Raw genomic sequence first — 68,242 nt, forward strand, 5'->3', positions numbered from 1 at the left:
ATCAGTGTGGGACTTTTAATTTGTCACTTTTTAATTAAAAAAGTGAAATGAGTCTTGCTCTTGTATCATGTAAAATTAAGTCTCGAACCTAACTCAAATCACAAAAATCAGCTCAAAGAATATCAGAAATCCACCAATTTTATTAACCAACAATGTGCGACTTCGGTCCTTCTTTAACATTTAGAAGAGGTCTTGCGAACATCGATAACAAGTAGTACAAAGCATAATTACCAATCAAGGTATACACTGTGTGATGATTGGGAATTACTAGAAAAAAAAATGCTTTACTTACTCTTTAATTAATAAGACATCCTATATATCCAAATTAATCAAATCAGTAAATTTTGCATTCTAAATGCTGGTAGAAAAAAGAAAAAAAACCCAACTAAAAGTAGATAGACAATAATGGATCAATGGGTAGGGTTTATAAGGGAAGTCTTATAAACATCATGAGTAGAAAGTACAAGTAGAATTTTTCTTTTTTCTAATGAGTGTGTGCTACACTAATACTAATATGATATTTGGCTCTAATTATTCATATCCTTATCACTATCTAAACTTGGTAGAAAGTCATGCTGATGAAGAAAAAAAAAGTGGGGTAATTAGAAAGAGGGGGTGATGGTGGTGTTTTTTTTTAATTATGGAAGAGATAGGTATCTACTCTTTTTATGGAAAGTGACATTTTTGTTCTGAGCATCCTGGTCAAAAGTTGCTTTTGCCTTCACAAACATTTTCTATAGACTGACTGACTACTCCTGAGGAAGAGGCCATCGTAGCTTCTGCTCACGCAACGCAACCCTTACTGTTGTAATATTTTACCTCAAAAATCTGAGGTAGTAATATATGTTTTGTCACTTTGAAATACTTTTACTTGTCGACTTTGGAATTGGCCATGTATAGTATAATTAACTTTATTAATTCCTTTACTAGAGTGTTGAACTCGAAAGGATTTAGAAGGATGCTTTGTGAATCGAGCAAACAACTAAATACAAGAAAATAGATATAGAAAAGGTCTTTTGTGTGAGATATAGGGTGAGTTTTATTGAATAATAAGTGAATTTCTTACTTATTTTTTAGTGTTTACTATGTGAACGGGATGGGAGAGGAGTGATGGTTTGGGGGTGGCGGAGGTTGAGATGGTCAAAGGAGGAGGTGGGGGTGGTAGTGTTGGAAAGAAATAATGAACTTAGGAGTCGTTTGGTTTGAATTCAAGTTATGATGGATTAGTTATGATGGGATAAGTTATGATGAAATTAGTTATGATTGAATAAGTTATGCTAAGATTATTTTTTATTGAGTGTTTGGTTTGTTGTATTCAAAATAATAAATCTTAAGAACATATAAGTTTACAAAAATACCTTTTATGGATGTGAAAAGTAATGTATAAAAAGTGTTAAAGGGACATTTTTGTCATTTAGTCATTTTATCCCGGGATAACAATACCACCCATGGAAAGGGATAACTTTTCCCGATACTAATTATTAATTGCGGGATAAGTTATCCCGGACTTGCCAACCAAATAAAAAATTAAGTTGCACTATAATTTAATCTCAGGACAATTTTAAGTTATCTTTCACACCAAACGACCCCTTACAATATTACTTTTCTAGCTTGTTTTTTCTACTTTGATTAAAGAAGTCATTTTTTTTTTAATTTAAAAAATGAAAACTAAAACATGGAATCAACCAAAAATGAAATAATTGGAAAATATGTTTTAGAAAATAAAATGTTTTTCTTTCGTACTAAACAGGCAAACACACTCTATAGACTCCAAGTTAAAAGAGGGAAATTAAACTCCTGTGGAACAAAAAAGAGGGAAATTAAAAGGACAATAATTTTTCATCTTTTGAGTTGAGACTAAAGGCAAAAGCTAAGAAGCAAATAATTACTATACTGATAGAGTCTGAACCCCTTCATCTCAACTGTGGGAAGCAGATAATTCACAAAAGCCGGTTAGTCCTCAACAACAATATACTCAGTAAAAAAAATTTATGAAGCGTTTAAGAAACGTATAGAATGTACATAGAACCTACCTTGCCACATAAAAATAAAGAGGTTGTATTTGAAAAACCTCGACTTAAGTACTACATATTAACAGATAAATTACAAGTCAACTAACCCTCAACCCCAATATTTTTTTCAAGTTGTTAGGGATCACTTAAGGGCTTTTTCCTTTTCTCCTTTTTGTTCTTATTTTACGGAGAAGATGAAGGTGAAAGAGATGGTGGATGATGGAGTTAAGGAAAGAGGGGATTGAAGGGTATTTTTTTTTTTTGTCAAAGTATGTGTCAGTGCTGTCACGTGAACTTGAAGCTAAGGGGCACATTTAGAGGGTATTTGAATTGACTTTAAAGTTGATCAAATATATTTTTAAGTCAGCTTTTTTACTTTTGAAAGTGTTTGACAAATATAAAAAATAATTTAAAATAAGTAAAAATTAACTTAAAATAAGTTGAAAAATGTTTGATAAAATAAAAAATGATTTAAAATAAGTTTAAAATGACTTAAAATAAGTCAAAAGTCAAAAGTAGGTCTCCACTTATTCTTTTTTTTAAATGAAAGTCATTTTAATTTAACTTTTTATTTTTGACTTAAAAATTACTTTTTTTTTAAGTCAATCCAAACGGGTTCTTAGAGAAGTCTTTAGCTATGATTACCATTCACTTCACTCGTATAAAAAATCATAATACATGAGCATGCTATTTAACTTAGCTTTAACTGACAGTTGTATCTTTTAACTTTGATTGTGCACGAATATACACTTAAATTAATATAAAATTTAAATAAATAGACACATTTGTTCTATCTAACAATGTTGTGTCTTACATGTATTATGTCATATATGATACATATGTTTACTTATTTAATTTTATACAATTTTAAATATTTATTCATATATACTCAAAATTAAAAGGTATAAATACCAAGCAAAAACAAACTTAAATGACACATCTATATATTATTTCAATAAAAAATCAGTTATAACTATACAAGTAGTAGAGTGTCTGTCCCCTCCACTCTTTTTTCCCCCAAATTCCCTTTCATACTTTAAAACTCCCACATGAGAAAGCTAGAGAATGTTTTTTTTAAAATAAAATTTTATGGTATTTGCACCAACTTACACATATTTTGATTAATTTTATAGAATACTTATCATCACTTACTAGCAACATAAATGAAATTACTTAATACTTTTTTTTTTTTTGGTTTCTATTAAAATTTAAACGTGAAACCTCATGATTCCTAATTATCCACATCAGTAACCAGTACCACCAAGTCACACCAACGCTTGGTGCAAGCGAAGCCTTCTTTATCTTTATATCAGATAGGGGACCTTTGTAAAATGGAAGTACGGTTACACCTCTCTTTGTCTGTTTGCAGGTAATAACATAACATGACTGCTCTTTCTCTTCATCTTTCTTTCTTTGTCAACAAGAACATACACCACCATGGCTGTCTTTCTCACTAGCTAATATATTCCAGCTAGCTAGCTTAAATACATGGTGCTCAAACTCGCACGAACACAAAAATAGCCACTAATATATACCTATACCTAGCTATTATTATTATTATCATAATTAAGCACACACCAAGCAACATACATGTAAAACCACACATTTCACCTGTCCTTCTCAACCAAAAAGCTATGTTATCATCATTATATTAAAATAAAAAAAAAATCACAAATCCTTCCCCACTTTCTCTATGTGCTATCTTAAATTTATATATTCAAGAGAATTATGAAGAGTCTCTCTCAAAAAAAGTTTTAAAATTAATTTATAACGTTTATTTTTTTGTTTTGTTGATGAAGCTAGCTAGCTAGCTAATTAAAAGTGACAAACTGAAGAAGGTGATGTTTGTGGTTCTTTCAAGTTGAATAGAAGGTTGTCGTTATCAAGCAGTTTTTTAAAGATGTACCCTTCGAGCCCCAATATTTCCAGCTCTTCATCTTTCTTTCACATTAATATTCCATCTCCTTCTATGCAATATGAACCGGAATTCATCCAGTATTTCCATGACTTTCAATTCATCCAACCTGCAGCTTACGATCAGAATAATTTGGATATTACGGCAGAAGAAGGTGATCAAAAGATGGAAGAAGATGAATTGATCATAAAAAGCTGCAAGAAGAAGAAGGATGAGAGTACTAGTACCACTACTAGTACTATTCGTAGAAAAAACAACAAGAGAGTTACTACTGGTGCTGGTGTAGGATCTTCGAACAAAGATAGACACAGCAAAATAAACACGGCACATGGCCCAAGAGACCGAAGAATGAGACTTTCACTTGAAATTGCTAGAAAATTCTTCAATTTGCAAGACTTGCTTGGGTTCGATAAGGCTAGCAAAACTGTAGAATGGCTACTCACAAAGTCAAAATCAGCTGTAAACGATCTCGTTCAGAAAATTAACAAAGAAAAATGCAGCGCTAGTACAAATCCTAATATTGGTGGTGCTGTATCATCTCCCTCCGAGTCATGTGAAGTTATATCTGGAGTAATCGACGAATCAGCAGCAACTAATAATACTCACAAGCAACAGAAGAAAAAAGTTAAGTCGATTCGTAGGGCAATATTTCATCCAGTTGTTGCAAAGGAATCAAGGAAAGAAGCAAGAGCAAGGGCAAGGGAAAGAACAAAAATAAAGAAAAGCCTAAATAATAATAATAATGGTGATCAATCCATGGCGCCTGATGAGGATTTAACAAGATCATTAGGATCTTGGAGTACTACATTTGAAGATCAACAATCAGGTATTCCAGCCTATAACAATACTAACAATATTATGAATGCTGTTGATAACTTTAATTTGGTGGATACTAGCAATTGGAGCCCATTTATGTTCAACTATCACCAAATCAATACTGAAATTTCTCAGGAGGTATGTATTAATTTATTATTATTATTATTATTATTAATCCGATCGCCAAGTATTTATTTTTATTTTTCTGTTGCAGCATCAATTGACACACTTCCAGTATTCTGGCAAGTTATGGGAAGCTTAATTAGGGCAAGGAAGTTCTGCTTAAGCAAGCTTGTTGATTTAGTGCAACTTCAGAAGAAGGCTATTTGGTCATGTTGGTAATGTAAAATGAATTTGTCTATTTTATTATTGAGTGTATTCCATGAAAAACAACTTGTATTTTTCTTATAAATAAGCTCTTCTTTTTCTTTCAAGTCATTTTCAATAACAAAAGGAAACTAGACTTATGTCCATTAATCCGCTAATTGACAAGTATTACCATTTAATCATCAAATTGACTTTATGTCAAAATCCAAATATTAACATCATAAAGTGAAGACTTCTTATAAAAGTCCTAGATCACACAATATCTTTGTAGTATTTTGGAGGTAAGGTTCGATCCCCTCGTATAACCTACCTATACTTTTGATGAAATACAACAACAAGACATATATGCCTAACTAAGAAAAAAGAACAAAGATATTGTTAACTAAGGTTTCTCTTATATCTTATTGATTCTAAACATCTCATATATATTCAACATATAATTAACTTAATTTCATAAAGTCAAAATTCTTCTATAGATAATGTTTGGATAACTGTCCACTCATATATATATATATAATAATAATAATAATATATATATATATATATATATATATATATATATATATATATATATATATTCTGATCATGAAGTTTCAAAAGGATTCCAAAACTATTATTTGCATGATAAGATGCCACACATATATAGAACAAATTAATATATTTAGCTTGTTGCAATTGCAGTAGTAAAAATTAAGATTCGAAAATATTATACAATCAAAAATTGTAACTTCTTTATTAAATCTTAATATTAATGAGAAACCGCATGTATTAATTAGCGGAAACATAGGGAAAATGAGCTTGAGGTGAGATTAGACGGAATTTAGTTGCCAGAAGTAACCAAGAAACTACTCGACCAAGTACATCTGTAATAGTGACAATGATAATATTGAACTACGAATGATTCAGATAACTAGGCTTAATGTTCAAGGAGAATGATATAATAGATAAAAAAAATATGACACATAAAATCAAAATAGTAAGGATGATTGAAACAAAACAAGAGAAGTGCTACTGGTGTGTTATGTGATAGATAGAAGTGGTATCTTACCAAAGTGATGAAAGTCAAGCTCTACATACAATAGCATTAAAATCAACAAAATTGTATTTATAGGAGTTAATGCTGGGCCTCTAAAGTCAAACATATCCATAAAATTAGCATCACAGATCAATATGAATTCTGTGATGGATGTATTGTCATAGAAGATTGGACAAAATAAAAGGTGATCAAACCACATTAGATAGAAGGTGCAAGTAGCTAGCTAGTACACATAAGATAAAATGAGAAGATCGCTTGAGATGAGCCTGAAAGTGTGAGAGTGTTAAAGAGGACGAGGTAGAACTAAAATCACATTGAAGGTATTAGTCTTGAAAGACCTACAATCTCTTTGAATCCATAATAGTGAAAGAAAGATAATAGGAGAGAAATATCTCTATTTATAGGCGATACCAAATAGTTGGAATTAATTAGTTCTAGTCATGTTAGTATACCAAGTCCAATATTTGCTCTATATATATGAGTCTACTAGACTTGTTAGTTATGCATATGCTAGTAATAGTGAAAAGAACTTCTACAGCTAGTAAACTAGGTTTTATAACATTGAATTGATCAGATGAGCTTAAATGAAGCGACATACATATATAGTAAGGGTTCATATGGTCTATCTCAACTTATTTGAAACTGAGGCATAACACCATACAGATTTAACAAAGTCTATAGTTTAATATTAACGTAATTCATTGAGAGTTGGCGTAGAAAATAAAGGCCTTAAAAGATCTTGTTTTCATGAAATCAACCAAATAATTCTCCATATCAACATCTGATGTATGTTAGTGCAGGAATTTTAAATCATCAGTCATCTTAATCCTTCATTAGTTATTCCTTGTTTCTTGCCTTTGTATGGCAAATCAAAAGGAATAAAATGATACTGTAACTATTATAGCACTTATTAATTAGTTATATCATTCCATTAACCTAAGTGGATGAAAAGACAAATTTATTAGGTGTATCAAAGTAGTTTGAGATGAATGGTCATAAATATGGGCATCGTTTCCAGAATCATTACTATGATCCTAGCATAGCATATCCCTCTACACTGATTTGAGTGCCAAGAGATTCTCTTGTTTTAGTACTTGTGCATTAATTCTGAGTTTTCTGATAAAAGAAATCAATCTTGGACCTATTTCAACCCTAAAAGTTAGCTCGTGATTAGGGGGATATTGTCCAAGACTGTATAAAGAGACCGCACGCCCATCCCATTTTCATCCGACATGCATGTGAATCTTCAACACCCCACTTCCCAACATCGGTAAATAACAAGGGAGATCGGTCCTGCTTTAATACTATGAAAAAGAAATGGATCTTAAGTCTAACTCAACTTAGGTTGCCCTAGACCATATAAGGGATCCCTTTTTCATCCGATGTGAAACGGTCTTAAATACTTTCAGGGTCGTTTCGTTTGGGAACAAGTTATCCTAGGATTAATTATTCTGGGGTTAGCTATCTTGGATAATTTATCCCATCATGTATATGTGATAACTTATACCGTTACACTATGATATAAATGGTGGGATAAGTTATCTCAAACATGACATCAAAATTTTATCCCTGGACTGTTTATTTTTATCCTTCACACCAAACAACGTAACCGCTGATTGACAAAACTTTTCAATTCTACAAAATTAAGGTTTAGTCAAAAAAAGTCAGAGAAGAGGATAATGTTGTAATATTGAGGGATGATTTACTAGGTTACATTCACAGTATTTGATCTTTACTAATAACAAGTCACATCTGATCTGATCAGTGACACACCAATTAATGTCCTAATAGTAACTTTTCCACTATTTCAAGACGTAATTTAAATTTCAGGTGCAAGACAAATAATTAAGATATGCCGACTACTTCAATAATTATGATTTACTAGTACCAAATGATTTACTTTCGAGAAAGAATTTCCCAACATTAGTTTTTGATTCATTAGATGCATGAAGGCTACTGATCGCCCATAAAAACGCGCAATATAAAGAGTATGATAAATAAGGGGTGTTTCATTACATAAAAAATGACCTTTAGAGATAATTAATTAACGATAATAGCTTAATTGCCGTTAAATATGTATTCTTTGTAAATGTCCCTGAAGCCTATAGGGACATTGAATCCAATGACAATTAACTAATGCAGGTAAAAATTTTAATACTCTTTATTAATGTGCATATTTATTATCGTTAAAAGTTGTTTTTACTTTTATTGTAGTGTTCATTGATATAGGATGTATAGTTGTATACTAATGAATCAATTATGTCATTGACAAATCTAGGCAAAACAAGATGTTAGAGAAATTAAAGGCATCAAATTGGAATAATTTCTCCAATTTTCTTAATATCATAGTTTAAATCGATTAACATGAAAGGTTTATGTCCTCCTCCGTACATGGACTTTGGGATGGATAGGAGTCATGTCAAACCCCCACACCACCTCCGGTTAATATAGCACTCATAAAAGGTTATTAATAGATGAGGATAAACATATGGGCGGCCTTGAGAACCAAGAAATAAAGGTAGTGACTTATATATAGTACCTGAAAATGATTCCTTAATGAGCATAAAAGGTTAAAAGAAGAAAGTTACTAAGAAATAAAAGGAGAAAGGTAATGGATAGGTTAAATGAACCAAAAAAGGAGAAGCACAAAAGTGGGGAACAAGAAATTAAATAAACCATATCCTCATAGATGACATTCCCAGATGATTTATCTTTTATTTTTTTGTGACCAACATTTTTTTATTCCTAATTAAGTTTCTCCTCAAATATGTAGAAAATATGCATATAATTAGACCTGAAGAGAATTAATTAGGATCTTAATTTGTCACATCTTCTTGTAGCTTTGTTAAAATTGCAAGGTTTCTTTAGTTTACTAATGTAATTAAGTACACTAGATATATCACCAAAAGAGGATGTGATACGGTGGATAAGGTTGCTCCTTCATCAAATAAATATTTCGGTTTCAAGCCCTAGATATGAAAGAATTCTAGGTAGAGAGTGCTACCCCCGATTCGACCTTACCCAGATTCGAGTTTCATTATGAGTATCGAACACGGAATGAAAAAAAAAAAAAAAAGTACTTACATAAACTAAAAATCAGGATTGATTTTAATTATATATAAACAAATAATTAATCTAACCTAATTGCAATTATACTATATATCTCTATATATAATCTATATAAAGCATGTTACAACAAATATACAAAGCATTAGCATTTGGATCTTGAGGAGTGCTTCTCTCTACCAAAATAAGTGTTATCTTAGCAAAAATCATGTTTATTAAGAACTTAATAACTATAATGTGTAGTTTATAAAACTATTCGGATTTAATAAATGTTTTTTTTTAAAGTTTAACATTTTTAAGGATATGAAATTTAAAAATATAGTTGAAAAAAAATACTATTTTTTTCTTAAATTTTTAAGATAAAACTTATTTTGGGACAAAATTATTTTATTAACGAGACACTTATTTTAAGACAGCAAGAGTATCAATTTACTTAAATGGTCGCATACATAAAACCAAGTGATTTAATTTAAGTCATTGAGAGAGTTCTATATATTTCCCATCCACCTTTATTCCCTTTATTGTTAAGTTTTGATTTGCGGATGTGGAGACAAGAGAAAAGTAAAATTTTCATTATTTAAAACTTGGTATTATATGTAAGACAGTAGATATTTTTTTAAAATGATTATTGCATATAATTTTACATAGATTTTTTTTGTTTCATGGGTTTTTATATTACAATTATCAAATTCATGTCAATCATCATATATTTTAGTTGCAACATAAGATTTGTTGAGTTAAATTTTGTTTAAAAATACTCTCTTCCTTTCTTCTTTATAAGTGTATAAATAGTCAAATATTACACCTTCGTTTTTAGTTTATTTATCTTAATTTAACTGAATACAAAAATTAAGAAAGTAAAGAAGTTTTTTCAAATTTAATATTTTTAAACTAAAGATACATAATATATCAAAATGTATTTTAAACTTATTATCATAAACACATGTCACATAAAATATTGAAATTCAAAAGTTATCAAATTAATTAGTTTTTTTATATAAATGGACTGTAAAAAAGAAAAACTGAAAGAGACATGTTTTTTATTACATTATATAATTTTCTCCAATCAAAACATATGATGAGTGTTCTACAACCCACACATGACACTTGGAAAGAATCCAGGTTGAGTCCAAGTGACCAAAGACTCAGAGTCTCAAACACAGCCGTCTATTGATTAATATTATCGATGTGAAATATCACATATAAAACTTGTTTTTATAAATAATGATATATGTTACTATTGCAGGCCCCTCTCTGCTTATGCACTTCGTCTTGCTCTCCTCGTGGAAAATATAAATTTAGATCGAATGTAATAACTTTAATTTAAATAGTATGCTTATTATGATATTTTAATTTCATATTATTTTGAATTTTGAATTTTGAATATACTTCTACCGTTGTACTTTCCACCGACCTAAATATGGTAAAGTAAATCCTAGTAATAGCAGTAATATTTGACTTGGAAGAACTTTACAGACATAATATGGATTCTAAAATTCAATTACTTGGTTTAATTAGCTGGAGTTGGAAATTACTATTAATTTTATTTTTTAAAATCCCAATAAAGTTCACCTTCTTTAAAGGAGGCATTAGTGAAGATTGCAATTTCTCAATACTTAGATTTAAAAAAATAAATAAAGTGAACATATATATGATGCTAAGTTTACTTTTTGATTTAGAAAAAAATTGAATTAAAAGTAAGAAGCATGATAGTGTCGCATTTAGAGGCAGACCCACATAGAAGAAACACATGTACCAATTAACTTCAACAAAAAAGCATCCCTCAAGGGCACGCAACCCAAGTTGTGATTTCAAACAAACAACCTAATGTATGCAAAGTGATGCTCAAACCACGCGTCCTCTAAGTGAGCTTCATCCAATTATGCCCTTCTATTTAAAATTTTATGTTAGTATACATCAGTTCTATGGGTACCTTAATAAAATCTTCATACAAGCATCTTCAACTAACGTGCATCTGCTTTTAGCTATGTCTAAGTATCTTTAAATTTTGAATCCGTCTTTTCGAAACCATCCAAGTGGTAAATGACCATAGTACGGAGTACAGAGCATATTTGCAGTCAAAATTAATGAATTGTGGGAAAGAAGAGGAGTGTATGTTTCTCAGTGTACTATTCGACCCACGGCGACAAAATTTTGAACCTATGGTGGCCCGGGCACACCATATTTGGTCCCCCATCCTATAAGGTGGAATTAGCTTAGCTGCAGGCACCTACAGCACAAATTTAGGGTTTTTGACCTATCATATTGCTTCTTCCCCACTAGGGTTTCTGTATATACACGTGCTCTACCTGCACCCTCTTTGTACCATGAACTTCTCTGATATTTTCTTCTAACCCTAGAAGAAAGATAAAACTAGGGCTCAGATTCCATGGGGAAGGGTGAAAATGGAATAAATGCCTAAAGCATTTCAGATCCGTTTGACACTAACATGAGTTGTGATGGAATAATTGATCGAGATCCAAAATTTAAAATTGAATCTATCTCGCTCCAATACAGATATCAGACACTGGTGTAAAAGGTAAAGGAGGAGCATCTGAAACTGTAATTGGAGAAAAAAAGAACCCTGAAAATATATGCCTATAGAATTTAATAATTTGGATGTATTTTTCTGATGTGATGAGGAAAAAACAAGAAAGAATCAGATGCTAAACTATGCTACAGAGGATAGAATCTAATTAATTAATTACCATTTTTTGGTTCTGCTAATTTGAAGCCGCCTGAAGAACCCTAACCTGAGAGAGCGCCGCGCCTGGGGAGAGGCTACATACAAAAAAGACCGGCTCGGCTGCAAAACCAAACAGCTTGTCATTTCTTTTTTTACACCATTACGTGTCTAGAATTAACTGGCCACCGCCTAAGAGGCTAAGACTTGGTAAAAAGTGAAGCGTTCCCTTAAAAAGAAAAGAAAAAATCATTCACTCAAACTTAAAATCTTTAATTTTTAAAAAAATGAACTCAAAATCTTTAATTAAAATTGAAAAAATTCATTCATTCATCACACCGTGCTTCTTAATTTATCGGTCACTCTCTATAAAAATACCTAAAGTCTTTAGTTGAATGAAGTAATATTAATTCCATTGTCGTTAAATATTTTTGTAACAATAACTATTACCGCTAAAAGAAAAAATTGTTGCTACTACATATATCTTTTGTCATAGCATATGCAGTTGATGAGATTTAAGTGCTCTAGTTTAGTAGGAATTAAGGTGTTCCACTGAAGTATAGTTTATAATATACCTTGATTTCAAAAAATATTTTTCACATTACAAGTCTTTAATATACATTTAATAAAATAACTTTGATCGTACCAAATGACCTAATTGAGATAAAATCAAAGGATGACACGATTGTAGAAGCTTGTCAAGGGTCAAATTATATGCACACCACCAATAATAAGAAGGCTAAAGGTCACGCATGGGTCAAATTAAAGGATCAATCACTTCATTACTTTTATACTCAATAGAGATGTCAAGTACATTCTTTTTTTTCCCTACTTCCCCTTCATGTGGTTTAGTGTAACGCACATTATATAGCGCCAAGCAAAATAATTGAACAAAAAGCTTGTGTCAAATGTTGTCTAATCCTAAAGGACCCCCTTATCCCCCCCTTCTGCATCAGTACTAGCTACAAGACGAATACTAAAGGATATGTAGGACTTTATTATAAGGAGAGATGTCAACATTCTCAAAAGCAAAAATTAACAATACAATTTTTTTTTTATGTGCTTCTAGAGATACATAACGTTGATGATGTCTTCATCACTTGTTCATTATCTCTTTGTTTCCAAGACGGAACTAGAGTTCTAGTTACGATTCTATAAAATCATCTACATGTGTTAAAGAGATTCACTTAATATGTATAAATTGATTCAGAACAGAGTAAACTATCTTTTTAAGAATTCAGAACTGATAAATTTAAAATTTTGAGTATGATTATCATGTTTACAAGTGTCATTTTGTATTACTTACTATTACTCCAGTACTATTGCAGACATTGATGTCAATATTCGGTTGGCATCTTTTAGCCTACAACATAGCCTGTCAATGGGCAGCTTTAACATAATTCTTAGTAACATTAATATGCTAAAATTAAGTATTGTTCTAAGTCCCATCACTAATTATTGGTATCTTATGATAATCTGTTTCTCATTATTGTTCTAATACTATAGCTATTTGAGTGGAAACTATTGTTACTTTGTTTAGAATAGAAAGGAGAAGTGGAATTTAAAAATATATAGATAAAGAAATAAGGGGGGAATCCTTTCTTTTGATGTCAAACAACAATAATTTTAGCTGGTAATTGTTGTGTGAATATAACAACATATAATCGGTCTGAAGAGGATAGTTTGTATTCAGATCTTACACCTATGATCTTGTGAAGTTAAAAGAGGTTGTTTATGATGGATTCTCAAATCAAGTAAAGAATTCCAAAACATGTATGAAAAGGGAATAGTAATAGTGAAGAAGTAATTATAAAAGTAATGGTGAAAAGAATATTGATAATGAAATTTAGACAACGTTAGACTATCTAGTAACCTTCTATCATAATCTTTGACCTACATACTCTTATCTAGGGTCACATACTTAATTAGTAAAGTTACAAGTATGTCATGTCATGCCTAATCACCTCTCCTCAATATTATTATGAAAATATACATCACTTAATCATTGTAAAACCCCAAATGTGAGAATACAAAATATGTCTCGCAATTATTGATTTAATTAGTGTAAATATCAAATACGAATAAATAGCGTAATTACCTGTTTATTAATTGTTTTCATTACTTGCATTGTTCTGCATCAAAACTGCACTCCTATATAATAGAGAGTATCAAATTTCATGCTTTTAAGAATTATTTTATCTCCTACATACTTGGCAATTGGCATGAACAAAGAAAGCCAATACATGAAGAAAAAATATTGCTAAGAAATCTTGGTCAACATTTTCCACTTTTTTTTTAAAAAAGTAAAAAATTGGGGTAGGGGCAAGGAAAAAAGGGGAAAGAGGATCAAAATCGGACTTTCGGGAGTGAAAATTCCTAATAGCAAATCAATTGAACAACTAAGATATTCCGATTGTTTCATAAACATATAAAAATATTTGAAACATCTAAATGGCACCCTCTCCCGGAGCAAACTCAAGCACTTGCTATTCTTCGTGGCCCAACCCAAAAGTATATATTTTTTTCCAAAAAGAAAAAAATATCATGTGCATTGTATATTTGACTTAATTATGCGTAATTGACAAACTAATGTTAATGTCTCATGTTTGTATTGTTTCGAAAATACTTTTTTTCTATGTTGATTTTGCACAAATATCATATACCAAAAATATTATTAAATCCTAGACGTCAAAATAATCATATAAAGAATATTGAAATGTGTATAAAGTAGGTAGCATAGGAATTGAGTGAGAATCATGAGAATTGATATTCTTTACAAGCCATATCTACCCATGGGATATCGCCGTACTGATGGGCCTTATGGGTCACTGTGGGCCGGATACTGCTCAACAGCTCTAATGCCTCTATGGTCATTTCACTTGGGCTATTCTAGAGGTGGCAATTGGAGCGGGTTGGGTCAAATTTGAACGGGTCATAATGGGTTAAAGATAATAAATGAATCAAAGTTTGATTTTACCCAAACTTAAAGTGGTTTGGATTGATTTGGTAGGTTGAATTTGATTTTGCCACATTTCATGTGAACATTCTTCTACATTTCGCATAACGTAATCCATGTACGTATGATATAACTATATATTAATTCACTAATTAATAATTTTGTACCAGATTAAATATGCGTCTCCTTCAAATTTCTCCCTCAATACTTTGATACCAAACACATTTAGGCGAGCGAGAGAGTCATGAGATTCTCAGATACATGCAAATCACACTTAGAGAGTGTATATGAAATAAATTACACCTAATTTGATCCATATTTATCTGAGATACACGTATCGTTTTTTTCAACTTTAACTATAAAATAATTTAACTTTTTTAAAACGTCAACTTCTATCCTCTTTCTTTTTTTTGTTTCAACTTCAACTAAATATTGTTCAAAGGTCAAATAATATTTTATATAGCTTCAAGGATAAAATAGTAGGAGTACGGGGAAATCCCCAAAAAGCTGGAGTGAACAATATAAATGGGCCAGGGGCCTGCTGTTCTCAGTTGGACTATTAGGTTTACTTACTTAAGGACATACTTTTACTTCATTTAGCAAACTTCTTAAAAGCCCAAATATGGGACTGATCCCTCTTTAACTTTTCTAGAATGATTACCCAATCTACATTATCATCACTACTTTTCCCTCTATTAGCAACAACAAACTTTTTTTTTGCTTGATAGAAAGTGAAGAATTTAAAACACACACAATGTCACTGTTAAAAAACTATGTCTCAATTTATATGAATTAGTTTGACTTAGGGGTTCATTCGGCGGAAAATATTACTATTATATATGGTTTGAATTATTTTTTATGTATATATATATATATATAGTAGATGTTGAACCCCTTTTAGTTAGTTCGTGTGTTTAGTTCTTCAGATTTTGAACCCCCTTATATAAAATTCTAGCTCCGCCACTACTTGCGACATAGAGTTTAAAAAGAAAGAAAGACTTTTGAATTTTGTGGTCTAAAAAATGTCATAGATGTTTGTGTGGCTATAAATCATTTCATTAAGAGTAAAAAATAAATATTTTAAAATTAAATTGTTACAAAATATAAAGGTGTGTCATTTTTTTACAACGGACTATAAAAAAATGTGAGTCATATAAATGGGGACAGAAAATTTATCGTAGATATTTTGATTGCATTTGTAAGAAAAGATAAAATAGTATTGTTTTCGTACAAAAAAATAGAATTTTTTTCACTAGAGAAACTATTTCCTACTATACGTTTTTCGGTGAGCTGGTTCGATGGAAAATGAGTGAAAAAATTATATTTTAGAACATAATTTTTCAATTGATTCATGATGATGTAATAGGATTATGAAATTTGTTTTACTAGTATAAAGACAAAAAAAGAACTACACTGTATAAATCTAAAGGGAAGAAGACACTATTTCCTACTATACGTTTTTCGGTGAGCTGGTTCGATGAAAAATGAGTGAAAAAATTATATTTTAGAACATAAATTTTCAATTGATTCATGATGATGTAATAGGATTATGAAATTTGTTTTACTAGTATAAAGACAAAAAAAGAACTACACTGTATAAATCTAAAGGGAAGAAGACACTTTTTTCCGTGTTTCCTTTTTGTTGCAGAGAATGAAGCCTGGAGTTCCACACACTCCTCTTTTTAATATCGTAAAACGACAAAACAATTTAAGGAATGTCCTAATCATTGCGTCTTTTTTTTTAATCCCTAATTCAAAAATATATATAACTAATTACTCCATATCGGTTTACCCACATGGGTGCCCAGTCTAGTCTAGACAGTAGCGGAGCCAGAATTTCTAATTAGGAGTTTAGAATCTGAAAAAATAGACACAAAATAGTTAAAAGAGGTTCGATATCTATAATTTATATTTAAAAAATTATTTTAATTATATATAAATAATATAATCTTCTGTTAAAAGAGGTTCGAAAATGACCCCCTAACTATAAGGTGGCTCCGCCACTGAGTTTAAGGTAGTAATTATGATATGCTTAAAAAATATATTTTCATACAAAATATTTTTGTATAGAAATATTTTTCTTTCGTACCAAATACACGCTGATAGTTGCAAAGTTACAGCCTCATTCAGGACAAAGTGTTTGATTCAAATGACATCTGCATTTCTGGATCATAACCATATTTACTCGAGTTTTAATCTATGCATGAATATGTAAATAAAGTTTTACAATTAAACCATTTATAAAATGTTTACTAAATCTCCTGATATACATTATAAAAATAATAACAACAATAACATGGCAGAAGCACTAGGAAGCCTTGCTAAGTTTGGAGGGAAAGTTTGTAACTAATTTTAATTTATTTTTTTTGGTAGTAGATAGTTATAAATATTGGGATTTTTAAGGTGTAAATAAATGAGAAAAAAGACATATTTGAATTGCACCTCTTTATCTAACTCTTTCATTGTTTATAAATTCAAAGATCTCTTACCTCATATTAAAGGTCTTTTTTTTTTTTTTTGATTTACTGTTGCAAGCACAGTTTGATAACAAGATCAAGGTATTTAATATATTTTATTTTGTGTTAATCTTATATTTTGTCTGTAGAAGAGTAAAAAAATCCTAGTTTAAAAAATAAAAATAAAAACTAAAATCCTTGCAATTTCTACTCTTTTTGTAACTCAATTTGAAGAAATAAAAACCTCACCATTTTATTAAATTAATTTTAAAAAAACATAAAAACAAAAACAAGAATTATTTTATCTCATATCAACTATTTTTGTTATTTTCACTTCACAATACAACAACACCCAAGGCACAACTTTATTTTAGTATACAAAAAAATGCTAGTTTTAGCTAAAAAAGTAGAAAATAAATAGTTCTAGAAGAAGAATGAGAAGTGATTGAAACTGACCTGAAATCATGCCCTAATAATATTCCATCTTCATTTCTTTCATATTTTGTACAATTTCTAGCTGATAAAAAAAAATGTCATTAACAAGCACTTACCACTTATTACATATTATGATGATTTTGAGAGGAAAAAAAATGAAAACATTTAATTAGCATCATGAGATTCCATATTCTTATTCTTTCAAATTCAAAAACCTCTACCTTATAGCTTTGCTTGAGCCGTTAGCCATCGAGAATCAAGTAGTTAGGCCATTATACCTTAGGGTTCGAACAAAATCACTCATTCTTCGTATTATAAATAGATGCACGACACCTTCAAACCAGGGCCGATTTTAAAGAGTAGAGAAATCGACACGTGTCTAAGGTCCCAAAATTTAAAGAGGACCATTAAAAGATATACTCATATATTTAGGTGGTACCAATGAAATACAGCTAAAGTAAGAAACTTCTTATAAAAATAAAGAAGTGTTTACTGTAGCATTAATGAAAGTCGATAACGGCACGTAATATGACGGGACTATTTTTCCAACAAATCCCTAAAAGAAAGATTGCATAAATCAATCACCCTATAACTGCTATTAATTTTTAGGTTGTACCCTCTAGGGGATAAGATTGATATACAGTACTCCCTCCGTCTTATTTTATATGTCATTTTTTTATTTTGTACTTGCATTAAGAAATAATGTAATACCCTTCTACCCTTATTTACTTTTTTTGAAATTCAAGTTTTCAATCAATGAATATGAATTAATTTATTTTGATTAATTAATTTAGCCAATGAACATGAATCATTTACTTAGCTTTTCTAAGTTGATCAAATGTATATTTTTATGGCTAATAACTCACAAGGATAAAAAAGGAACAATATGATAATTTATGCATTGATTTTATGAAATGACAAGTATTATGGACCAATTATTTATAGAAAGGGATAACATATAAAATGGGACGGAGGGAGTATTAATATTACAGCTTTATAACAAAATGTAAGGGGACTTTTTGTTGCATGGGATTGGACAGATAAGGATATTATATTTCATGAAATTAATTGTCGTGTTATATATATATATATATATGATATAACTAATCTCATCATTTTTAATATATAATAGAATAAAATAATCTCAGAACTAATTATTTTTAAAAAATAGTTGTCATGTTCTATAAAATCATATTGTTTTTACCTTTTATCCTAAGTATTTGTTATTCTTATACCACCGATCAAACGATCCATAATTTGAAACGACGGTAGAGTTAGCTTTCACGCATGGCCGACCATGTTCCAGATCATAATGTATTACGCAACACGACACTCTGAGATAAGTTATTGAATTTAAATAGGAATTTGGCTATAGAAGTTAAGAACGCAGTTTCAAGTTTGTTTTTTTTTTGGAATTTTCAAATTCCAATATATTATTATTATTTTTAAAAAAAAAAACAGGTTTTCAAATTCTAAATCATGGTTCAAAATTCGACATGAACACATGGAAAGACTATATTAAAGAATAACTAATTATTATTATTAATAAAAAAAATTAACTAGTGAATCTTTGTAAAATTATGTATATGTGAATTTACAATGACACTTGATCGCAAATATTTATATATATAAAAGATTATGCAGACATATGATTATTAACATTTAACACAATACCTTCGATATTTCAATATCTTATTTATGAACTATAATTTGATAAGATTGTATTAAAATTTTAGAGTTTTGATAATTCACAAATTGTGGGTCATTATGTTTTTTTTTTTTTAAAAGTACAATTTAAAAAAAAGTCAAATTACATTATTATTAAAGAATAACTAATTATTATTAATAATAAAAAAAATTAACTAGTGAATCTTTGTAAAATTATGTATATGTGACTTTACAATGACACTTGATCACAAATATTTATATATATAAAAGATTATGCAGACATATGATTATTAACATTTAACACAATACCTTCGATATTTTGATATCTTATTTATGAACTATAATTTGATAAGATTGTATTAAAATTTTAGAGTTTTGATAATTCACAAATTGTGGGTCATTATGTTTATTTTTTTTAAAAAGTACAATTTAAAAAAAAGAGTCAAATTACATAATAGAATAAAATTTCATATTTAAATCAATCTGACTTCAAATCATATCCGGCCAATCAACCTAACCTTAAAATAGAAAACCTTGATGTAGCCTCGTTATGAGCTAAGTTGGCACATAAGTACTCTCTCTGTCCCTAATTACTTGTCCACTTTTGAATTGACATACCTATCAAGAAAATAATTAATGACATAGTGGATTTACCATTTTACCCCTATTAATTATCAAGTGGATGAAAAATTCTACATTTTTCAAAATAATTAGTCATTTAATTGAAGGTATAATAGGTAAAAAAAATGTATTTTCTTGATTTGTTAAAATGGACAAGTAATTAGGGACAGGGAGAGTATAAAATTAAAATGGTGTGCCAATAAGAGCAACAAATCCTCATCGTTTGGCAGTCCATAGTTATTGGCAAGAAAAGAAAAGGAGATAAAGTAGATTCAGTTAATACTCCCAAGTCCCAGCAATCAATCTCCTCTTTATGAAATTGTAGGCTGCTTTAATTTGTACGGTAAATGCTGAGATCTTGACCAAAACATTACTGTTTTTTATTCAAATATAAAATTAATCATAGTTAAAAAGTTGAATTGTACAATCTATATGTACATCACAGGTTCTAATTATTATTTTATCCCTCGTTACTGATCTTAATCAGTAATCACTTCATATGTGATAAAAATGATAATGCAAAATACACAACCCCAACAGCTTTGACACTAGAGACAAAAGAAAATGCACACCTTTTTATTAGTACATGTAATTAATTAAGACTCCGTACAAGTAAATTTCTTGCATGATACAAAAGCTACACATGAATAGAACATATAGAAAACAAATTACCAATTTCTACAAGGAAATTTATTTACTACACAAATCATGATTTACCAAGCGTTCGGTTTTTAATCCTGATTTTGAACTTATGTGAAGAAGAAGGTGGCCCAGCATTTACACTCGCATCGCCTGTATCTACGTTTAACTTCACCCCATTAGATCCCCCAGGTTTCAATTGCATGCTTGCTCCTTTAGCCCCGATATCCTCATTTCTACCAGACAAGCCCGAAGAGGTTGCCTTTGCTTCTGCACCATTCACCACTTGTCTGGGTTCAGCTTCATCTTTTCTACTTTCTTGCTCTACTAAAATTGTCTTATGATCATTCCTGATTGTCTCTGCTTTGGTGCCTCCCTGCTCATTCTTCCTCTGACTCTCCAAGGACGTTGAAGCCTTTGCCTCGTCTTTCAAAATCTTTGTTAACTCCTTCTCCTTCCTTTTCTTCTCCTTCTTTAACCTTTTCCGCTCCAAGTACTCTGGGTCATCTTTGCGCCCCTCCTGCTTTCGTTTCTTTCCTCTGTCTTTCTTCTTTTCCTTCACTTTGCCGTGAACTGGAAGGTTAGGCATAGTCAGCGACTGCAAACTTGCATATTTATGTGGTTCAGCCTCAGGGTCATCAACTCTCGTGATACCCGCTAATAAGTGATCATCAAGTTGTGGCACCAAAGAAACTTTGCTCGATTCAGCAGTGCATTGCAACTCCTTTGTTAGCTCTTCAACTTCAACTGCAACTTTGGCACTTCCAATGCTGGCAGTAACATGAGATCCAACATCATGACAAGAGTTAACATCCTCAGGGAACTGGTTTCCGCCACTGCTCAATAATTCAACAACATTTCTTTGAGGTGCATCAACAGAAACAGAGCTACTTGCCCCACGATCAACATCACGAAAACCATCTTGAGATTTGTCCATCGTTATATTTTCATTATCCTCAGCTCGAGAAGATGTGACAGTTTTTCTCACTTTAATCTTGAAAACAGGCTTCTTTCTTTCAAGACTTGCAGAAACAGTATCAGGTTCTCTGATAGGTTCAGAAATTCCTGGATTATCTCGTCCAAGATTGATTACTGGTTGCCCTTGATCACGGCTTCCAAGGTTATCGGTTGTTGGGGGGCCCATGGATATACCTCCAGTCTCATGCAACAGGCTCACCATTGGCTTTGTTTGCTCATTGTCAGGTAAGACAGGTTCTTCTCTACAAGGATCCGCAGAGCTAGCCAGTGGGAGGTCACCCACCGGATGCATTACTCCATGCCTATAATTCAGCAAATCTGTCTCATTCTGGACCTCTGTAACAACCAAACTATCAGGTATAGCACCAGTAGCAGTGTTTATAATTTCACTACTCAATAGAGCATCCTCCGTGTCTTTCTGGACCTCTGATACAAATAAACTATCAGGTACTGAGATAGTAGCACCTTTTGCATTTTCATTGCCCGGAAGAGCATCTGCAATGGCTGAATCATCAAGTATATCTTCAAGGTTCTCCAGAGGACATTCAGGAGGTTTAGATTGTTTGACAAGATCAGCGAAAATATTCTTAAGATTGCTGCAAAATGCAGCATGCCCCATCCTCAAAGTTTCATCTTTTGGCACTCCAAACAGTGTCGGTGCTCTGAAAGAAGATAAATAGATAAATTTTTAACCATAAACCATAAAAATCTTACCTAACTGCATACCAGAAAAGTTACTGCTCCAATAGAACAGACTGATGGAAAAACTTCAAAGTGCAATAGGTCTGAAAAATTAAACACAACAATGCTCTAACGTGTTTGTAAATCACACTGGCAAAATGTGTGTGTGAGATAAATGTGTCGTAATATGCAAATCTTACCTATCATGCAAAAGGTAAATCACACTGGCAAAATGATTTCATACACTAAGCAATTATTTGAAGGAACATAAGACACTTCAATTAGAATTCTATAAAACCAAAGGGAGCAAGTGAACATGTTTACTTGCCATCTCCAGCAGATAGCAGAACAGATGAACAGATTGAAGTACCAGAAATCCATCAAATTAACAGGTAATGAAGGAATAAGCACCTTCGAGCGAGGACTTGTAAGATGCAGAACAAGTAATGACGAAGAATAACATTGTTAAACGAGATTGAGCTCTCCAGCAGGCGCAATAAAGAAACAAGAGTTTCACCCTTCACATCACTGTCAAAATCAGATTCATTTCTAATCTGACATAAACGCATGGCATGCACACCTAACTTCACTTGACCTGTGATCAAGAACAGAAATTATTTACTTGCTGCACCTCTATCCAACAAATAAACAGAAATCAACGTGGTAAATCTGAACTACTAGGCTGTATTTCCTCAACAAAAATAAAATGATTTGGCCGACAAAATTAACTGCGCAGAACCTCTTAAAGTTGGCTCTTCATCCAAATATCTAATAAACAATGCCAATGCAGCATCAATCCCATTGCGCTGGAATTCAAGATCAAGAAGTGATCTGCTTGCTTCAACCCGAACTTTCCAGAGTGTCTTCGAAGTTCGGAATGGATTAATGAGCTCAATGACACGATCCTGTAACCACCAATAATGATAATCTACATATGCCAGTTTCTAGAGGGGATACCAGATGAAAGGGAAATTACTTACAAGAGGAACAAACTCTGACAGCTTTAGTGCAATTTGGGTCAAAGACCGGATGCAGCTAATTGTCAAAATACCATTGTAACTTGGCATCAACCTGTAACATCATTCTCAAATCATTGATAAACGCTACTTTTTACTATTTTTATTAGTCGGTGATAAACGCTAGTTGACTTAGTCTACCCTATCCAATAATTCAGAAAATAATGCACCTGTCAAATTGCAAGAGCCGATCAACTCGCTTGAGAAGGGATGATAAATACACAATGCTCTGCAACATGCCAACAGGTTGACAATAATCAAAAGGTGATCTCTGTTTAAGTAATAAGAAAGCTAACTTGGGAAGGAAACAGCCCTGAAACCCAATGTAACTGGCATCCAGGAAACATAGTGAAATGTGGTAGAAGTGAATGAACAGAAGAAAAACAAAAACGCTCCTACCAAATTTATGCTCAACTCCTTCATTAAAAACCTCAGAGAAAAGGATAAGAGAAAGAAAAAATCTGAATAGAAGAGAAAAATGCAGGCAATTCATCAGGCAGATTGGCAAGGGTTCGTGAAAGTGACAAATATACCTGCTGTCCAAATTCAAGCTCACCAATGGACCGAACTAACGCAGCAAGCCAAAAGACATCAGAGTAGGGGTTTCCACTGTTGTCATTGTACTGCATGAAGCCAAAACAACAGATATGTAAAATGCATATACATAAGCACTAGCATATGCAGGTAGAATCATTATAATGACCACCTTCAGAAGTTGTAGAATAAATTCAACAGCTTCCCTAGGGCTTTTCTGGTCAGCTGCTCGAACCATAGCTATAGCATGTGGAATAGCCTGAATTAAAAACAAACATCACAAAGAGTTGAATGATCATCAATATGAGCATCTTCCATGGACGGCAATGAATTAAGCAAGCCTGGAGATTCAAGAATAGATTGCAAGCAAGTCTTCGTAAATGTCATTAAATGGTGGAGACTTCGGTGACACCTAAATCAATTATGTCTGGTAAATCAACTTCAAAACACAAGTTGACACCCAGCGAGTTGCCTAAGACCTTATGCTTGTGAACAAATTGTGCTGAAAAGGCTGGGCTCTCATGGAGACTCTTATTGGAAAGGAAATCACATTAAGATGAAAAAATAAAAGATAAATTCACATCAACCCAAACTCAGCACAGTGAAGTTGGTCAATCTCCCCTAAACAAGCTAGAAAAGGCGAAGGCATCTAATCAAGATTGAGGGAGTAATTCAAATAACATAGCATTTCTATAAATTATTAATTAAAATTCCAGGCCATACATAGCTAGGACACTTAAAATTGTCACCAACTGCAGTCTGACACCTTACTCTCCAAGTGACCATTTTGATACTTCTACTTGACAGAAACGTCCCTTAGATATTTGTAACCCTGAAGTGTTTCCAGAGCAAGTAAAAAAATGTGAACGACTAAGTGCACTGCTTAAGTTGAGGTTGTGCATCAGATATTTGTAACCCTGAACATTTTGTAATGTGATGGACACGTAGTAATAATGTGATGAACAGTTGGCATTTGGAATGAGAAGGATGATATATAGAGCCTGGAAGTAACACTGCAACTTATGTAAGAACTTTGAAAGGAAATGAATATGAGAGGTTTTGAAGTGATTGAATACAACTTTGTACAGATTACAGTATTTCTATTAGCTATATAACTTTTATTGCACTCACAAGGATATCATTATCAAATACAGTTAAGTGTCTCCCGTAGAGTGAAACCATATTTCTGTGTAGTTCTCTACTTTCTGGTATACTGTACAGCGTTTTTGTTTTGATCCAGTAAAGTACAGAGTTTCCCCTTTCAGTATCAATAAAACTATTAAGATACCCAAAGAAAGGGAAAAAATGGTATTTGTCAAATCTAATAAATTTGCGGTAGCTCGATTGTACATAATGTGTTTGGAAGGAAGAAGGAATCAAGAAATGAACAGGAATTCTGATTGATAGGAAGAAAAAGAATTCAACCTCAGGTCATTTGGTGGACTATCTTGGCTTGAAAGAAGCAACATAATTTTTCAAGGAAGAGAAACATACAGAGCCTTGATGTTTTTTTTAGCTTTTTGGTGCAATCTGGTTACTGCACATGATATACAGACGGAATTACACACAATAGAGGGATTGCAAAAATAGATTTATAAAATCTTTGTACTTGTAGAAAAACAAAAGATGGCAATAGTGCAGCACCAAAAATGACCAAATGGACCCAAAAATAGCTTTTTCAAAAGTTAGACCACAGAGGTCCTTTTTTATGGACATGAATGATCTAAGTTATACACGATATTTCCAAGGTACAATGAGAATAGCTATCTCAAGGGTATAAACACCTTAAGTGCACATTAAGCATGAGTGTATGACAGCACCATGTGTGTGATATAGTGATAGAAATTAAAGAACAAGGACATGAAGAGAGACATCTCAAGTATGCAGAGTGAAGGAATGTAGACAAAGATAAAACCGTTCCAAACCTCCAGCTTCCAGCTATCAAAAGATCGAAAACCAATTAATAATGTCTAATTTAAGATTAACCAGAACACTAATTCACAACTATATGCATACAATTCACATCCTACCTCATTGCATTACCTCAAGTACAAAGTACTCCTGGAAATCACGGAAGTCATTTGGCCTAAAAAGGAAAAGGGAAAAAACATGTGAATTCCAAATTACCGAAAATTGGTGAAGATGATAGAAAAAAGATATGCAAAGCTCACTTGGGAAGTCCAATATTGGCATCAAATCTTCGAGTTTTATAAAATGCAACAAGATGAGTCAAGCCAGCCCAATCAGTTTCCTGACCATGAAATTAAAATACTGTTTAACGTGAAGCAGGCACACCAACATAATCTTGATAGGTTAAGAAAAGAAAACCACAAATCAAGGAAGTACAAAATGAACATTGTTCCTTAGAGCCATCTGACCTTGTCAAAGAATATGAGAATCACTAACACAATCGAAGAGAAGAGAATCCACACCTCATGCATTAAGGTGAGCAATTCATTAATCAATCTCTGATGACGACATACTCGAGGGAAATAACTTTTACTTTTACATCTTTATCCAGGAGACTTCAAATAGCTTTAAATGTGCCAGTGAGACGTCCAATTCACAAAATGGAAACTAATTCTAAGTCAATTTAACACCGATTATTCAGCGTCAATTGACATCCTTCTCTATGGTTGACATCTAAATTGAAACTATTGAGCATGAATATAGATGTCAAACAACGCCAGAACATGAGGAATACCATCACAAAGACAAAAGGGTTTGGTTTAGATAAGTTGCAAGTTCTTTAATCACAATGAATGGATGAAAAAAAGGGGATAACTGAGAGTTAAGAACTGCCCACCTTCAACCAAAAAGTTAAGGGATTCAAATCACCAAGGGAGCAAAAGCGAGAACGTGCCACTGTCAGACATCAGTGTATGGGAGAGTTTTTTTTTGAGGGCTGGGTTTACCATATGAAAAGAAATATCATGAAGAAAGGATGTAGTGTTTACTGTTTACTTCCCCTTCTTCATTTAGATATCTATATCAAGGTCAACTAATGTACCAGAATTCAAAGTCATGTAAATGAAGTCTCAAGTCAGTTAGATCACACTAATATTATGATTCAGAATACATAAATTTCACATTTCATAACAAATGGAGCAATCGTGGTTTGCAGGTAGAGAGAACAGAGAGATCTTATAATCCAAATATCCAATAGCAACACAAAATCAGAAGCATCAATGAACACAGTGCTTAGAAGGGTACTGAAAAAAAAAAAAGACAACATGGTAGCCGAAAAGACTGAAACTGCTCTTGTTGAAAAGTAAACTACTAGTCTCAATAAATAAGAGAAAAGACCTTTACCTCTGATGCTGTACCGGCCAAAGCAAACGCCGCCTCTATTCGATTCCTCCAAAAGGCCTGAGCCATCCCCAAGTATTAGAAAACAAAATAGAAGGTAAATAATGATTTTACCAGGCTTAGCATAAAAGCATGGGGAAACAAGGCCGGGGGAGAGATGTTAGCTTTTCAGTAGTGGCTAATGATGAAAGCACACCTTAGAGTCACCAAGGAAGTTGTTGAGAGCATTAACAACTGAAAAAGAAAGATGTGGTAATGCTTCTAATGTTGCTATAGCCTGCACCTGAGCGACCACATCTCTGTCCTTCTCCAACTGATTTATCTTTGGAATAATCGAAAAGTTGTCATAAGGATTAACTTTTTAAAAACATATAAAATGAAAATTTAAGCTGGGAACATTAAAATACAAACAGCACTTCATGAAAAAGACAGGTTTATACTTACCCACATCTGGACCGGTTGATTTAAATGAATTTCAGCAAGATACTCCAATTCAGGATCTGCCCGGAGCCACAGCAATGGGGAATCAGAGCTGTAAATCCACAGTAAGAATAAATTTCCAGATACACTAAATGCTGAAGAAACAAAAAAATGTTCACGATTAAAGAGAAGAGAATGTAAGACATAAATAATCAAACATACGTTGCACGCATATCTACATTAGCCACAGTGTCACCATTATCATCTGAACCATCCGGTTTAGAACTCTTTTTGGTTTTTTGAAACCGTTTTGCTGCAAGTCTAGAATGACACTGAAATTCAAGCAGCTGCCAGGGTTCTCCAGTCATAGGCAGAATTGGATGGTCATACATGCCATCAAGCTCATGCACCCGTATGCTCATCATGCCAGGCCATCCATCACCTTCTTGCTTTTCCGAATCAGGCTTACCATTACTCATAGTATCACTTGAGTCGAATCTAGCTGTGCATTCCCTCAATATTGCTAACTCGACCATATTCTTTCTTTTGTTATAGGAGAATCCCATCCTTGTTCAGGCACCAAAGACAAAAGACCAAACAGATGTCAGTTAAACAATTCAATGCTTAACTCAAAGTATGCACAAAAGCATGCAGGAGAAATCGTACTTCAGCACCGGACAGCCACATGATCCGACCCAACGTGGAAAGAATTCTTTAAGAAATGGGCGCTCAAGATTACCAACCTTGTTGGCAAGGTGCCGGAACTGCAATTGTAGTGCAAAATCAGATAAGAAAAGTCACACTAATGTCAAAAGGTGATGAAGATGCAAATGTGGTCCACTTAATTAGCATTACTAGCACTAAAAAATAATGAACATGACATCAACGGTTAGGCAAAGTTAGCACAATCACTGAATTGGTCCTGAATGCATTTTGGCAGATAACTGCTTGAAGGCGCATGCTTCATGTGAAATTCAGGAAACTGTATCTAATAGCTGATTTCTTACTTTGTTAGATAGAGAGAAACTATTCCAAAATGGTTTCAAGAACCGAATTAGAGAAAGAAAAACCTCTTTTGTGCTAAGGGTTCTCAACAATCGATTTACATCTTGAGCCCGGGAAACAATTTGCTGAAGAATCTGCAAAAATCAAGGATAAGAAAGTAGAATCATTAAATACTACTACTATAAACATACAAAAGACCCTACTGACACCTTGGGTTTTGTTAATACCTATCCTTAGCATAGGCTTTAAGGTATGGAGTTACAGATTCACTTTTGTACTTGGTGTCTTTTGTAATAGCTCTGCACTATTTGCATCTTATGATGCCCATTAATGATGATGTTTACTCCATAAAAGAAATTATACAAAGATGGTCCATGACAAATTTTCTGTAATTTAAACAGCAACGTATTATGTCAGTAGTATTATCATATTCTTCAGTTAAGGTTCTCTCTTACCAATAAACACATACGGAACAACCTTGAAAATATTTGCATCCCTAGCATTTCCTTTTCTACCAAACAGGAGCGCAAGTGCCCGGGAAAGACCATAATACCACCGAACAAAGCTTTGAACATCACATTCCCCAACACAACAGAAAAACAAAATACTGTGTCCCCCTTAACATGATTGATTCGGGAAGTTACTATGCATCATTGCAACTGCATCAACGAATCTTATGCAATAACTCCAATAAAATTGAAGCTGCAACAAGGGATGCATAGCGAATGGAGATAGAACTGATTCCAAACAACGAAAAGGAGTGAGACCGTGGACGAGATACAAGAGAGCAAGAATGCAAATGGTGTTGTAGCTCTATAGTCATTACTTTTCTTCTATCCATATGCATATTCAGACCGGTAGAAAGGAATGGGCAAACGAAATGTCAGCTACGTAACCAGCATTTTTTAGAAAGATGGGGATTACAATAGGCAACCCAATGAAGCAATTATCAAAAAAGTCAAAATCATTTTTCTAGTAATTGAAAACCGCAGAACCACCGAAGTTCATATACTATCCATCCTACTTCAAGTGACATCATTTTACCAGGTACAGATTTTACAAAGTTAATTTGACTTGTGTATCACAATTCACTTTATAATATTTAGTTCTAAAAAATTCAAATAGCATTTTGTTTGTTGTCACAAGCATATGTACTTCATAAATTATAGCAGACCCAGCTAATAATTTGAGTACTTAAGATCTGTTCTTCCATACCCCAAACATCTCCTTTTCTAATACAACTTCTAGTACACTGGAAATATTTTATTTTTTATTAAGACACAAGAAGCTTCACTGTCATAGATGAATCAATGGAAAACCTGGTACTGATCAAATGGGGGGTCTCATACTCTTTTCTAATGCAAATATTATTGAATAGCTGAGGAGTTGATGAACTGTAATAACTTTTTGATTAGATTGACGAGCTGATGAGCTATAATTTGGTTGGTATACTTTTCATCTATACGTGGAAGGAACCTGAGATTTAGGATTGTATCAGCCAGAAAGGATATACAAATGTGTATGTCTTTTACTAAAATATCGTTTATACAGTATTCACCTAAGCTAAGCTAATTTATCAGAAATAAAATAGAGAAGCCATAAGATAAGATGTATTTTCCGAGAATAAAAGTGGTAAGTTGCTATGAGGCCCATACCTTGCGAAATGACTCAGGTCCCATCTGTTTTTCTAACATTTGGAGAATCGCAACCTATTAAGACAAATACAGACTTCCAAGATCAGACTGATTGGTACACTATATTTTTTAACTACAATGAAGGGCAACATATCACTTACAGACTTCCAAGATCTTATTTTTCCAAATAAACCAATGCACTGGGTGCCATACAAATTCTTTGAAGCAGCAATAGCACTTAAGGCAGTTGCACCACTATCATCTGCTCTGCAAACAGCAATATTAGCCTGCAAATCATGGGGGAAGTAAGATCAAGAAAGAAGAACACACTTGCACACAGAGATACTTATATATACACACACACACACATGTGTGAAACTGGCCTGGACACCATGGCTATCGAAAAAAAAATAAAAAAAAATAATACAACTGATGAACCTAAAAGCTTCATTCTTACTTCTATCATGTACCTATTCTGCCTTGACACATGAATAGGCATTGTGACATAATGAGCCTAAAAGAGCTGCAAGCTTCCATCTATAGATAGCTGATGGAACAATAAATAAAATGCAAAAATAGACTTGTTGCTTGCGCAGGCAGACCCATAAAATAGAAGAGTGTGGTCTAGTAATCAATGAAATGGGAGGATTAACCATGATATCTCAAGTTCAAAGCCTGGCTTTTAAGACAAAAACATAGGTGATTTCTTCTCATCTACCCAAGCATAGATGGCAGAGTTACTCAGTACCAGTGTTCATAGGAGGATAATCGAGGTGCGTGCAAGCTAGATTGAACACCATCAATTAGAAAAGGAAAAAAAAAGTAAGACCATAAAGCAGAAGCAAACCTTGTATCTCCTATAGCGTGCTTCATTATTGCCAAGGAATCTCTTGATGAACATATCAGTCAAGAAACCAGCAAGACCATCCAACAACCAATCTGAGATCATCAATGACGCATAGTTAAGATACACAAGTTATATATTATCAAATGTTAACTTGTCCAACATTTAGAGTTGATCGTATTCCATATCAAGCCATTGAGCTTACCATCATTTGGCGCTTCTGGGGTGATATACACTCCAAACCATTGTCTTGCAAGGGCATAAGCAAGTTTAATCCTTGTATCTATGGTCTGTTAAATAAATCTGAACCGATCAAAATAAATAACAAGGAAGGAAAAATGACCAAGATATTCTCTTGACAACCAATTGTTAATGCAAGACACTAATCACCTACATCCTTTTGGGGACCAGAACACCAAAGGGCAACAGAATAATAGGTACGCCTAAATGGGAGCAAAAGAGATAGCAAAATTTGAAGCAGAGAAAAACACAAGAAACTGCTGTATATTTTCTTTTGACTGTTTGCTTGCTTTTTCTCCATTTTTGAAGGTCAAAATCCAAAATTTACAGTATATTACTTTCCCAATTCATTATACAAGCATACCTTATTAATGACCTTCCCATCGAATAGGAATTGAGAGCTGAAGATGCTCAAGGAGGCTCCTATACTCGCTGAGGATATTGCTATCTCAGGAGGAATAAAAACTTGTGTGTATGACCCAAATGGAAATGATGCAGAAAGGTAGTCCTCATAGTAGCTGTTCAAAACCAATGAAGAGATTTACATTGAGGTCCACAAATTGAATATGAGTAACAATGGGGGTTGGGCAGGGAGGACAAACGGAAAGAAGCCTAATTAATGATGATTCCATGAGGAGTCGTTACATACCTAAAAGCACTGTGAAAAAATCCTACAGTGTGCCGCAGCTTTGTTAAGTCAGCAGGTAGACAAATATGTGAGAGATGAGTAATATTGGAGTCGGGAAGAATTTCAAATGGTGCGACTGCCAAGGATATCCATCTAGCATTAACAGGAGTACTTAGTCTGTAGACAAAAGTTTTACGTGCAGGAACATCCTTGGTCCAGATCTGACAGGGGAAAAGAAAGAAAAGGAAAACGGAGTTAGATGTCAGCTCCCTAAATTTGATCCTGCATCTCTGGAGTCTGGACAACTCATTGGGAAAAAGAAAAGCAAACAAAGACAAAAATGAATTCAAGGTTACTCTAGAAGGAATTTTAAACTGCACAATGTTAAAAAAAATAAAATCATGTCTCGCTCTTTTTCACATTTCTCTCTTTACCATCATTGAACAAAAAATCTAGTTGATTCATAGATTCATGATCCATCCAAAAAAACATCTCTTCACACAAAGGAGGAGATTATAAAAGGGGTGAAAGAGTTGCTCTTACGCCATGACCAGCTCAGCAGAAAACCTCAGACAAAGAAAGACCTAGCAGTTTGACAACATTAGCTCACCGAGGAATTTCTTATGGCATTCTGGCAAGAAGAAAATCACAACCAGCACAATAATAAGGCATGAAAACTACATCTTCTTTTCCCAAAACTTTTTCTGAAGACATATATTGTATCAGGCCAAGAACTTACTTTAATTTTAAGCACCGTTTTTACCGTGGAGCTGTCCCTTCGTTCCAAATTGAAGCAGACATCACATTTTATAGTAATTGACCTGTTATATACAACCTCACTAGCTAACAAACTATAATTTTACTAAAAGATAACTAGTAATGAAACAACTATTGAGAGGCACCATCTTTTACCTTTTAGTCCAACTCTTGGTTCTCACTCCTCACAAAGGAACTGGAAACAAGCAACTGTTCTATACAGGGAAAGTTTCCAGAAACAGCTAGAAGAAGCCTTTAGAAGTTGAGATTTTGCAACAAAATTAGATTAGAAATTTGTAACCAAGGATGCAGGAATTACCATTTTACTAAATAGTTATCAAGAAAAAACAGCTACTTAAAAATCATCAATATAACTGTCATCAAATAACCAACTGATACTCATTCTTGTCATCATAGAGGTAACGTCTAATGGACTTATAAGGATCAAAAGCTCACTGATTTTAACGTTAGTATACTCTACAATCCATGAAAACCTCTATGAGAACCCCTCATTTCCTCACCATGATTTTCACCTCACTAGATAGCTCAGCAGAAGAGATGTAACTTATCCACCAACCTGATAAAGTAAGCTTCCAGTACTAACAGCCACAAGATTACTGGCCACTGTAAATTCCAAATCATAGCTGCAGAAGGAGCAACAAAAATGAAAATAGTAAACTTGAATTCAAACAGCAACCAAAGTTCAACAAGTCTTGCTCTTACCAACAACATTGTAGATTGTCATCCATGCAGGGAAACCAACATCGTGCACGCCGAATTTGGCTGTCAGTATGTAAAACATCACCATCAAAGTGGATTCCAGTTTCAGCTTTCTCTACCCAATAATCAATACGGACCTTCTTAACATTCTGCATCCAACATAACCTACATAAGTCACAGAAGTGTAAACCTCATTACTTAAATATCCTAAATGAAATCTGATCAAAGTTATAAGACAGAAAAATCTCTACATAGATTACAGTAGCCATAGGCATTTTTTCTTCAATTATATAGCACTTCTAATCTGACCAGGACCCTTTAATTTTGAGAGAAAATTTCCTTTCGAGTATAATATTGTCAAGACATGCCAAATTAGCAAAGTTCGACCTGATAATGGTTCTTAAATTTTAGAGAAATAACTTTTTTTGCACAGTAAGGCAACGAATCAGTTTTGCTGGAAGAAAGTTAAATTCATGTGTGGACAAAGATTTTACATTTCAAGCCAACTCATTTGAAAATTATGTGACTAAAGTTTTGATATTGTGGATGAGCCGAAAGTTCTGGAATAATATTTTCGGGTTCATTTGCTCTCATGTGAAATAGGTGCATTCATAGATGGGAAGAGAAGATGCATACTTCAATCAACATTTACACACCATAACCAACTTTTAAATCATCACCAAATTGTTATCCTTATAAACTATACTTCTTCTAGTATTTATCATATTTCACCTACTTTATACCCGACAAAACACTAGAAATGTCCTCACAAGGTAAAATATTTTCCATGGAAAACATTTCTCAATACCAGACAAACCTGTCTAAATAATGAATGAAGCAAGTGATATGAAATAGGGTTTACTTGGTATAATGGAAAATGTTATGCTCAAGGAGACCTGAAAAATGTTTTCCCCCAAAATGACGACATCTTTATCCTTCACAAATATTTCAATTCTAATTTGATCTCGCTTGCACTAGTTAACATTTAAACACTTGATATTGTTATCAACCTTTAATACCCAATAGTATCAATAGAACACTATGCTCAGACCCATCCTATCCTATGCCTTGTAGGATTACTATATCTCACCTATGTTTATACCCAACCAAACACTAAACAATGACTGATATCATTTTCCACACAAAATGATGATACTATATTCTCAGCTACTTTTCTAGAGAAACAATTTCCTCCAGACCCAAACATTTTATGTAGAGATTCTTCTAAAGACAATTGATCTCAGCCCATAATTGATGTAACTCATTTTCACCATGTGATGGAAAATTCTTCCTCAGAAGAAAAGTTTTTCAAAACAGAAAAATGACTTCCATTCGTCAGTGACAAAACTCATTTTCACCTTTTGCTTGAAAATATATCCATGGAGAAAACATTTCCCAAATTCCAGGTTAACTAAATACAGGAAAATGTTCTCTTCCCAATAAGTCATTTTCCATCACAAACATGCAACCGCGTGCAATACCATTCACAACACCTATGAATCAAAGATATAGCCAGCAGCACTAAAGCAATACTCAAAAACCTGATTGTTTTCAGCTGAAGAGTTCACTCCATTCTCTAAATGCATTTCCTGTCTTTCAATATCATGCTCCGCGGGTTTTTTGCACATGATCAGCAAATTTGATAGCAATTCTCTATCTAGATGTGACAAGTAAACTGAACCAGCAGCATCAGCAGCTGAAGTAGCTGATGATACAGAGCACCATCTATCCCCATTTTCCAATGCTAAATAGTGCGGGAAAACTTCAAATTCTGTAGGCTCCCCATCAACTGTAACACTGTCTATCACCAAATTATCCGCGTGCAAGCCCAAAATTCCATTTTCTGGTACAACTACATCAAGCTCTGTGTAACTGAAAAGCCAAAAATTTAACACCCGCGTTAGTATTGATATCCAGAGTGCTAAGAACAATCCTGATACCGAAAATGACACGGTAATTAAGAAAAATATAAACAAAAACAGAATTTCACTTCAGGTTTGAAGCCCTAACTTTAATTTTCCAAGAAAACCAAGTGAGTCTCTAGCATGAATCAGCTGGGGTAAATAATCACAATCTAATCCTTGTATCTTTCTAAAATTCATAATTTCTTGAAATATTACATTGGGTGGGAAACAGTTGGAACATAGTAGGTTTCAACAAGAGTGGATATTTTTTCAAGAAATTTACTGGAATGGGTATTTTTCAAGAAATTTCAAAACATCTTTAAAATCTTTGATGTTTTCTTGAAATCTACCCGTAAATTCGACGCTTGTCCATGTCAATTGAGAGACATAGTTTCTGATGACGAACGACTGCTTCAGAATTATCCCCTTTCTGTTCTTCGCTCTTCCCTTTGCGAGCCTTCGCCATTCTTCAACACACATAAACCTACTGCTCTCTTCACTTAATTGGGCGTAAGCGAACAACACAGAGACTTGACAAGGGCCGATTTATAGAGCTGAAATCGGAGAAGAGGAGCTCTCTCTGTTTGGTCGGATCCGTGCCCTAGATTCTAATTTTTAATCTTGGCCGTCCGCATTATATTGCCTTCATCTAGTTACCGTTAGATTCCATCTTTACCTTGAAAAAGTAAGAAAATCTATGATTGCGAGAGAGCATTGACTCACAAGGATTTTAGTTTTAAGTTTTAACTACATAGTTTTAGTATTTTTTTGGGTATATATCAAAGGTAAAATATTCTTTTTGTATAAAAAGGAGAAAAAAATAACTAATTTATAAAATAAAAAAAGTGCGTCAAACTCTAGTATATAAGTGTGGTAACTAGAACAAGTACAATTCACTCTGCTCATTCTAAGCGACGGAACTTTCTTTCTTCTTATTTCACATTTTGAAAGATTTTAGTTTTAATTATATAATATTAGAAAGAAAAAAATCAGTAAATATAGAAGTACGGGGTAAAACATTCTTTCCAATATGAAAAGGAGAAAAAAGTAACTAATTTTTAAAAAAAAAACGCGTCAAACTCTAGTATATAAGTGTGGTAACGAGAACAAGTACAATTCACTTTGCTCATTCTAAGCGAAGTAACTTTCTTTCTTCTTATTTCACGTTTTGAAGGATTTTAGTTTTAACTATATAGTTTTAGAAAAAAAAAATCAGTAGATATAGAGATACAAGCTAAAACATTCTTTCATGTATGAAAAAGAGGAAAAAATAACTAATTTCTAAAAAAAATGGGCGTCAAACTCTAGTATATAAGTGTGGTAATGAGAACAAGTACAATTCACTTTGCTTATTCTAAGCGAAGTAACACTCTTTTTTCTTATTTCACGTTTTGAAGGATTTTAATTTTAACTATATAGTTTTAGAAAAAAAAAATCAGTAAATATAGAGGTACAAGATAAAACATTCTTTCCTATATGAAAAAAGAGGAAAAAATAACTAAATTCTAAAAAAATAGGCGTCAGACTCTAGTACTAAGCAAAGTAACTTTCTTTCTTCTTATTTCACATTTTGAAGGATTTTAGTTTTAACTATATAGTTTTAGAATTTTTCTATAAAAAAAACGCGTCAAACTCTAGTATATAAGTGTGGTAACAAGAACAAGTACAGTTCACTTTGTTCATTCTAAGCGAAGTAATTTTCTTTCTTCTTATTTCACGTTCTGAATTTTTACTTATACACCAAAACTATGTCTATATTTTTCAACTCTTTTTTTTCTTGTTATTCGAGATTGTAATTTATAACATACTTGTATTTTCTTAAATTTTGTCAACTATGAATAGAGTTGTATGAATTGAGTGTCTTGTGTTGAAAACTTCATTGTATGACTGGAAATTAATACCAATGCACAAGGCATATTATGAGTCTTTTTTTTGCTAGATTAATTATGACATGTAATATAATTTTATTGCTTTTTTGTGATTATGCTTATTAAGTATATATAATATATATTTTAAACCAAATATAAAATCAACACTTTCTTTTATTTACAATTTATATATATTAGACTTTGCACACTTCTTACCGTAGTCCATAGCGGCATAGCCTCATTAGAAAGAGACATACAAAATCAAATCACTTTTACTAATAATGATTGTGGTGAAATGGTAAGTACTCTTTCATCTTTAACTAGATGTCTTTGGTTCAAATCTTCTTGGTATTTGTTAAGAAGGTTTTTTTTTAACAATGACCCCCTTTGCTAATCGGACTTCAATTGGGGGGCCTACATGAAGTTCATGTTCGAACCCCCTTTGTCGGAAAATTACATTGTATATATAAGATCGATTTATTGATTTATGTGTATATGTTTAGCAATGACCCCACTCAACATAAGTTAAAGGCTTGGTTCAGTGATAAAGTGGGATCAAGATTCTGCCAAATCTTTTCGACTTTGCGAGTTCAAGTTCGGGTAGTTTTTTTTGTTTTTTTTTTTAAAATCACATTTTAACTTGTTGCTGTTATTTCCTATGTTTTATCACAAAGCTTGCTGCTGCTACTACTACTTTTCATGTTTATTTTAGCTTGTTGCTGTTACTTCCAAAAAATAAAATCAATACTTTCTTTTATTTTTATTTGGGATAAGGGTCTGAAAAATATTCCAATTTTGGTCGGATTTGTTGTTGCGATACTAAACTTTCATAAGGACCTATTACCTCCCTAGACTATTTAATACCGTATTTTTTACCCCTGAACTATTTAATAGTGTATTTTAAAGGTATATATGTGCTCACGTGGACACATTACTATTTATAATTTTGCATTATTTTCTATGTCCGCGTGGGCAAATATATATGTTTAAAATACGGTATTAAATAGTATAGGGAGGTAATAGGTCTTCATGAAAGTTTAGTATCGCAACAGCAAATCCGACCAAAGTTAAGGTATTTTTCATACCCTTATCCCTTTTTATTTTATATATATTAGACCTTGCACATTTCTTATCATAGCGAGAAGTTTAATTAGAAAGAGAGCCATACAAAAGGATTCTAGTTTTGAATATATATATATATATATATGTTGACATTTTTAGAATTATTTGTTTAAAATTAAGCATATATGAAGGTAGAAGTAGAAGGCGAAACATTTCTTATAATTCTTTCCTATAAAAAAAAAGAGAAAACAATTACTACTAGTTTTTAAAAAAGTTTGTTAAACTCTAGTATATAAGTAGGATAAGAGAACAAGTACAGTTCATTTTGATCGTTCTAAGCCAACTAACTTATTTTCTTTTTTAAAATTTTGAATTTCTACTTATACACTCAAATAATGTCTATATTTTTTTAAATTTTTTTTCTTGTTATTCGAGTTTGTAATTTATAGTATACTTATATTTTCTTGAATTTTGTCATCTATAGAAATAGAGTTGTGAGAATTTGAGTGTCTTGTGTTGAAAACTTCGTATACTAATACACAAGGCATATTATGAATCATTTTCTCTTGCTAGATTAATTATGAATATTTTTGTAATTATGCATAGTAATTATATATAATATAATTTTTTAAGTATAACTTACATAAATCCCATAGTGTAAGACCCTAAATTATAACTTATCCCTACTCTTTTCTATTTTACAAATATCCCTTAAAATATTAATCATCAGGACACATTAATTGCGATACATTATAAAACTTGTGTGTTGAGCTTAATATGGAATATTAATGTAAAATTGATATTTCCCCATAAATCACGCATAACTGATTTTCTTTCCCACAAATCACGCAGAACTTATTCATATCAACCAATTCAAATCTGTAACAGCTTCACAAAATTTAAAAAATCAAATTTTCATCTTCTCCATCAATTCGAAATCTTGAATCTCAAATCCGCCACTGTAGATGATTGGACAAACGATTCACGATTTCAAATCATCAATTCGAAATCGTCGAGTATAAGAAATCGTCGAATATAAGAAATCGTTCAAAGCATAACAAAGAAACAGAAACTTCTTTTGAGTGGTTTTAGCAAATGGGTTGCTACTATTTCCAAGAAATAAGTTTATAAGTTCAATTCTTGAAGAAAGAGATGGAGATACTGCTACAGATGACATTCGGCACTGAAACATGGTCATTCTTTGTGGCACATGAAGTATAAAACAGGTGCTTCAATTACCCAATTTAATGAAGTGAAGTTGAAGAAGGGATTGTTGGTACAATAAATATGGAGAAACAAATTGAGTCCTAACAGAATCAACAAATTCAAAATTCTAATTTCTTCTCCTTGTTCATCGAAGAATCTTTTAAATTTATCCTCAAATTGTACTAATACAACATGAACCTATCAATCTTGTTGAGAAATTTCGAAATCTGAGAAAGTAAGGTGAGGTATGAACGATACAAAAGTGATAGAATTGTTGTTGGTCAAAACTTAGTTTTGTGAATCTCAAATCAGTCATTGCAGTTGAGTTAGAGATCGTGAGTTGAGGAAAAATTTGAAGATCCGATACATCATTGAGGTGAAGAAACAAAAGACTAAAATTTCAATGTATCCGCTATGTATTGATACAACAGACAAAAAGGCCGAAGAGATACATAATTTTGATGGATCATCCATACCTTTTATAATGTTGTGTAATTGTTTTTTGATTTGCGTTTTCGAGATGGATAGATTTATCAATACACTATATATGTATCTTGTTAAATTGATAAATATTGTCTTTCTACTAGATACATAAATAAGTAATTGTTGCTTATAAGATGTTACGTTTGAAATCGATACATTACTATGTGAATTGTGATAGTTGTCATGTATTAGATATATTTAGTATAAATTTGAATTTACGTATCATGTCAAAAAATTAGTGCATGATACATTACTATTTATGTATTTTATTTTGTTTGAGAAACACTGTAGTTTATAAAAAAGATACATACATGTAATTGTTCCCAATAACATTTTTTGTGTGATACATAACACAATAGTGAGTTGATATGTATGTGATACATATAATGAAGTTTGAAAACTGTTGAATTTGATAAATATTATGTATCATGTACATATTTGATACATGACATTTTATCTATAGAATATTAAGGTTTATGTAGCAAGTGTATTTATTGGGTAATGTGTACAGTCACATAATCTTCTAATTTAAAAAAGTCTGAACGAAAATTAAAGACTGCAAATACATAACAACAATTGATATGTGGTATATTATTCAATTTGTAATAATTATGTATCAGATAATAATTAAAGACATGAGACACACATGTTTAGATATGAAAATAAACTAGAACCTATATGTATTAGAAAAAAGATTAACAACAAAAAATATAATGTATCAGATTGTTGCTGCATTTTAAAGAAAGTATCGCATCTTCATAAACACGACCAATATCGATAATGTATCAAATTGTTGCTGCATTTGTGAGAGTCCATTGGGTGCACAGTAAAAACCTTGTCAATACATTGGCATAACAAGTCCACCAGTACTGGCATTTGAAGTAGGAGGGGATGGACCACAATATCTCATATTACCTCCAAGATTAAGGGAAAAAAAATGCAGACCACTTTGGAATGTTGAGCCAGAATGTCCTGGCTATGCAAAATGGGTACTTAGATCCGTGAAAGATCCACCAACAACAGCAGGTAAATTTGCCGATGTGGTAGGTGGTCGATGATAGTTAGACTGAAAGGTTGGTTATGAGGATTGATGATGAAAAAAAAAAGGCAAACAGAAAGTTGGAGAAGATGAAGAATGTTATTTCAGTGTTGAATTCAAATTGATTGGAGAGAGAACGATTTTGAATTTCAAATTGTAATGAAAGAATTAATTGATAAGATTGCGGGAGGGAAAATAGGGAGATATTAATGGAGTGAAATAAGGAAGAGAAAATGTGGGTTTTAGGAGTGTGAAGTTATGTATCGGCTGTTGGATTTTTGGAAGTAAAATAAGGGATTTTGATAATATTTTAGAATGATAGGGAATAATGGAAATTATGAAAAATAAAGGTGTATAGATTGGTAATTTTTCCAATTTTTAACCATAAACAAAATCAATACTCTTTTTTATTATAGTATTTTACTTAAATATATTAAACGTTATACAAAATCACTTTTACTCGAAAAGAAGAAATTAGGGTGAGAAGTGAAAATTTGGAAATAATTGGGGGTTCGGCAATCTTTATAAATACTACTCCAAATACCCCCAAAGATGGATTTTACAGCATTCCACCATCCCCTCTCTCCGGCGCCGATCTCATCCGCACTAATTTTCACGTACAAATCTTGGCGATAATTTAGGGATTCGAGGATCAAATTTTCACGTCTCACTGTATGAAAGTTCGGATTTAATTCAGCCAGATGAGTATTGAGCCATTCAATAGGTAAACTTCGTATTATGCCTGGGGTAACTTCAATATTGTCGCGATTACGAGGTGATTTAGAAACTGTTCTTTATTCTTCTGATGAAGAATGGGAATTACTAGATAGTTCGTCACCACTTCGACCTAATTCCAAGAATTTTCCTGGAACTATTTTTTCTTTATCAGACTTTGCTTCAACTATCTCAACAAAATTAAACAATATATACTTAAATTCAACTATCTCAACAAAATTAAACAATATATACTTAAATTATACATTTGAATAGTTCTAAATTTGTTTATCTATTCTAAATAAGTATATATACATGTGTATTTTGAGTTATTGAAATCTGTTGTTGTTGTTGCATGAGTGTAGCAAGATGCATCTGAAGTTTTTCATTGTCTTCCCTATTTGTTCATTTTCGGTTTCTTGTTATGTGGATTTATTTATTGGATAGGTTGGTGAAACTTGCGGCAAGAGCTTTCTATGATGACATTACAACTAAAGGCGACAATCAGCCCAAGTCTGGCAGAAGTGACAATCGAGGAATTGCAGTGGTGATTCTTGACGCACTCACAAGGTTATCAGAGGAAAAAATACGATGTTATTTGTGTAGTTATTTCTTACTTCTTCAGTCTGTTTTTAACTTAGAAACTTTATTTAGATATTTTCAAGAATTACATGCATAGTTTGTGCACAATTCACCCACACATCCACAACCTCATTGTATTTCAAGAATTGCATGTTTAGTTCATGAACAATTCACCCACACACCCACAAACTGCATTGTATTTTCAAGAATTGCTTGCTTTGTTTGTGCACAATTCACCCACACACCCACAAACTGCATTGTATTTTCAAAAATTGCATGTTTAGTTCATGAACAATTCACCCACACACCCACAAACTGCATTGTATTTTCAAGAGTTGCTTGCTTAGTTGTGCACAATTCACCTACACACCCACAAACTGCATTGTATTTCAAGAATTGCATGTTTAGTTCATGAACAATTCACCCACACACCCACACACCCACAAACTGCATTGTATTTTCAAGAATTGCTTGCTTAGTATGTGCACAATTCACCCACAAACCCACAAACTGCATTGTATTTTCAAAAATTGCATGTTTAGTTCATGAACAATTCACCCACACACCCACAAACTGCATTGTATTTTCAAGAGTTGCTTGCTTAGTTTGTGCACAATTCACCCACACACCCACAAACTGCATTGTATATCAAGAATTGCATGTTTAGTTCATGAACAATTCACCCACACACCCACAAACTGCATTGTATTTTCAAGAATTGCTTGCTTAGTTTGTGCACAATTCACCTACACACCCACAAATTGCATTGTATTTTAAAAAAAATTGCATAGTTTATTTGTGTAGTTATTTCTTACTTCTTCAGTCTGTTTTTAACTTAGAAACTTTGTTTAGATATTTTCAAGAATTGCATGCATAGTTTGTGCACAATTCACCCACACACCCACAAACTGCATTGTATTTCTAGAATTGCATGTTTAGTTCATGAAAAATTCCCACACACCCACAAACTGCATTGTATTTTCAAGAATTGCTTGCTTAGTTTGTGCACATTCACCCACACACCTACAAACTGCATTGTATTTTCAAAAAAAATTGCATGCTTAGTTTGTTCACAATTCACTAACACACCCACAAACTTCATTGTATTTTCAAGAATTGCATGCTTAAAAATCATTATTTCAGGCGGCAATGGGTGAGGGAAGAAGACTTGGCAAAGGACTTGAAGTTGCACACGAAACAATTACGCCGCACCTTGCGGTTCTTTGAAGAAGAAAAGCTCATCACACGGGACCATAGGAAGGAGGTTGGTTTTATGCTCTATTGCATAAAGATGATACCCGCTGCCCTTTTTCATTTACCTAGGATATTATTTTGGAAGATTTAGCCCTCTTGCTAACTTTAAGAAGGTTTAGTTTCAACATTGAGAGTGTTCCAGTCTTTAGATATCTGAAGCAGCTTCATCTGTTTCCTTAACTTAGCAATTGGTTCCCTTTTATACAAATTCCTCCTAAGTAAAGAGGAAGATGTGAGAAATTTGCTGTTTGGTAACCACATGGCTGTAAGGTGCACACTAAGCTGTGTCTCTTTATTCCATTTTGAAAATATGGTAGATCTTTGATGTAATTAATTCAAACAATATCTTATCTAAAAAATATGAAATTGTTACATAATTTTCTTTGGTTACCTACCAACACAAACAAACAATAAGGAAACCAAGGGTGAAGCTCAGTCTTACGTAGCTCATCTATTTGCTTAATCTAGCCAAAAAAAAAAATCACATTTTGTTATTATGAACCATGAAAAAGATGAATCCTATTTTGTAATTACCTTATGCATTAGTACGTTCTTCTACATGAGAATACTCTTTCAAGTTGATTTTTCTAGGAAATTCTATTTCTTCTTTGGTACCATGGTCCATGGTTCAAAACATTGAGACCTGTTAGGCAAATGCATTATGACAACAAGGAATAGGAAAGTTTTCAGTTACAAATACAAAGTAGCAGCATTTTGTCTTCTGTGTGTGCTCATATTTTTTTAACCTCAGCCCTCATTAACTTAATTGTATTGTGGGACAAACTAATGGCGTTTTAATGAATGCTTATGTATCCTCCTCCTTTTACAAAAGATGGTGGGTGGAAGGGGGTGATTTGGCGGCATATTCTCCCCGCCCCCCTGCCTGCCCTTATTAACTAGTTGCTAATGTGCAACCAAGTATACCCTCCTTCTGTGCCAAAAAATGATGGGTGAGAAGGGGGCGATTCAATTGTATATTCGTCTGTTATTATCACATACTACTAACATCAGATTTTGCCTGCAATTTCTGTGCTAAATAATCTGTCATTCGTTCTTTAACAATCTTCTGTTACAGGGAGCAAAGGGTGCTAAAGTATACAATTCTGCAGTTGCAGCTACTGTTGATGGCCTGCAGAATGGGAAAGAAGGAGATGACAAAATAAAGATGCATACTCATTCTTATTGCTGCCTGGACTATGCACAGGTTCCCACCCCAAATCCCTTATTTACCAACTTCGTGTAGATTTATTGAAGTATTCTGATACTTCTAGTCATAGCATTTCCCAACTTGACTGATAGACAAACAACCAAGAGACATGAGAGACTTAAGTAATCTATAGTAACAAACACTTTTGCTTATTATGGTACTAGCACAAGCATTGATTGTTGAGCAGGGATAACTTCTCATTCATCTTGATATCATTGATATTTAACTAAATTGGTACTTTCATGGAAGTTAAAGATTCAAGGGGCATTTCAAATTCTGCAGATATATGATGTCGTGAGGTACAGACTGCACCGAATGAAGAAAAAGTTAAGAGATGAGCTGGATAACAAAAACACAGTGCAGGAGTATATTTGTCCCAACTGTGGGAAAAGGTTCTGCCTTCAATACTGCTGCTAGGTTTTGGCGTTTTGATAGGTATGCATCTCATGACAAACTCAGGATTTACCTTAAATATGCGAATTCAGATATACTGCGTTGGATGCGTTGCGGCTGATCTCTCCTGTGGATGAGTACTTCCACTGTGAAAGTTGCAATGGGGAACTAGTGGCAGAGAGCGACAAGCTAGCTTCTCAAGGGACCACCGATGGGGATGACAATGATAGGAGACGCCGCCGCGAAAAGTTGGAAGACATGCTTCATAGGGTGGAGGTTTGTCTTCTTTCTGTGTTATGTTTTAGGGTGTTATATTTTTTTTCTCGTTGGAGGTTGATATATAAGGTGCTCTCTCTTTTAAATTATATTCATCTCATTTGGTCATGTCATACTGCTGGCTCTCGGGTTGGGGTGTTTAGTGTTCAGAACGTGATAAATGAAGCAAGAGCAAGAGCGAGACTGAGAGAGCATAGTGCAGTGGGTTTTTAAGCGTCTTATTGCTCCAGGTCCTTAGGTGGATATATACACATATACACAAAAAGAAGTCAGTGAACTGTTTTGGCATTTGAATCTATACATCTTTGCTAGTTTGCTCTTGTTACTTCATACATTTTCAATGTCCACAGTTACTAAATTATGCTGTTTGCTTTAACTTATGTTCATCTATAAAAAGCTTATGTTTATCTTAAAGAAACTTATGTTCATCTTACACTTTTCATTTAAATATGTTCATTGCTTTGTTGTCTTGCATGTTTTCAAGATGAATGTGGACTTAATAATTTATATGTTGACTTAACACATCAGCTTTCAGCTTTTTATATTCTTGGTTTGGTTGGTAACAGAGAGTCCTTAGGTATATAATATGGGAGTTTGACCTGCATATTGATGCCTAATGGATATTCTCCCGTTCAGGGGTATCCTCTCTACTCAATTTTTTGGCACACCTATTACTAACTACATCAATAGATGTGTTCTCTTTGATTCTGAACTTCTTTTGAACAAAGAATTGTGCTTGCTGTTTCCCATATCAAAAAACCAATTTTGTTCTCACAATTATGATATACTCCCGATGTTCCATTTTATATGGCACTCAGTGCTTCTTTAGTTTGTTAAAAAATGGCACTTTCCATATTTGGGAACTCTTTTAACTTAAAACTTCTAATTCTACCCTTAATGGCATGCCTAATGTCATGGGATGTTTGAAATGTACTTTTTCTTTATCAAAAAGTTTTTTAAGTGTACGGTTGGTATGTGTCAAACGTTTTTCTTTCTTAAAGCCTTGGTGCACCCATGAGATCCCTGGGATAGAAAAATGAGATAGAACACCATATTGTTGTGTAGGCTCTCTACTTTTTTCTTTTGGTGTACCTGCATACAGGAGACTTTCCTAATTTAATGAAATCACTCTACTTCATTAAATTTTTTTTGGAGTGAGTGCAATTTGAAGCTATCTATTCTTTTTGCTATCACTGTTAGTGGAGGGATTTATATACACCGCCTCTTGTCCCTTATCTCTTTTTGGCGCACCCATGAAATCTCTAGAACTCTAGAAGCATTGAAGATTGGGTGTTGTAAGATTGACTTGACCAAGACCTATAGTTGCTTTGTATTTTAGGTAAACTTCATGCTTAAATTTTAATACGATCATGCTTCTTTGTTCTAAATGAGATAAGGGCATTTTGTGCTCTTTTTTAAAGTATGTAATCTGATTACTTTACTTGATTAAAAAAAGTATATAATCTGATTACTTGGTAGAAAAGAGGGTGTCATAAGACAGATCTATGAAGTTCTGTTCTTGTTTTGGTTGAAAATTGGTGGAGTCCCTCTCTGTTTCTCCCTTTCTGTATCTGCCAAATTGCATGCTTCTCTATATCTTTCTTTTGGCCTGAAGGAATTTGATTTTATCTTTCAGTTTAATAGAGCATAATTTTTTGGGTAGCTTTGAAAGAATTTCTTTAACTTGTATAGGCTGAATTTTTTAAGGAGAGATCGTGTCTTGTCATCTAGTTTGAAAAGAGATTTTCTACTACGAAATCAATGAACTATTCCTCAATCTGTGAACTAGTTGGGACAATTTTGACAGCGTCTATTTTAGTATTACTACTTCTCTTGGATTATTTAATTTTCTTTTGGACGAGCTATAGCCCCTTGTTGTTTTGATCTCTATAACAATTGGTGAATTATAAAAAACCTTTTCCTCCTTTCCTTTTTATTTAATTGTAACCCTGGATATCTGAGAACAGTTGACTTGTTACCATCTCTTTCCTGTGCATCTGGTTCAGTTTACTGAGAACTAAAAGAATTGTAGGCACAACTCAAACCACTGATGGATCAACTTGCCAGAGTAAAAGATTTACCTGCTCCCGAGTTTGGAAGCCTTCAAGCATGGGAAGTGCGAGCCAATGCTGTGGCCCGTGGTGCAAATGGAGATAATGCAAATGACTCAAAGTCAGGACAAGGGCTTGGATTTGGTGGAACACCTATGCCGTTTGTAGGGGAGACAAAGGTTCTTTTGCCCAACTGGAAAAGGAAAAAAGAAATACTGTTGTTACAGTCTTTTACTTGGAAGCTCATCATTATGTGTTTCTAGTTGCTTCTGATGCTTCTTGGAAATGCAATGCAGTGATTTTGGTGTATATTCATGCTCATGCATCTTAGTTACGACTTGCATGTACATGAATTTTTCCAACACACACTCACACATCTGAACTGGATTTTAATGCACTAGTCCATACAGTGAGGTTGCACAACATAGCTTTTGCTCTGTGTTAAGTAGTCTTCTGATCAAATCTTGAAAACAACCATTTTAACCCCCCTCCTTTTATTGCAACATTGGAATTTTTCTCCCTTTTGTACCTGTGAACATCTTGGTTATTTGTTTATACTATATACAAACTTCTGTTTCCTTTCTCACTGATAACTTGAGTCTATATTTATCCTTTAGCAACTGCTTTTTTCTCAATAATACATTATGTAGCAATTGCTCTGAATGCTTTCAATAAAATATCTCTGTCTTTCCTTATGAATTTGATGGAGATAGTGCCCAAGTTATGTAAGATGTTGATTGAGTGAAATACACCCTGAAACTATTGTGTCATGAATTTAAACCACTTTTTGCTGTTGATTGCAGGTTGAAGTTGCTTTCTCTGGTCTTGAAGAAAAAGGAGATATCAAATCTGATGTTTCAGTTACACCAATGAAAGTTTTGCCTCCATGGATGATAAAGGAGGGAATGAATCTTACAAAAGAGCAGCGTGGAGAGGTCAAGCAAGAATCAAATATGGAGGGTACTTCTGCTGCAGCAGGATTATCTGATGACAAGAAGTCCATAGGATTTGAAGATGTTAAAAATATACAGGTTAAGGTCATTGCCTTTTGTATGGTTCATTACCTCTTCCTGCCCTTCTCTTATTCTGCCCTGTCCTTTCTTGCTTGAGTTCTCCATATGCTGTATATTGATGCTTTAATGCCTTTTTTTCTTCTTGGTTTTGGTAGGATGAATATATTAAGGCATATTATGAGGCTTTATTCAAGCGGCAAAAAGAGCAAGAAGAAGCTACCAAAATGTTACCGGAAACATCAACTACAGATGGAGTGTATAACACCTCTACTGAGCGCCAAGTTGGCATGAAATCCAAACGTGAAGAGGAGGATGAAGGAGAGGATGTTGAATGGGAGGAGGCCCCACCTGCAGGTAATTTTATATTTTATATTGTTCATATACTTCAATCTCTTAAGTGGTTGAGGATAGGAGGACTGTTCAAAGAAGTTGATAATGGAGGTGCTAGTGATTGAAGTTATTAGCTTGCTACATCATGAGGTTCAGCTCCCTTACCTTGTTCGTTGATGGGAGTTGCTGGTGTTGTACTGTCAACTGTGTACTGCTTTGCTATGAGCCATTCATGGTGCAACCGTAAAAAAGATACTATTATGCAAATTCTTTCTTGAGTCCTTATAAAATGGAGAGAGACCATAAATGGAACAAATGGATCAAAATGATATACTTTGTGCTGATCAGAACCTCTGGGGTTTAGCTGCTTTAAGTGTTGGTCTTATTTTTTTTTTGGTTTCCCGCAAATTCCAAAGTTTCCTCCTCTATGTCTACTTTAACAGCGAGGACAACACTTCTTCTCCTAATTGTTAAATATTATTCTGAAAAATTACCGCTAACACAAACTGTGGTATTTAAAAGGGAGCAGGGTAGAGGGGTTGGCCAATATTCTGAACCTTTGGACACACTGCGGTTGGGACAAGCTAACACAAGGGAGATTTTTTGGGTATCAAAAGATTTTTAAAAATAAAAGGAACATCTAGAACATTGAATAAAATGCAACTTGTCAAAGTATGCTAACAACTCTTCACATCTTTCACGAATTAATCTGAAAGAGCTTAGGCACATACTCACAGCACCTATAGTTCTGAATAACATACTCAATTTATACACTTATATATCATAGAGATGCCAAGAAAGTGATTACATACACAATTTTCTGTCCTGTTTGAATAAAACAACTAGTCTACGAAAGCTGAGAACTGAAATATATGGCCATGTGGGAATCCATGCAAGAGAAGGAGAGATATGGATAATTCTGTTTGAGAATACTTAAGGTTCCAGAGTTACTCGAGCCTTGACTTTCTAGAATGTAATGGTCTTTCAAAATTTTGTTACTCAATAACAGAAATCGATTGCAAATGCCATGCAATCTCTGTGTAGTTTATAGAAGTTGTTCCTGTAAACTGAGCAACATGTGTCGTGCACTTCGCACTTCCTAGGAAGTAGTAGTCTTAGACTATTAAGAGTGGCAGTAGATACACTTTGGATAAGGAGAAGGTGTAATGATTTTCCCACGAAGTTCAGTTCAGGTGTGTAGGTGAAACTTAGCGACCAGTTAGAGGGATCTTCTAACTTCTTATAGTTAGTATGATGTGTTACTTTGTTCTGCTTGCTTGATTAGAGTTTTATAGGTGATGATCACTGCTAAATTTTGTCTTCTCCCAATTTTTAGGCTCTGATTCTTCTTTCCTTTTCTCCCGAGTCCTGCTTCTTCATTTTCACTTTCAATTTATAGGTCGTGTTTGATTTGCTTAGTTTTGAAGTTCAACTATCATGTTCACATTGGGTATGTTTTCAGGTAATACTACAACTGGAAATCTCAAGGTAGACTTGAATGTTCAAGCAGATGCTTCTGAAGACGACAACGATGAAGAAGATGACATAGACTGGGAAGAAGGTTGATGGTCAAAGTAATTTTTAAGCTGCAAAATAAAAATGCAGACTGCCTGAAGTCTGCATGCATGTTTGTAGCTTCGTGAAGAGAGTACCATCGTCATCCTGACATGGGGGTCGTTTGGTTAAAAGAAACTAAGCTATGTAGGAATTGTGTAATACAAGGACTAATAACGCATTATTTTTATTGAGTGTTTTTTTTTGGCACTAGAAATGGGATATACAAGGTAAAATTCAAAATTTGGGTTTACTTTTTTAAATTTAATAGAATTTAAAGAGTACTGATGATGGATTTGAGGAAAAGATGGAGTGATTTTGTCTTTTGATGTTTAACCTATGTATTGTTATTCCATATTATATCAGGTATAGTTTATAATATATGATGGATTTAGGCGTTAGCAATGTAATGCTCACTTTAGGACTCAGGTACACATAAATCCTCCCATAACACTCTCTATATCTACCTTGTTTCCACTTTCAAGTTTCAACAATATTTTTAGTGGGAGCATTGATTTAATTTTGAAGTCCAGAGAAATACAGTAAGAAAGCATTAAACACAAATCATCCCATAAGTCTCTGTGAGGCTTTGTTATTGGTAATAAGTAATATCATAAAATAGTAACAAAACGAGACATTAAAGAAGCGACAAGAGGGGTTGCTTGGATGATAAACACTCTCCACCTCCAACCTGACGTTTTTGGGTTTGAGTCTCCAATGGAGCAACAAGAGTGGGAGAGGTGAAAAGAAGACGACGACATAAAAGAACTCTAAAAAGAATAAAGAATTCTATTAACTCTGATGTCTATCAAAGCATAAATCTGAAACTCTTCTCACACAGATGATAAAAGGAAGGGATCCCAAACTGCATTGTCACCAACACCCCAAAGCCCATTTTCAAACTGCAGGAACTGTTGTTCAGTTGGAACTGAAGCTATTTGTGTTAATCCATTCATATCGGGCATCATTATTGACCCATTTAAAGCATCTACTTCCCCAAATGTAGACAAATCAACCATTGGTTCACTAACTGAAACTGGCCATGTACAAGTAGAAGTAGTACTATTACCACCACCAAAAATGTTAGTGTTAATGTTATTATTTATAGTAGTACTAAATGAAACCTCGTCTTGGACTCGACTCATTTGTGGTTCTCCCCATGGTAATCGTCCTTGCTCGTTAGCCCACATTATCGCTGAATTTGTCCCACTATACCACTGGTTATCTTGACATTGTGACGATGAGATCATGGGCTGATAATCGTTCGTCATGAGGCTTATGTAATCAAGATTGTGATTTCCCCTGAACAAGTCATCAGAATAATTGTCAATTTTAGGTAATTTCTCAGTTTGTGAGGGTGTTTTCTTGATTTCAATACAAGGTAGTGATGGTTTAACTTTGGATGCTAATTGAGAAGTTGAATTAGAGGCATAAGCTTGAATGAAAGATCTTGAATTCTTGCTGTTAAAGAGTTTAGCTTTAAGTGCACCAACAAGACTATTTTCAGTTTCCTCTGTTCTGCAGGCTTCTTCAAAGTTAAAAGGCTCAGAATTTTCAAGAATATTACTACCTTGGTGGGAATCAGACGCGGGTAGTTCAAAATTAGTACGAGCATTAGCCCCTCTTAATGTGCGAGCAGCTTGATCATATGCCCTTGCAGCATCCTCAGCAGTGTCAAAAGTACCAAGCCATAGCCTCACCTTTTGTAAAGAATCTTTGATCTCTGCAACCCATCTTCCTGATGGCCTTTGGCGAACACCAACAAATCTTGGATGGCCCCTTGATGATGGTTTTCTTCGTGTTCTAATACGGTCACTTGGCTGGGGTGCTGGTGGCTTCATTATTGAATATGTTTGGTTGAAATTGGAATCAAAAGTTCATGGTAAGGTAGTCTGTCTCTAAGCTTGGTGTCTTGAACTGCTGAAGGTATAAAATGGAGAAGGTATCTTTGAATTGTCACAAATGGACTAGAGGAAATGATATTCCTCTGTATATAAAATTATAAACACAGAATGATTGTTGCAGGCCATGTTGGTTCTATCGACTGAAATCATAAAATATGAACGAATTATGGCAAGACATGGACGATTTTATATAGTTGTACTATGTGCTAATGCAGACGCCTCCAAATGTATATGTTGTTTTCAGAATGATGTGATCAATATAATTTGGATATTGTAGACATTCTGGTGCCCCTTATATACATTCAATGCAACAAATGGCAATTAGTCACTAGGAAACACAATTTTTTAAAAAGATTTCTGGTGAACTCAAAGACCAGATCAACTCTATAACTTGACTAGTTCTACAGGTTAGATAAATGTGAATTAATATTTATGTTGTAATGACAAGATATATGTATCAATGAGTACGTTAATAAAGTTTAAGGTTCATTCGATAAGTTATTGAATTTAATGTAACAAATAAGCAACATGATATGAAAATATGTGTTGGAGATATTAGCCTAGATTGTGCGTCATAAATAGTCCAAAGAACAATTATTTGGTTTAGTATTTGATTAAAACGTTGTCATATGAATGGCCTCTTCATAGGAGGTTCAAAAGGGGTTGAGAAGAGATTGATAAATTAAGTACCAAGGAATGGATCAGAAGACTCTGTTGGGCTAAAACGGTTCAAGAATACTCTTAATATAACGTGATATTATCCACTTAGGATCAAGTTTTTCCTAAAAGATCTCATGCCATTAAGTATATTGAACACCTCCAATGTGACGGACAATCTTCAAAGCTACGGGCAAATGTCGTAAACTGGCCCATAGACAGGCAAATACACTAACCCGAGCCTCATGCCACACTCCACCATCTTCATACTAATCCTGCCAAATCAGTGGTTCGATATTAGTTTTCTGAGTGAAAGTTGAGAGATTTAAATAAAAGTATTGTCAATTAAATTTGTGTTTTTTTTAAAAAATATTATACTAATAAAATAAAAAAAATATTAAATATTAATTAAAAATCTACATGCATCACAAAAAACCACGTGATTAGTTATTTTTAATTATAAAATCATCACATTTTAAATTATCTACGCAGCGCAACGCGCGGACACTTATACTAATTTTTAATAATAAGAGTGATATAATTTACAGAATATTCATTCAAAGTATTCATCACATAAGACTTCTTTTTCTTTTCAACTATCAATATGAGACTTTATTTTTGCGCGCACACAACTCACTCATGCTAGCCAATTTTTGAGGCAAGAAAAAACACAACTCCACTACTAGCAAGGTGGATGATTGTCCAAATTTCACCTACTACTTTCAAATGACTAATTGTTGTATAAACCACATAAATCTAAGTTTATGGAGAATCGATGTTTTTTGGAAAAAAACATAGTAATAGGGTCGATGAAATTAAGGTGAAACCGACAAAGAGTTATTACATTATATTAGTTATATTAAGGCATTCAAAAAAATTCAAAGTCGATTGCCACTTCCGAAAGAAAAGGCCTCAAGCCGCTGAGGTCTATTGTCTTCACCTGCTCCTAACACAATAGGAAAGAAGATTTGTCCCCTATCCTCTCATCACTTTAATTTTCGTGCTATTAATGAACAACTACAATAATATGTTCAGTCTAGTCCTTCACAAATGAGATTTGTTTCCCAACCTTTATAAGTAGAAAGATTATTTCTTATAGATACTCAGATCGAAAGAGAAGTTTTCGAAGCAGAATGATCCAAAAAAAAAAAAAAACACATGACAGCAAAATAGTCAGGCACAAGACGAATGAAACAACAAATTGTAATACATATTGAAGAATACGTTATTAATGTATGAAAGTACAATTGTATGTTGAAATAACGTTGGCCTACGTTAAGTAACACTTTCTATCAAGTCATATATGGTAACCTAAAATTAGAGTGATAACTTGTTATAATGAGATAAATCATAAAATTTTTTATTATTTATATTGTTGAAAAGTGAATTCCTATAATAAAAGGTATTTTCTAGAATACAAAGTGTTTGAACATAACTGGACTACAGCACGCGCATCAAAGTCCAAAATTAAATTTAACTTCCTTTCATTGTACTACTTGAAAGTTGAAATACCTAACCTTTGACTATAGTAATTTTGGGGAGATAAATGGGGATCTTGCACGAAGAAATTGCATTTAATTAATAATAAAACTATTTATATTACAAAATAATAATAAAAAAAAGTGCTCATAGTCCATGGACCTCACTTCTAAAATGGAAAATTATCAGAGAATTAATGTTCTCTCTTTAATTAGTGGTAATTAAAGTTGATATTGTTAATTTCTAGCATATCTTGACCAAAATATTCTCCTCCATTTTGTAATGATTTTTGTTGACTCTGTAAAAAGAAATTGCACATGAAAATTAAAAAGAATAAAATTAACTTAAAATAAATACACTAATCTTGAGTTTCACTAGTAATTGATCAATTTGTATAGTAAGCAAGAATAAATCAATGATTTCTGCTTTGAGCCTTTGATAATAAAGTTTTAGTAGATTCTACTAGATTTTAATTTTCTTTCTTCCGTGATTAAATAAGTAAATAAATGTCAATTACAATAAAGAGCAAAAATAAAAAGAAAGTCCAAAAATATTTCAATAAGGAATTAGTTCAATGGCTCTTTCTTGTCTTGTTTGCTACATGTATATTCAATGGCTCAAATGAAGAGTCATGATGTGCAATGGGCTTCTTGATGGCTTTCGCTGTTCTTCATATAGTAATTTCGAACCATGCTACTATAGGTTACACTTCGTACATTCGTAGTATCATTTTCTAAAGTAACAATGTTATGATGTCCTTCTAAAGAGTTTAAGTTATATATATTGTCAGTATTAAAAAATAACTAAATTTATGATTATCGGATCATCTTAAAAAACAACTAGCTAGATATAGTTGATTACTTGATTATGATAAGGAGTTAGTAACTTGGAAAATAGGACCACCAAAGAATGTAGTGTGGAGGATGGGGTTGTTCCTGTCTTAATCAAAGGTCTCGGATTCAACGGATTCAAATGTTGTGAATGAAAAAATTCTTGATCGAGAGCGCTTCCTCCCAAATAAAACCCTACACAAATCCAAATATAATCGAACTCGTTCATCCGATTCACAACTTTAGCTCAAACGTATATATGACTTGAAACATTAATCAAATATATAAGAATAAATTTCAATTTCAAACACAATAAGTCGAATAGGTTGTAAACTTTTAAGCTCGAATTTTATAAAGTGCGACTCTTGAATTTATCTACGTTTCCTTCATGAAAAAAAAACAAAATTAATTAAAGTACTTCCTATTGAATTTAATGATCACTTTACCGTGTCAAATTTTTTTTATGTTTCGTGTCAATGTAATTAACTAATTATATAGGTTTCTTATTTTTCAAAGTTAAATAATAGGGGCCATGCATTTTCCATTAATTAAAATGAAAATAATATAAGGTTTGACTAAGGAAACTTTAATGGCCACTCTAACGTGAACGCAAAGCAAGTTTTTATTGGAGGAAAATTAAATGTCGACAAACTTTGCCTCCCTCTCCGTATTATTTGGACCTCCATCTCCCTCTTTTTCTCAGTCCATTTACTTATGAACTATATTATTTTCTTCGTCCATTTTTTTGGTAAAGTTATTTCTATCATTTATTGTTTTTTAATTCATGTGTCAAGTTAATAGTAGACAACTATTGTTGAACGGTGTAAGCAATTAGTTACTATATATATAAACAAAATAGAAAAGTTGATTTTGATGATCAAAGCTTAATTAGTTTTGGAGATCAAGTAAAGTCTCATGGAAGCAAAAACATTGCTCCCATGTCAACCTGCAGCTTATGTAACAACAACTCTATTTCTAATTGCTTCTTTCACTCTTCAACTTCAACTTCAACTTCAAGATCTAAAATTCCCATATTAATACTACTATTTCTTCTATATACTGTCATATGCTTTTCTGATCTCCATGCTCCCTTTTCTCTCCCGTTATTATTATGGCAGTAATATTCAAAATTGTTACTAAGAAGTGTCTATTCGCTCTCATTCTTTCGATTGCTATCGTCTTCTGTCTTATTCATGGATGGTGTAATTACTCCGATAATGTGATTTTGAGCAGCAGAAGAGAATTGATTGCAACCAAATTTGATTTCACGCCTTTTATGCCACGTCATCATCACCGGAAACACCTGTCTCCGTTGCCTGAAACTGAGATTGATCCGGTTTACGGTGTCGAAAAACGCCTAGTTCCTTCGGGCCCAAATCCGCTTCACCATTGAGGTTTAATTTTATAGTCCGTGCATTAATATATTCATCATCAGTGCTACTATATATTGTTACAATTTGTAATCTGTTGTTAAGGATCAAGCACGACGACGCATAATTTTTGTATTATATGAGAAAAGTTCCAGATCATATCAATTTTCTTTTTTTCATCTTCAAATTATTTGATTTATTTCATAGTTTTCGATATATTGATCAGACTTTCATGTGGATTGCTGGTCTAGCTAGCTAGCTGTTTTGCTCTGAAATTGTTAGCACTAATCATTTTTTTTATTAATATGATTAATAAAAACTTTGGATCATGGAAAATCATGGAAAGGGTGATAAATATAATTATATTAATTGTCATTGGGATGTTAAAATTAGTCTGTTTGTGACGGCACGGCAAGTTAGGGGGAGGGGGGTTGAGAAATGATGGCACTACAACTGGTATATACAATGTGTTGTCATTATATTATTATTATTATTATTTTGTGTGTGAGGGTGGGGGGTTATGATGGGAACCTTGAAATACTAGATACAGATATATAACCAAAGACATGCTTAGAAAGTGTGGTTGACTTTGTGACATTTATTTTACTATTATTATTTTCATCTCAATTTATATGAGAATAGAAAAAAATTGATAGCAATTTATTCGTATGCTCTTTAAATATTTTAAATTGTTATTTCTTGTGATTTCTGATACTTTTTATGTATTTTCTCCGTTTCATTTTACTTGATGGCTTTATTAAAAATATATTATTATTTTTTTATTTGTTCATTTTGAGTTTTAATGTATCATTAATAAGATTAGTTTGGTAAAATACATTTTTAATAAAAAAATAAATTAAGCATTATGTCAAGTTAACATGAGTCAAATAATCTGACAGAGAGTGGGTGGATATAAATTATTTTTCGAAAACCTAAAAGATTATATGTCCGAATTCAGGGTAAGTACTAATAATACTAGACTCCATTTGTTTTTGGTTTTTTGTTACTTGATTTTGTAAATTAATAATGTTAGACTCCTCCTTTTCGCTTTCATTATTTTTTAAATGCTTCCTTTTTTCCCTTTCCTTCTACTATTTTGGTTAGTTTATGATGAGATCATGAATAGTATTTGATTGCAAACATACACCAAATGATCCATAAAACATGCAACTGGTCTCAAGATCATACGGTCTCATTTGATTGATAATTAATTAGTATTTATTTAGTTTAGTTTGTATGTAAAGTTACATACTTAGTCTTCTAGTGATCATAATTCAAACACCATTTATAAATGCTTTAGTTTTACCCTATTCAATATATTTGACGATTGATGGTGTATTTGGTAATATAGAAAATGTTTTCTAAATTATCTTTTTCAATAATCAAGTTCTCTCTAATATAATGTTAGATTGACATGAATAGTTTCCTCAATACATTTACCCCAAATTAAATAGGAAAAGTAACTTCCAACTATTCACCGAAACTCATTTTCTTCACAATTATATTATCTTAATTCTTAATGAACTCTTAAACATTACTATTGCGATCTGTATTACTAAATATTTTATCGAAACTCTATCAAGTTTGCCTAATATTGCTATAAGCCTACCTACTGATAGGCCCTTGTGATTCGATTCTTCCCCAAACCCAGCGTATAGCGGAAGCTTTAGTACATCAGACTGCCTCCCACCCAAAAAAAGGACTTTTTTTTTCGAGAATTACTTGTATCATACTAAACACACCCTAATATCAAATGTAGTGGTTGTACAAAGATGAATACTGTATGTGGATGTTTTCTTGTGAGGGTGTTGAGTGGTTAAAGGGTAAGTGGGCTAAAATTGTGACCTTTTTCTAACTTAAAAATTGTGGGCTATACTATAGTCTATATTTTCAACATACAACAATATGGTGGTTGTGAAACTGTTTCTTTGACTTATAAATGGAAATGACATTTTACACTTTTTGTAAGCACTAGCGTCTCTAATTGGTTCTAATAATGATATATACTCATTGACTTCATGTGTCTCAGCCATTAAAATTTGTACCTGATTTTTCAATATAATTCATGGAGGTCCACTCAGGTGTGTTGGCGGTGTAAATTGAAATATATATATATATACTATTTTTATTTATTAAGAGAAGTGTCAATTGAAAAGATCCTATATAAAAATAAAGAAGAAGATCTTATCCAACAATGGTATAACTATAATTTACGTGGGTCCATAATGTATTGATTTTCAACTATGATACAATTATAATTGGATAGGCAATTATGGCCCTTTGATGCTAATGATTCTCAACTGTCGATCTGCATATCTTGGCCACTAACTGAAACACGATACCCTCTCCGTTTTAATTTATGTAGTATTATTTACCCTGATACAAATTTTTGTTTTTAAAATTTATCATCTAAAATAAATTTTAGATATTTACGTGGACATAAATAATTTTATTAGGGATAAAAATAATAATTTAAAGCTTAGTTATTATGAAGTGAAAAAAAAAGTGCATATGGGTGGGAAATGATTTAAGCCATCGGGCATTGTTGGAGTGGAAGCCACCGGGTCCTTATTCTTCCACTACATGAGCAACTATTTCTAATTTCTTTCCTCTAGTGGTGCCGTCGCCCCGATGACATTGAAGGTGGATGGTCTAGAACTTCTAATCTCGTTTGCCTCGTGGTCAAAGCTTGAAGTCCAAGTTTTTTTACTTTTGAAATTGAAGTTAATCACGGGGTAAGTAAATGTCAAAAGTCTAAGACTATCTATTTTTAAATCAATGGTATAATTTCCTCTTCTTTTTTTAAGGTCATCAAAAATGTTGTTAATCTTTAACCAATTTTCAAATATAATCTTTAAAAATTATCCTTACAGACTACATTAGACTCGATTAAATATTTGTTCATATATTATTCAATTTTACATATAAAACATTACACTGTTTTGATAATGTGTGACGATGAAATTCGATCGCAGGCCTAACCTTTGCATTTCTATATTATTTAATTATGTAATTCTCAATAGTGTAATGTTTGGAATAACATAGAAAATTTTAGATCGTAGTTTAAGAATTTCTCATAAAAAAATTATTTTTCTCAAAGAGATCTTTAAACCATCGACTACGCTTCCCCTATTAGGCCCATTACCTATATTATATGACATCGTTGATTAGGTAACCCAAACTCACTAATGGAACATTTGAGGGGCCAATAACCAACGTCCAAGTTGTTTAGGCAAACAAACTCACATGTTATATATTGATTGATTGAATGACATAAAAATTACTTATATAAATTTCATAGTGTTAAGAGCTAATTACAACATATCTTTATTCTTTTTCAAATTACAAAAATATCTTAAAATTATAGGACCTTCGATATATCAGGAAAACTGCGGATACATAGCTCGCGGATTGCAAATGATACATTACTTAATGGGAGTGATATATTCGAGAGGGGATAGAGATGTTTTCAAGAGATGATAGGGATTTATTCGAGAGAGATTTTTGTATTTTTTTAAAATTGTGTGAAATTTTATAGATGTGGTAAAATAAGATGTGTATTTAGGTAATTTTTCCTTGAATAAGTGCCTATCTGTACTTTAAAAAAATAATCATCATATTTTCATCTAGTTTAGATTAACATTATTGTTTTGATGAATTATTACTGATTAAATAAATAACCAATTTCATTGAGGTAACAATTAGTTATAAGCTCTAATATTTCATTATAAGATAGTAAAGTACAGATTTAAATTGATTAAATTATGTAAGATATTCAAGAATGTGAGTTTTTGGTCTGTTTATGTAAAAAGTATGTTATACTTTAACTATTTTATTTTACTATATCAGTACCAACTTAACATAACATATAGGTAATTAAATTGTGAAATGATTAATAATTATAAATAAATATAAATATTCACAAGAGAAGAAATAAAAAATAAATATACCAAATTTAATATCTAAAAAGGTATTTTAGAATACCTCAACTTCTTCTTCTTTTCTCCTTCTCCTTACCAGCCTTTGAACCCTTGACCTACTAGTGGTATGGAGCAAACTCCTCAACCACTATGAACAAGGAGGCCGGTGTTAATTTTTCAACAAGAAAAAACATTCATATCCTACAAAACACATAAAATGGGCCAGGCCCACAAGTTTCTCTTTTCCGTATTTCCAATAGAAGTCCAAAGATTGATGGGCTAGAGTCCATGTTCAACGGGTAAAGCTTAATGGCCTACAAGTATTTTGGTCTTCATATTTCAACAAAACTAATTTTCAATGCTTCACTTTATTTCATCAAGGGATTACAATAACATATTGAAATCTCGTAAGTGGGGTCTGAGGAGGGTAGAGCATATACATACCTTATTTCTACCTCATAAAGGTAGAGAAACTGTTTTCAAACAACCATCAAACCTCCGTTTGAGCACAACAAATCAAAATAAGTATGAAAAGAAAAATATCAATGAAGAAAATATAGAAACTAATACAGAAACAATAATAACAATGAAATAGTACAATAATTAAAACACCATAAAAGGATTCAGTAGCTTTTTTTTTTCTTCTTTAAAGAATCATATCAATGTTTGGTCATTAAAACTTCAAATTCAACTTAAAGTTGTATTTAAAATTTGAAAATTTATAACTTGTTCTCCAACTTATTTTTCACTTTTGAAGTTGCACTTAAGTAGATTTAATCATGAAAATTATTTTAAATATTCTTTGTAAAAAGTATAATCAGACACAATTTTATTTTTAACTCCAACTATATAAATAAAGTTTTATAATTATTTTTTATAGTTAATTATAAATTTCAAATAAAGTGAAAAATATTGAAATGCATAGACAAACGCCTACTAAGTTTTGATTGAGGTATTGTTGAAACCTAGTTGTACTTTTTGAACTCACGTGGGAAACTCTTTAAAAAAATATATATATTGTGAGGATTGTGATGGTATTTGATATTACCAAATGTGAGATGATTAAGGTTTTAATTAAATTCATCATAATTGCATGTTTTTGTAATGTTTAATTTAGGTCTACTAATATTCTTTGTGGCGTGTCCACTGAGAATGATAAATCAAGGGTTATAACTTATAATCACATTTTAACATTATTTTTTTTGCCTTTTCATAGTCGGTTAAGGACGTGATTTGTTTATTACTGAAAGATTAGTTTTTCCTAAATAGCTTTAATCATTACAGGGGCTATCGGTGTGAATGAATATATGCAACTTAAAATAAGGAAAAACTACAGAATATGGAAAACATCAATATATATTTAAAATAAATAGCTATAATTTTTTTTTTTTATGTTTTATGGATATAACTACACAATAAATAGCAAAGTTAATTATATACAAATAATCAAGAAAGTTATTAAATATTAAATAGGAAAATTATTAATACAAGGATAATTAATTATGTCTAGGCACATTTTATGTGATCAGGTTTTCATTTTTATCCTCATTAATACTTTCTCTTTCATCAATATTCCTATATCACATATTCTCAAATTTTCCTCCCATATTCCTTCCAATTTAAGATCTTTTTGATGATTCTAGGAGCAATTTTTGTGATTTGAATTCATCAAGTATCTTTGAATTGATTTTTCTCTCTCTTTTTATGAAGATTATATTTGTATCTATCTATATTTTCATCTATTTTTATAGGGGTTCGATTGAGCAATTATTTTGTTTTCTCCATTGCAATGGTTATAGCTATAAAAAAAAAGTAGTAAAGGAAGAACATGAACAAAAAGAAATCGAGGTTTGTGTGATTGTGATTTGAATTCATCAAGTATCTTTTAATTGATTTTTTCTCTCTTTTTTATGAAGATTATATTTGTATCCATGCATCTACATTTTCATCTATTTTTATAGGGGTTCGATTGAATAATTGTTTTGTTTTCTCCATTACAATGGTTATAGTTATACAAAAAAAAAGTAGTAAAGGAAGAACATGAGCAAAAAGAGATTGAGGTTTGTGTGATTGTCAAATTTGTATATAGTAAAATACTCATATACATAGATACTTGTATTGTAATATTAACACAAGTTGAAATGGTTATTTGTGCATACAAGTATATCCATTTTTCTTGTTTCTATGTTGTCCAATGTATCCATCTTTTGTTTAACAACAATGTATTCATATATATACTATATTGTATTCAATTTTTTGAATATATAACAACAATGTATTCATTTTTCAAATTGTCGTCTTCATATGTTAATTGTCATACTTTACCTTGTTTGATCTATTAATACATTACGTTTTTATAAATACTTGTATCCTTGATATATTAATACTTTAAGTCTTATAAATAGATATACCAATTTGATTTGGAAAAATTACATAAGTGAAGGTCTTTTATTTAATAATTACCACTTTTAAGTATACTTTTAATTTATTACCATTTTTGTCAACTTTTAGCAATACTGATTTAAAACAATTTTGTTCCTTTAAACTTAGCAAAAAGTGTTGCCATTCGCAACTTTTAGCAATACTGCCATTCAACCAAATTATTATATAAGGTTAAAAGAATAATGTTGACATATATCGTAAATATTTTTTTAAAAATGTACACGCAAGTAATTTTTCCATTTGAACTCAAAGTATTCATATGCTACAAAATTAATACATGTTCCTTATTTAGTTCATTGTAATTAAAACTGTATTAGTGTATAAATAGAAAAATAAAAACATATAAAGAAATACAGCTAGAAAAAGATATAAATTGTAGTCATTTTTATAAATAACATACTTATAGCTATTGAATTTCAATAACCCTATAAATATAGTCATTTTTGTAAGTTATAATTCCTTCTAAATATGGTTGAAATCATTCATATTGCTAATGTTCTTTTAATCTTTTTTAATATGAATTTTTGTATTTTATTTCTTACTCATTTTGATATGTTTAACTTAAGCCGAATGTCTATAAAAAACAATCACTTTATCTTTACAAATTAGGATTAAAGACTTAAGGTTAAGATTGCATACACATCACTCTCCTTAAACTCTACTCATAAACGTACATTGCCACATTGGGCATGCATGCTATTATTATTATTGTTATTGTCGTATATTTATCAAAATTTGCAAATACTATCTATAATTTTTTTTAAAAAAAATTATGTTTATATTTATTATCACTGATTTTCTTTTCTTGTGTCAATTTTTCCCCCTTTTCGTGACATACAAATTGACCCAAGAAAAGAAAATCCGTGATAATATATATATATATATATATATATATATATATATATGAATTTTAAATATATTTAGTATATAGTATAGAGTTATTTCATTATGAAGGTTAGAAAAAATGATTTTAAAGATTTGTTTGAGTGTGACCTTCGTAAATTGATTGTTTTTATAGGTAAAGACTTATTAATAATGGACACGGTAGACATTGAAATTTTGTGGGACTCTACAAGACTGTTCAATTCGAGTTGGGACTCTACAAGGTGTGTTCAATTCAAATTAGAATTCTTAGAAGCTACTCAACTCTAAACCCTAGTTCATGCCTATATAAAGAGTACTAAATTCTCTTAAAAGGCATCTCGAATATTTCGCTAATTGATGGAATATTCATATAGAGGTCAAATCTAAATCATCGTAGTTCCAGAAATACGCCACTAATGGTGCTCGAATCATGGATAAATCTTAGGAGAGCAAAATCTTAAGAGAGTATAATCAATGGAGGATTATTGTGATTGCAATTTATTTTCTTGTCACTTTAAAATTTGTTGCAAACAGAGACTTCATTGATTGAGATATAAAACAAATAATATTCAATTAGAAACATAAGAAAATGTTATAAAATGTGACTTTTTGGTTCGTTTACGTAGGAAGTATGTTATACTTTAACTAGTATTATGAATATATTACAGTTAATCATAAAATAGCAATATAAGTTTAATATACCAAATGTAATTAAGTTATGGAACAATTAAAATTTACGATAAATATAATTAACAAGAAATTCAAAAGTATGAATCTAAATTGATTGAAAGTTAAATGTGCGTAATCAAATATAACAATAACTAAATTTAACAATTTCAAATTTCTACAATAAAAAAACAAAAACAATCATAAGTAATCAAAGAGAGAAAATATTTTTAAAAAAAATTAAAAAGGTATTTTAGAATATCTTTTTTTCTGTTTACCAACCTTAAACTCTTGATCTAATGGTCAGGAGTAAACTCCTCAACCACTTAGCCTAAGAAGGCCGGTGTTAATTTAACAAGTATAAATATTTATATTTACTAAGCCCATAAAATGGGTCGGGCCAACATTATTAGGCAATTTAAAAAAGGTATGTTAGAAAGTACAAATTAAACATAACACATGTAATTAAGTTATGAAATAACTAAAACTTATAATAATAAATATAAATATTTTCAAGCAAGAGAATCAAAAGTACGAATCTGAATTAATTGAAAATTAAATATATCTAATCAAGTACAACAAGAACTAAAATTAATGAATTTCTAAATTTCTACAATAAAAAACAAAAAATAGTCATATGTAATCAAAGAGAGATACAAGAGCTAAATTTAATGAATTTCTACAATAAAAAAACAAAAAAATAGTCATATGTAATCAAAGAGAGAAGCAAGAACTAAATTTAATGAATTTCTAAATTTCTACAATAAAAAACATAAAATAGTCATATGTAATCAAAGAGAGAAAATAATTTTTTAACAAAAATTAAAAAGGTATTCTAGAATACCTTAACTTGTTTATTTTTTTCTGTTTACCAGCTTTGAACCCTTGACCTAGTGGTTAGGAGTAAACTCCTCAACTAGTCAACCACTTAGACGAAGAAGGCCGGTGTTAATTTAACAAGTAAAATTATTTATATTTACTAAACATATAAAATGGGTCAGACCAACATTATTGGGTAAATTACACAAATCTCATAGTGTTTAAGAAAATATTATTTTAAAAAAAAAACAACATAAAATGGTATTTTAGAAAGTAAAAATTTAACATAACATATGTAATTAAGTTATGAAATAATCAAAACTTATTATAAATATAAATATTTACAAGCAAGAGAATCAAAAGTACGAATCTAAATTAAATTAATTGAAAGTTAAATGTGTCTAGTCAAATATAACAAGAACTAAATTTAATGAATTTTCAAATTTCTACAATAAAAAAACAAAAAACAGACATATGTAATCAAAGTGAGAAAATATTTTTTTTCAAAAAATAAAAAGGTATTTTAGAATACCTTATCTTGTTGATTTTTTCTGTTTACCTTGAACTCTTGAAATGAGTAAAATAAAATTATTTATATTTACTAAATACATAAAATGAGTAAGACCAATAAAATTTTATTACTCAAAATAATAAATTCCAAAATATCTTAATTACCTAAGAAAATAGGCCTACAAATATCTTGATCTTCAAATTTCAAGAAAAGAGTTACCGTTTTCATTATTTGACAAAATATAAATGTTTCTTTTCTAAAAAAAAGAAAGTTTCATTTTTTCTTGGTATTATACAAAGAAGGTCCTTAGATCTAATTCTTACATTGATAGAGACACTATGTTTAATTAATGTATTGATAGAATCTAATCGTGCTTTTTGATTTCTTGCTTTTGACATTTGTTAGAATATGTTGTATTATTATGTATTGATTATCACACTATTTTATTTGTTGTTATTGTTCCTTTTCTAAATGTAATACTTTAGTTGCCAAATTTTTTCACATTTTCTTACCCTTTTTTCTTTACATAATTGTGTATTAGTTTTTCCTTTTCATTGTGAGTTAAGAACGTGAATTATTTGTTAATTAAAGATTTATTTGTCCCAAATAGCTTTAATCATCACAAGGCTACTGGTATAAATGTATGTTTTTCTATTGATCTTCAAAAGAAATGTGGATTAGAAAATAATACTACATATGTTTTCGCATCTATGTGTCAGAAAACATTATAGTAAAAGCTCGAAACATGCAACGTAAAATAAAAACCCCTAACAAATGAAATCATTCATATTGCTAATCAGTGGCGGAGCCACCTTACAATGAGGGGGGTCGACCCCCCTTCGGCGGAAAATTATATGATTTATACATGGTTAAAATAATTTTTTAGGTATATATAGTAGATGTCGAATCCTCTTCGACTATTTCGTGTGTCTATTTTTTTAGATTTTGAACTCCCTTACTGAAAATTCTGGCTCCGCCACTGTTGCTAATGTTCTTTTTTGTATGATTGCATATATTTTTTTTAATTGATTTTGATATACTTAACTTGGTTCTTCTTTGTATTATTGCTTATATTTTTTAATTAATTTTATTATATTTAACTTGAGTTGAGCGTATCGTAACAATCATTCTACCTTCATATAAGGTTAAGATTACATATAGATCATTCTCCTTAAATCTAACTTGTAAAATTACATAGTATGCTATTATTATTGTTGTTGTTTTACATTTATCAAATTATTACAAACACTATCTCTAAATTTAAAAAAATCATGTTTATATAATCACAAATTTTCTTTTCTTGAGTCAAATTTTTTTTTCCGCTTTTGTTGAAGGAATATATTTGTTATGTTTGATGAATAGAAAATACAGAGTTTTATTTAATTTATGAAAGTTAAAAAAATTATAATCAATTTCGGTGATTTGTATGAGTGCGACACTCGGAATTGAGAAAATATTCGGTTAGAAACATAAGAAAAAGTTAATAAATTGTGACTTTTCGGTTCGTTCATATGTGTAGAAAGAATGTTATACTTGAATTAATTTAATGATTATATTATAGTTAATTATAAATAGCAATACAAGTTTAACATAATACATGTAATTAAGTTATGAAATGATAAAAAATTATGATAAATACAAATGTCTACAAGCAAAAAAAACTCAAAAGTATGAATTTAAATTAATTGAAAAAGTTAAATATGCCCAGACAAATACAACAAAAATTAAATTTAAAGAGTTACCAAATTTCTGCAATAAAAATAAAATAAAAAACATTAATATATAGTCAAAGAGAAAATATATATTTAAAAATTTTAAAAAGATATTTTAGAATATCTATATTAACCAGTGATTTTTTCGGGTACCAGCCTTGAGTCCTTGACGTAGTGATCACAAGAAAACTCTTTAACCAATCAACCAGTGTGACAAATAAGGCTGGTCTTATTTTACCACTAGATAAAATTATTTATATTTTCTAAACACACAAAATGGATCAAGTCAACAATATATAATTACTTAAAAATAAATTCCAAAATATGACCCAAATAAATAGGCCTACAAATATTTTGGTCTTCATATATGTTTCAACAGAATTTCAATGCTTCACTTAATTTCATAGAAGGTTAAGAAAGAAAATAAAAAAAGAGTTACAGTTTTTATTATTTTTTGACATAATAAAAAAAAGAGTTAATGTTCTTTTCTAATTTATTCTTAGTTTGGTCCATAAATCTAATTCTTATGGTAGAGACACTTAAATGTTTAATTGAGGTGTTGTTGAAATCTAATTATTTTTTTAAAAAAAATATCTTATTAAGGTCTTTATCATTCTTTGCGTCATGAACTGAAAATGATAAAGCCAGGGTTATTATAATTATATTTGTGTATTAATTTTGTCCTTTTATAGTCAATTAAGGACATTGTTTATTTATTAATCAAAGTTTAATTTATT

The 68,242-nt window shown here is 31.9% G+C and overlaps 4 protein-coding genes and 1 long non-coding RNA gene across 8 annotated transcripts; 2 read left to right on the forward strand and 3 right to left on the reverse strand.

Annotated features, from left to right (window-relative positions):
* The first annotated feature begins 3,910 nt into the window (after positions 1-3,910).
* On the forward strand, positions 3,911-5,177 carry LOC125832147 (transcription factor TCP12-like). Of its 2 annotated transcripts, XM_049511297.1 has the most exons (3): positions 3,913-4,753; positions 4,824-4,881; positions 4,958-5,177. In XM_049511297.1, exons 1-3 carry the CDS (start codon positions 3,913-3,915, stop codon positions 4,965-4,967), a joined length of 909 nt encoding a protein of 302 aa, XP_049367254.1. In that variant the 3' UTR covers positions 4,968-5,177. The 2 variants fall into 2 exon arrangements, with proteins under 2 accessions (XP_049367253.1, XP_049367254.1); XM_049511296.1 differs by having other exon boundaries at positions 3,911-4,881.
* A 6,598-nt stretch (positions 5,178-11,775) lies between these two features.
* LOC125832156 (uncharacterized) lies at positions 11,776-17,975 on the reverse strand. Its single transcript, XR_007443219.1, has 4 exons — positions 17,924-17,975; positions 17,724-17,784; positions 13,954-14,006; positions 11,776-11,978 (listed from the first exon to the last, which is right to left on the reverse strand). It is a non-coding gene; the product is annotated as an uncharacterized LOC125832156 (long non-coding RNA).
* Positions 17,976-20,604: 2,629 nt separating this feature from the next.
* On the reverse strand, positions 20,605-35,796 carry LOC125832127 (transcription initiation factor TFIID subunit 2). Of its 3 annotated transcripts, XM_049511268.1 has the most exons (26): positions 35,650-35,796; positions 34,937-35,267; positions 33,399-33,544; positions 33,253-33,319; positions 31,941-32,140; positions 31,656-31,809; positions 31,257-31,341; positions 31,055-31,146; positions 30,369-30,494; positions 30,229-30,282; positions 28,639-28,707; positions 28,235-28,332; positions 27,791-28,135; positions 27,593-27,680; positions 27,345-27,470; positions 27,152-27,208; positions 26,011-26,090; positions 25,883-25,925; positions 24,012-24,098; positions 23,839-23,928; positions 23,476-23,534; positions 23,270-23,360; positions 23,029-23,194; positions 22,701-22,884; positions 22,074-22,270; positions 20,605-21,944 (listed from the first exon to the last, which is right to left on the reverse strand). In XM_049511268.1, exons 1-26 carry the CDS (start codon positions 35,763-35,765, stop codon positions 20,698-20,700), a joined length of 4,398 nt encoding a protein of 1,465 aa, XP_049367225.1. In that variant the 5' UTR covers positions 35,766-35,796; the 3' UTR covers positions 20,605-20,697. The 3 variants fall into 3 exon arrangements, with proteins under 3 accessions (XP_049367225.1, XP_049367224.1, XP_049367226.1); XM_049511267.1 differs by having other exon boundaries at positions 20,605-22,270; XM_049511269.1 differs by lacking the exon at positions 35,650-35,796 and having other exon boundaries at positions 20,605-22,270; positions 33,399-33,560; positions 34,937-35,186.
* Positions 35,797-41,453: 5,657 nt separating this feature from the next.
* LOC125832139 (transcription initiation factor IIE subunit alpha-like) lies at positions 41,454-50,583 on the forward strand. Its single transcript, XM_049511285.1, has 10 exons — positions 41,454-41,681; positions 42,119-42,241; positions 43,397-43,517; positions 44,583-44,711; positions 44,997-45,106; positions 45,200-45,383; positions 47,416-47,613; positions 48,238-48,465; positions 48,603-48,801; positions 50,240-50,583. Exons 1-10 carry the CDS (start codon positions 41,659-41,661, stop codon positions 50,341-50,343), a joined length of 1,419 nt encoding a protein of 472 aa, XP_049367242.1. The 5' UTR covers positions 41,454-41,658; the 3' UTR covers positions 50,344-50,583.
* Positions 50,584-51,164: 581 nt separating this feature from the next.
* LOC125832310 (ethylene-responsive transcription factor ERN1-like) lies at positions 51,165-52,172 on the reverse strand. Its single transcript, XM_049511450.1, has one exon. It carries the CDS (start codon positions 52,170-52,172, stop codon positions 51,165-51,167), a length of 1,008 nt encoding a protein of 335 aa, XP_049367407.1.
* Between the last annotated feature and the right edge of the window lie 16,070 nt (positions 52,173-68,242).

Source organism: Solanum verrucosum, unplaced genomic scaffold (genome assembly GCF_900185275.1).
Source record: "Solanum verrucosum unplaced genomic scaffold, falcon-dt-bn FXZP01000009.1, whole genome shotgun sequence".
Lineage (NCBI taxonomy): Eukaryota > Viridiplantae > Streptophyta > Magnoliopsida > Solanales > Solanaceae > Solanum > Solanum verrucosum.

Excerpts from the sequence above, each read along its gene's own strand:
- LOC125832147 (XM_049511296.1), top strand. The coding sequence starts at position 3,913 with ATGTACCCTTCGAGCCCCAATATTTCCAGCTCTTCATCTTTCTTTCAC. Across the intron at positions 4,882-4,957 it reads ATACTGAAATTTCTCAGGAG|CATCAATTGACACACTTCCA; the intron begins GTATGTATTAAT and ends TTTCTGTTGCAG.
- LOC125832127 (XM_049511267.1), bottom strand. The coding sequence starts at position 35,765 with ATGGCGAAGGCTCGCAAAGGGAAGAGCGAAGAACAGAAAGGGGATAAT. Across the intron at positions 35,268-35,649 it reads GACAAGCGTCGAATTTACGG|TTACACAGAGCTTGATGTAG; the intron begins GTAGATTTCAAG and ends TTGGCTTTTCAG. Across the intron at positions 28,333-28,638 it reads GAACCCTTAGCACAAAAGAG|TTCCGGCACCTTGCCAACAA; the intron begins GTTTTTCTTTCT and ends CTACAATTGCAG.
- LOC125832139 (XM_049511285.1), top strand. The coding sequence starts at position 41,659 with ATGAGTATTGAGCCATTCAATAG. Across the intron at positions 47,614-48,237 it reads CGTTTGTAGGGGAGACAAAG|GTTGAAGTTGCTTTCTCTGG; the intron begins GTTCTTTTGCCC and ends TGTTGATTGCAG. Across the intron at positions 48,466-48,602 it reads AAGATGTTAAAAATATACAG|GATGAATATATTAAGGCATA; the intron begins GTTAAGGTCATT and ends TGGTTTTGGTAG.
- LOC125832310 (XM_049511450.1), bottom strand. The coding sequence starts at position 52,172 with ATGAAGCCACCAGCACCCCAGCCAAGTGACCGTATTAGAACACGAAGA.